The sequence below is a fragment of the Xyrauchen texanus genome, chromosome 3, assembly GCF_025860055.1.
Source record: "Xyrauchen texanus isolate HMW12.3.18 chromosome 3, RBS_HiC_50CHRs, whole genome shotgun sequence".
Lineage (NCBI taxonomy): Eukaryota > Metazoa > Chordata > Actinopteri > Cypriniformes > Catostomidae > Xyrauchen > Xyrauchen texanus.
In genome coordinates, this window is record NC_068278.1 from 39,052,546 (window position 1) to 39,124,634 (window position 72,089).

Consider the following 72,089-nt stretch of genomic DNA (forward strand, 5'->3'; position numbering starts at 1 on the left):
TTTTTGTTCTTAGGCTGAAATTCTGCACCACCAATGTGTAACTCCCAGAGGGTCATCCATTAGCACAGTGAGTTCAGTATGTAAAAGGGATTTATTTTCATAGTTGCATGTGTTGGTGGGTCTGAGCCAAGGTTACATATGTTCCACATAGGGGAATCAGTCTCCAGCCTCCAGTCCGTACCAGGACACAATGACACTTCTTGGGTTGAGATGGAGAGACCATTTCCTCGCAAAGATAAGAATGCGCCTGGTAACTTTATAAAAGATGTCGTGGGGTGACCGTAATTGATCAAGTAGTGGGGGGTAAAAAGTGGATGAAGCATGGATGTATGTATGTATTAACATGCAAGCTTTACTCTGGATAATATAAGTAGCTTATGACAAGAGATGAAATCATTATTATTCCACTCTAGAGCTCCTGGGGTTAGAATTACGAATTAACTGATCTTGTGTCTGCTTTCAGGAGAGTCAGCAACCGAATGGGGGAAATGGAGGGGTGATATGGAAATAGGCATGGGGTAAAAAATGAAGGGGCATTATGTAATTACTAAGAGGAGCCGAGGGATTTCTGAACGTGAAACAGGTGTGAGAGAGACATTTTGGAAAGAGAGACCAAAAAGTTCTCATACTACCTCATAGTTTGGCAAATCTCAAAAGTCTTTTATCTTCATAACTGGAGGAATTATATGCTGTCTGCACTTGCACTGAGATAGCTGGGTTTCTCAGTGAGACTGTAAGACTATAGTTTTGAATTATGATATAAATTTATTACCATACAGAAATGGAGCAAAAGGAAGAAAGAGCATGTCCATGTATGGTCAGATTTATGCTGGATGATATATCGAATTGGTTAACACTTTTCAGATTCTGCTGTGTTCACTGCACATTTCATAGAGCTATTCAAAAGGAAATTGAGGTTCAGCAAAGGACTTACCTTAAACCTTATGTAAGTATAAGGTTTCAGTGCACAGAGACAGTTCTTGTGTTTTGGTCATTGTTCTTTTAAGACAAACTGTTTGCAGGCGTGCTTAAGCTGTTGCTGGGATTACAGTGAGTTATGACATGCTGAATAATATGCTGCTCTGTTTAGGTTTTTGGTAAAGTATATTCATGACAAATTAATACCATTAATAAAGAAAATCACCAAGTTTTCATCATTTTTCCTAGCTCTATATGTGTTATGATTCAGACGAGGAGTGAGGATCTAATTGCAGTTTTTAATAAAGGAACAAGGGTAACTAAAAATAACTAAACAATACACGGAACAAACAAAACATCCACGAGGGGAAAACAAAGTATAAACATGAGAAACATCCACGGAGAACACGGGCAGGAGAAACATAGAGGACAACCATAACATTATTTGATGACCGACAATGAATGAACAAACAACAGGGTTTAAATACAGAAGGGTGATGATGAAATTACAAACAGGTGATAACAATGACACTGGCAGTGATGAGGGCAGGGAATTGTGGGAAGTGTAGTTCGGAATTGGTGACAGGGGAGAAACACAGAGCAGACAACAGGGGATCGTGACATAACCCCCCTCAAAGGAGCGGATTCCAGACGCTCCTAAAAAATTATAAAAAAAAACAACAAACAACAAAACAAAATCGTCCAAGGAGGGGAGGGGGGGCTCAGGGGAGCAGGCAGACCAAGGAGGGCACAAGGGGCAAACAGACAGTCCAAGGGGGCATAAAGGGCAAACAGGCAGTCCAAGGGGGGCACAAAGGGCAAACAGGCAGTCCACGGGGGGCACAAGGGGCAGACAGGCAGTCCAAGGGGGCACAAAGGGCAAACAGGCAGTCCAAGGGGGCCAGAAGACAGGGACTTGGCCAGGAGGCCTGGGAGGTGGCCACAGGACAGGGTCTGGATCAGGAGGCCTGGGAGGTGGCCACAGGACAGGGTCTGGGTCAGGAGGCCTGCGAGGTGGCCACAGGACAGGGACTGGGTCAGGAGGCCTGGGAGGTGGCCACAGGACAGGGACTGGATCAAGGCGGAGCCATGGGAGGCTCAGGAGGTGAAGGCGTGGAAGGCGGAGCCATGGAAGGTGCAGGAGGTGGAGCTGTAAAAGGCTCAGGAGGTGAAGGCGTGGAAGGCGGAGCCATGGAAGGCGCAGGAGGTGGAGCCATGGAAAGCTCAGGAGGCGGAGCCGTAGAAGGTTCCGGAGACATGGTCGTGGTAGGCGGAGCCATGGAGAACCCTGGGGGCAGAGTCGTGGAAGGCGGAGCCATGGAAGGCTCAGGAGGCGGAACCGTAGAAGGCTCTGGAGACGGAGCTGTGGAAGGCGGAGCCGTGGGAGGTTCTGAAGGCGGAGCCTTGGAAGGCTCAGGAGACGGAGCCGTGGAAGGTGGAACTGTGGAAGATTCAGGAGGCAGAGCCGTGAAAGATTCAGGTGGCAGAGCCATGGAAGGCTCAGGAGGCAGAACCGTGGGAGGTTCTGAAGGCGGAGCCTTGGAAGGCTCAGGAGACGGAGCCGTGGAAGGCGGAACCGTGGAAGATTCAGGAGGCGGAGCCGTGAAAGATTCAGGTGGCAGAGCCATGGAAGGCTCAGGAGGCAGGACCGTAGAAGGCTCTGGAGACGCAGCCGTGGAAGGCTCAGAAGGCGGAGGTGGATCCGTGGAATGCGGAGCCGTGGGAGGCGGAGCCAGGGAAAGCTCAGGAGGCGGAGCCGTGGAAGGCTCAGGAGGCGGAGCCGAGGGAGGCTCTGGAGGCGGAGCCGAAGTAGGCTCTGGAGGCGGAGCCGAAGTAGGCTCTGGAGGCAGAGCCGAGGGAGGCTCTGGAGGCAGAGCCGAGGGAGGCTCTGGAGGCAGAGCCCTGGAAGGCTCGAGGGGTGGAGCCCTGGGAGGCTCGAGAGGCAGAGCCCTGGGAGGCTCGAGAGGCGAAGCCCTGGGAGGCGGAGCCCTGGAAGGCTCGAGAGGTGCTGGCTCTGGGGCGGTCGAGGCTACAGGCGCTGGCTCTGGGACGGTCGAGGCTACAGGCAATGGCTCTGGGACGGTCGAGGCTACAGGCGCTGGCTCGCTGACCGTGGCAGGCGTGGGCTCTGGCTCGCTGACCGTGGCAGGCGTGGGCTCTGGCTCGCTGACCGTGGCAGGTGTGGGCTCTGGCTCGCTGACCGTGGCAGGCGGAGACTGGGGAGCAGAAGCCTTTCCTCTTCTCCTCCTCCTCCTCCGGGCGGACGAAGCTGGCAACGGTGGCTCTGGGACAGACGAGGCTTCCAGCACATCGGCCGTGGCAGGCGTGAGGGGACGAGCCATGGAAGGCTGGGGGGTGACCACCGTGGGAGGAGAGGTGAAGTCCTTTTAATCAACACCCACAGTGAACGGTGAGCTTCAGTTAATGTTCACATCAACCATCAGAAAAATTGTAAGTGTACTGATAGATACAATGTGCAAAAGGCAGTAACAGTTTTTTCCAGCCAATTTTCTGCATATTGTAGGTAAAATGTATGTAAAAATGAATGTGTTGGTGAAGCACTCTTATAAATAAAATTGATCACCAGAGCACAGCATGATTTCTTTAAGCTTTTAATAAAAGTTTTGGAACTAGTGATCATAAAAGTAACTGAATCTAGCTCCAAAAATATCCATATATATTTAAATCATATATTTGTCATGAACAGTCCCACCAGGAATTAGCGGCACTTTTTCCTGATCATTGCAGCCCAAATTTACTGTATTTGCTGCGGTTTTGCTAAAACATTGCGGTGCCATTTGTGGAGTTTTTTGTTGTTATTTTGCAGTGAAACTGACAAATAGTCATAGTATACTTGTGTAATTTGTGTCAGTTGGCAAGCAAAAAATTATAAAATCCCCCAATACATTCAAGAGGTGAAACATGTGTCTAACATGAGTTCACAAATTGCAGTTGCAAGATTCTTGAAGGGACTGATTAAATAATTACAATGTAACATACATAATTGATATTAGATTTACCATTAAATGAGATCTGCTTATTCTGATGAGTTTAACCATAGATGAGTAGGTAGTACCTTAAATAAATCATACCTGTCAGAAAATTCCTGTGACTTCTCTTATGAACAGTGATTTTTTTTCTTAAGCAAACTTCAAATAAAGTTCTCAACAGATGGATATATCGTGCGCAAATATGTTGAAGATTAGCACCCAGGCAGTCAATTTATAAGATGATGAACTATTTTCATAAAAAATACTGTTTATTCAGTTTTATATTTTAAAACATCTGAGCCACAGTCATGCAACTGAAAATTTTATATACGTTATGATAGCAACACTACTTTTAGTAATTTATTATGATGATGAAACCCACTTTCCACTAAAATACTCAACTGCAAAATAAAATTGCAAAACTGTAAATAACAACTGCTATTTCTACCAACATTCATCAAGTTAAAACCCCTACATGAATTTCAACTTGTGCTTGATAAATGAGGAAGACCATTTCAGAATCAGAATCAGAATCAGAATGAGCTATATTGCCAAGTATGCTTACACATACAAGGAATTTGTCTATGTGTTTAAGCTATGTATTGCACATAATTATTGCTCAATGGGGCAGTTTTTACGGTTCGTGAGATGTATAGCCTGAGGGAAAAACCTGTGCCTGATGGTTCTGGTTCTCAGTGCTCTGTAGCGCCGTCCAGAAGGCAACAGTTCAAAAAGTAGTGGGCTGGGTGAGTGGGGACCAGAGGGATATTTCCAGCCCTTTTCCTCACTCTGGAAGTGTAAAGTTCTTGAAGAGAGGGCAGGGGGCAACCAGTAGTCCTCTCAGCAGCTTCTGATATCCGATTTCATAGCTGCACCAAACCAGGCAGTTACTGAAGTGCAGAGGACAGACTCAGTGACTGCTGAGTAGAACTGTATCAGCTGGCAAAGGACGGACAACCTCTGATGGGACATTTTCACAATGGAGTCAGTGTGGGTCTCCCACTTCAGGTCCTGTTAGATGGTAGTGGCAGGAACCTGAATGACTCCAATGCTGCCACAGTGCTGTTTAGAATGGAGAGTCAATGTTGGGGTGTTCCTCCTAAAGTCCATAATCATCTTCACTGTTTTGAGCATGTTCAGCTCCAAGTTGTTTTGACTGCACCAGTGAGCCAGCCATTCAACCTCCCGTCTGTGTACAGACTCGTTGTCATCTAAAATGAGGCCGATGACAGTAGTGTCATCTGCAAACTTCAGGAGCTTGACAGAGGGTTCCTTGGTGGTGCAGACATTGGTATACAGGGAGAAGAATAGAGAGGAGAGCACACATCCCTGGGGAGCACCAGTGCTGATTGTACATGTGCTGGGAGTGAATTTACTCTGTCACAATAGCTGCAGCCTGTCCGTCAGAAAGCTGGTGATCCACTGACAGATAGACGTTGGAACAGAGAGTTGGTGTAATTTAGTTTGGAGAATAGCTGGGATGATGGTGTTGAAAGCCAAACTGAAGTCCACAAAAAGGATCCTTGCAAATGTCCCTGGTCTGTCCAGATGTTGCAGGATATGATGCAATCCCATGTTGACTGCATCTGTGACTGGCCCTGTGCTTTCCTTGTCTTTTATTTCCGGAAGACTCGGCATACCCCCTCTTCACAGATCTTAAGTGCAGGTTGAGTAGCAGGAGGGGGGAGGAGGAGAGGGGAGGGGAAGGTGGAGATGTTTGTGTGAAGTGAAAATCAGAGCGTGTGATGGGTGTGAGACTGGGCCTTTCAGATCTACAGTAAAATACATTCATGTCGGTTCACTAGTGTTGAGGGATGGCGTCTTGAAATTAGTAAATTATTTCAGGCCACTCCACACTGATGCAGGGTTGTTAGCTGCAAACTTGTTTTTCAGCTTATCTGAGTTTCTTTTAGGTACTCTGATTTCTTTATTCAGTGTGTTCCTGGCCTGATTGAACTAGATTTTATCCCCACTTCTGTAAGCATCCTCTTTTGCCTGACGAAGCTGCCTGAGTTTAGCTGTAAACCATGGTTTGTCATTGTTTTATGTTAAATAAGTCCTAGTAGGAATGCACATGTAATCACAGAAACTGATATATGATGTCACAGTATCTGAGAGCTCATCCTGATTGGTGTCTGCAGACTCAAATACACTCCAGTCAGTGCAGTCAAAGCAGGCTTGTAGTAGCCCTTATGTTGTCATTCAACAGAAAGCCATGCTTTTTCACAATGTTCACTGGAGCTAAAAAGTACCCTCAGCCCTTAGTCTTCTCACTATTAGATATCTGAATAATTCATCACTTGATACATACTTGAACATATTTGCACAAGCCCCAACACAACTCCCCCAAAGAGTGGATTTAACTTCATTCATTCAAGTATTTCAAATTGTGTTGTTTTTGTTCTTGGTTTGTTTATATTATACATGCATTTAAGCTGAATCTGTCCTGCCACGCATGGTTGCATATACCATAGCAACTGCTTTGGTAAACATCCTGTGATTCATCACAAGGACAACTAGCTGTCAAATGTCCTGTTGATTCTCTGTGGGAAGATGCTTTTAAAATATTTCTTAACACACACACACATACACACACACACACGCACGCAAATATTATCAATACAGATTTAGTTTACACTCTCTCACACACGCGCGCGCACACGCAGAGACATTTAGTCAATGCCAAAATCAGACACCTGCTCAGCATGAGACACATGAGGTCACACAAAAAACAAAGCTATGCTGTTTTCCACCATGGAAAAAACAACATCATTAATTATAATGTCTTCAACTGACAAAAGAACAATCCACATGCAACAGCAAGCTTTCGCAAGAGCCATTAGAGAAAAGAGACTGCACAACACTTAAAATAAAGCAAGACACTTGTGTCTTTGCAGTACAGTGATTTTACCATTGGTAAGTGCAAATCACGATGCAAAGGCAACAGCAATATGACTGAGATACTAATGAGTTACATTTATTATTAAAAACATCTGAATAAATAATTATTTCACCAGGTAATACAGTTCATTAGCTTAACTATAGGAGTAGTCCAGCAATGTAGCAACTTGGTATTGGATTTAATTGCGGATCATCCAATAAGAATTTAGAGTCAGAACTATCTGTTTGATAAAGTACCTTTTTTAAAAGACTCACTGGTGGATCCCTGCATGTTGTTGGTCTAGCTGGACTTCCAGCCTGATCAGCTAAAACGTTCCCAAAACTCTCTAAAACCAGCAAATTGACCAGCCTGGCCAGGCTGTGTGACCAGCTTATAGACTTAATGTGTATCATGCATGTAATGTAGTGAGAAATCCAATGATGTCATAGTGATGCCATATCATTCTAAAGCAACAGAGACCATAAATGCTTGTAGTTGACTTAATATGGACTAAGACATATGGTGTTTACCATTTTTTGGTGACATCCGAAGACCTTTGCAGTGTGTGTTTTCTTTTTTCTGGGACAAAATATTACATTCATTTTTAAAACAAGTTGTTCCTTGTTATGAGATCAACATCTAATTTTTTTTTAAATAATTTTCTCCTTGCTTTAAAGAGCTAGAAAACAGAGCTAGGGTCCAAGGGGATAATTCAGCATAGAGTCTCTGAGTTTAATGCTTCCCTTCCTATTAATCTGAACACACACACACATAGGAGAGAAAATCAGGCATTCATCATGGATTACATCGTCTGTTTTCATTCTGATCAAGCGTGTACTGGTGAATACCTAGAATGTTCTGCACGTCTGCCACATCTTCCTGTTAAGCATGTTGCTTGTTGGCAAGGTTTTTTTAAATTTAAAGGAAAATGTGTGCTGAAAGCTTGTATATTGACTTGATTAGCTGCCACGTAAAAAAAATATGGTTTGCTGCAGTTTCCACAGAAGCTTTAATGGCTTGATATCTATAGTATATTTATCACAATGTACATTTCACACATTAATGGGGAAGGAATTGGATTTCACATGTTTGTTACACCTCAAGAATAAATGTAAACATAACTTGTTTGTTTAAAAGTAAACCCCAGAGGTTAAGCAACCTTTACATTTGGAGTTCAAGGAGTATACTAAGTTTAGGATTTAATCATGCATAAGGTGTGTGACCTCTTTTCGATTAAATTCTGACAATTTCATTGTCTTAAGCAGAAGTTTGACTGCACTGAAAGACTTTCTTGTAACAGTCCAGCTCAGTAGGTAGCAGTAATGCAACATAAGCTGGATAGTCAACGGCCAATAAACATAAACAAAATTGAAGTGGAAAATGAAAAAACATTTAGCTAAATAGTACATAAATAAAAATCAATGGTGTTAATGTCAGAGTTGCTGTTGTGTTCAATTGATAGCTGTATTGCATTGTCAGTGTTGTCTTGTTTGTTACACTAAGTTGTCATATTAGCCAGATGGCTAGGTGCTAGTTACTGGCTACCTAGTCTCATTACTGATTTATATGACAGCAGAGCTATGTAGCTATCCTAGTTATCCTTCATAACCAGCTAATTTAATGACTGTGATTCAGTTTGTTAGTTGTGTGTATATCTTTGCAGAACTGCTTGTGTTTTAGTGACATGCACCTAATCCAATTGTCTATGTAGAACATAGGCTAAATATCAAAAATTACTCAAATGTTTATCATCGATATCAAGGAAATTTTGACTCGATAAATATTGCTTTATTGCCCAGCCCTAGTGTAAAATTAAAAAAGGGTTCTCTTGAAAGGGGTGCTCATCTCATTGTGCTATGATCATTTACTTTAGTTTTACAGTAAGAATAAAACTAAAGCTGTTGAAAAGATTCTCAGAAAAATGCCAACATGAGTGTATAAATCCCTTGGAAGATATTCACTGTACAAATCACTTCTGCTGATAATTATTTGTTTTTATTCTGTTCATATAAATAAATAAATAAACATTATTTTCAAACAGCTTACTCCAAAACTCTCTTGAAAAAATGTCTGTTTCAGGCGGTGGGGCCAATCAAATAAACAAAGATCAGCAAATTTTGATAGCACCACAGAGACAGTGTTTACATTATTCAAGGAAATCCACCACAAGAATGGCTAACTTACTTTAACTGTACGGCTCTAGTAAGTTATTAAAAATGCATTAAAACTGCAATTCACACAAAACAATAACTTCAATACACCTCTATTAAGATGTCTTCAATTTCTGAGTTCAAAGTAATTTTGAAATTAATTTGATATGTGTTTTAAACTAGATTTTTAAAAGATTTCTCTTTTACACATATTTTCCGCACCGGGTCAAAATCGCATTGTTGAGAGAAAAACCCCCACAGATAAGTCCCATCTCTATATAATGCCACCCACACACTATACGACTTTCAGTGTTGTCAGATTGCTGTACTTTTCACACTACACAACTGCCCGTCTATTGTGTGGTATCTTGAAGTTGCTGTGGTTTGCATATTACACAAGGGATCGGCGACAGAGTGTCACATGTTACAAAACATTTCACTAAGAAGAATCCCCAACATCTCTGTCTGCTCTCCAAACTACTTTTACAAAAAAACACATGCAAGAAGTGATGCAGGAAATGACATAAGATCAGACAGAGAATGGATGCGGAGATGAGAGTTGGAGGTAAATAAATAATTTTGCAATGAACGCAGGTAGCTGCCTGCTGGTGTTCTGGCTCAACAAGGACATGCTTGTGCTTATGTGTATGCAAATTTATTCTGATAGAAATCAATCAATTGTCACCGGAATGCAGAGCTAGAGTTCAGTAGGGTGACAGCTGCAGGAAAGAAGCTTCCTCTGAACCTGCTAGTACGTGTGCGGAGAGACCTGAAACGTATCCCGGAGGGGAGTGGGGTGAACAGTCTTTGGTTGGGCTGGGAACAGTCTTTGATGATGAGTTTGGAGGGGATGATGGTGTTGAATGCTGAACTAAAGTCAATGAAGAATGAATAATGTTATGATTAGATTAGATATGATTAGATGATGACAGAATATTTAAACTGGTTGCCTAAAGTACTTTGTAAAGGCTAAATCTTTTTAATTGGCAACTTCAAACTGCTTCATCCGTCTCTATGACTGATGTTTTCATCTGTTTTTGTGCATGTTTATTTCACCAGCCGACATAACTTACAGATAAATTATGTATATTAGCCAGATTAAAGATGAAGTTACTGTTTACAAACAAATGCTCCACCCCGCCCCTTCTGGGTTCTTTTGGTTGCCCAGAAAAGACTGCTGTCCATGGGTGCTTCGCTCAAATTGTGCTGAAACTGTCTAAAAAGTACTGTTTGTGGGGTTGAAACACCCCTTTTCCCACATGTTAGGGATGGGCATTTTGGTAATTTTGTTTACTGAAATACTTGGACTAATTACTCAAGTACTTGTCGAGTACTCGTGGGGCAATGACATGTACATAACAGTATATATAATAACATGTCTGACTAACGTCTTTGGCTACCACATTGCATCTTGTTGTTCCAGTGTATCGTCTATTCATAATTATAGGCGGTCAAAAATAATCTGTTACAAAATGTACAAAAGATTGCATAATCAAAATATAATGCATAATATTTTGTCATTACGTGAAGATTCGCTGCCCAACTCAATGAAAGAATATGTACAATGCGCGTCTGTCTGTTCTTCCTTCGGGTTACCGTAGTAATCTTAGTAAGCGCGCACCTGTTTTTATAGTGACTGTCTGAACAGTCTATTTACAAATTGCATTTGTCTTAAAAGGAGATGCCATAACCATCGCGTTTTTAATATACGTGTTAAGTTGAAGTTCAACAATACAGAGCATCGCGCCTGGTGTGTATGTCTCCCCAAATGTTCACTCCTGTGGGGAAAGCCATGATGCTCTGTATTGTTGTTGCTGTGATGAATTATGAAGTGTTCCATTCAACACGGAAAGTCGAAATTCCCACCAATCAACTGGGAAAGTGCAATGGAGTGACACTTTATATTTTGGGCTTGGAACTTGGAAACTCTTCAACTCCCATTACTTCATGCAAAAATGTTGGCACCCAGGGCAGGGAAGTTTGCAGTCAGTAACAAACATTCACTTTTATTAAATAACATCCACTAACGTGTCAAAATTCTTACATTAAATGATAAAATGTGTTTAGCAAAAATTTTGCAGTGACAGGTGTTCAAAATACGGTTAATTACACTCTCTTTTGATGATCGTAACGATAGCATTGCAATGTCGTACGGTATATCAGTTTTGTTGCTATGAGATGTCTCTTATAATCAATGTTCCCCTTCCAAATCACAACGTAATCGATCTCAAAATTAAAAATAAGCTCCCTCTTTCACACGTTTGTGTTTAGTTGTCAGGTAATTGTCACTGAATTTTGAATTAAGTGAAAAGTCACAACATACATGATCACTATCTATCATCGTTTTCATGATCGATCATTTGCTGCCACGTCCAAGTGCAAGAGTACTCGTGCCCATCCCTACCACAGATTATTGGAGATGAGAGCTTCTTTCAATTTCCACTAGATCGCTGCATCGGGGAAAACTCAGGATTTTACTTAAATTATGATATTTCACTGGTCACCGTCATTGTTGTCACGTCTGCTCTATTAGACACTGTTGACCCGCAGCAGCTGTAAGTGGATATTAACTTTGACTGCAAACGGCTGTTTTTAATTTCCAAACCGCTGTCGCTGTTACAGATACGAGGTTAAATATGATTTAACAATGATCAAGACCTCTATAGATGATATATAAAACTGGGAAGTACTGTGTGAGTCACAAGATGAGGACATTGACAGTCTAACTCACTGTATTACAGATTATATTAATTTCTGTGTTGAGAATACCGTACCAACCAAGAAGGTTAAATGTTTCTCTAATAACAAACCCTGGGTTACCCCTGAGATTTTAAATGAAAAAAGAGGGTTTTTATTATAGGGGACAAAGATGAGCAGAGGAGAGTACAGAAGATGCTAAAAAGGAAAATGAGAGAAGGAAATGATTGTAACAGAAGGAGGATTGAACAAAGACAGCAGCAAAATAAAGTGAAGGAGGTCTGGAGAGACCTGAATAAAATATCTGGACAGTCTTCAAAAGGTGGAGGGTATGCTGCCCTGGGTGACCAGAAGTGGGTAGGGATAATTTAATAAAAATTATGTCATTCTGCATTTATTTTGAATGGAGTAAATCATATAGTTCAATCGAAAATAGCTGTTATTAAGTTTTGATATGGAATATTATCATATGAAGTCAAATATTATTATTTGTTGTATGTTGCAGTTAGGACACATATTGTATGTCTGGTGGTAGATTTCATTTCTAAGACCCAAATTCTTAGGCTTTAGAAGTGTGTTAAATGTATGAGGATGTATATTCATCAACCTGTTACATGTCTGACATAATCACACAGGCTCATTGAACCAAGTTTAAACTTGTATTGCCGATATTTCAGAAAAGAACCTACATAATTTCCTCACTGTAAACCTTATAAATATTCCTTTATAAGAACTTTTATTAACATTAACAGACATTATTACACTCTATAAAGCTTAAAAGATGATTAAAACAGTAGAACTGCCTATTTCCACCATTGATATCTGCTGCTCCATAGAACCCGGAGTGTGGTGTCCTGCAGTCTGACATCAGAATAATTTAATCTATAAGGTTGCAGGACTTTCAGATGATGAAAAAAAAAAAAACATGACTTATATTCCAGAAAATATGGTATATCATCTTAGACAACCTTATTTGTCATTGACCCCTGTGCATATTCAACATTATCATTTGGGAAGTCGGCATGTTGTTTCTGAAACTTCCAGTACCCTAATATCGGCCACATCTTGCATCTCCTATCAGAGATATTTGCAGTATTGTGTGCAACACACACCCTTCTCCACTGAGAAGCTGTGGAGAGAGCATGCTGGGACAGTAAACATTGAGAGAACATACACAATTTATAGATGACACTTCTGAGCTGGAACTAGCAGACAGTCAACCTTAGCTAACAGAAGAATCTTCATAGGACCAACCCTGCAACCACAAAAAGTCTGGTTGAAAATGTATTTCCAAAAAACTTGAAGACAACAATAAAGAAGACCACAAAAACACCAGAGGCATACACAAAGCCAATATCCATCAAAAATTATGAAAGACTATTCCTGTACTGTTTGGACAAACAGGAATGTTGTCCCAGGCCTTTGAACAGTGAGGGGCCCTGCAGTGATGAGGGAGGGGAGTTGACACAAATCAAGATGAAGAACTGAAAGAACCTCTCTCTTTCTCTCACTAGTTTTATCGTTCCCCAACCTGGGGTTTGTTTTAGATGGCCACTTACGTTTATAGCACAGCCTGGTCTTTGTCCAGCTAAGCATGCCATAAATGGAGATGGGGAGTTAATGCAGGAGAAAGTGAGAAGGCTCAACTAACTGCCATGAACATCTTAAATTGTTTTTGAGTCATTCATGATTGTACAGTGTCTCAAAATGGAGCTTCAGTGTGCATCGAACACCCAGTTCTTCAAGGCTAATGCAAAGTAAATGCCTCAATGACATCATTTGGGGTGTGTTAATGAACTAACTTTGGCAGCCCTATAATTTAAGTTTTCATTAATTACAAACCCGTATGGAGGCCCAAACCTGCAAAAATAATAAATAAATAAATGTAATAATAAAAAAATAAATAAAGGAATAAATGTCTTGATAAAACAAATATAACTAGTTTTTAATTAAATTTATTCCTGAATTTATTATTGTATGAATTTATTATTTTATTATTTTCTATATTTATTTGTAATTTCTTATATTTATTCATTTATTTTGCATTGTTTTTTATTTTTTTTATTTATGTGTTCATTTATTTTTTATATTCATTTATTCCCACATATATTTATTTCCATATTTATGTATTCCCATGTATATTTATTTATTTATACATGTATTTCTTTTTACTTTTCTGTGTGCAACATGGAAATGAGGGAGGCGGTCCCTGCGTAGCTCCAGTGCATCATTGGTTGAGAACTCAATAGTACTTATCAAAAGCAAATAAGATGGACGTCCCACTTTAGCACACTCTGACTCGCATAGATATGCAGGGAAACGTTTTGCAGAGAGTCTAACAATCCTTCGACATTCATACTGGCCTACAGCTCTCCTAAACCATCAATAAGCACCTCTAACCTAAATGAAGCATAGTCATTTGATGTGTGGTTATCGACTTAATTCGCTAAGTTGCGCAACTCTCTAGATATATGTGAAGCGTCAGCTATAGATTTTTTTTAATTGCAGAACTTATATATACATACATACATAAACGATCAGGGAAATGAAGCATGGTTGAATCTTTTACAATGATCAATCATAACAACAGAAAACAATATTATGGATTTGCGGACATCAAAATATGAAGTTACAAACACAGAAAAAAAAGAAAAGCATAAGGTTAAATCATATCATTAATGAAACTCGCTCATTTTGTGGTTTTGTTGAAGAAACAGCTCCCCATTTATTTTGCGATTGTAGTATAACCAATAAATCTTGGATTGACTTACACTCTTATGTTTTTAGCCCCACAAACAGCTATAGTTTACACGATATGGCTATGACCTAACGTCACATCAAAACAAGTCAAGAGTGACGCTTCAATCTACAATAAACCAATGGTAAGCAGGACCAGCCCACATAATTATCATACAAGAGACAGAAATGTAAGAATAAATATAAAAATAAATACATGTGGGAATATTTAAAATGGAAATAAATACAGGTGGGAATAAATAAATATAAAAATAAATGAATGCATAAATAAATAATAATAAAAAAATGAAAGAATAAAAAAAGTTTTAAAGAATACAACTAAAAAGAGAAAATAATAAATAAAAGGTAAAAACAAAGTCTACAAAAATAAATTTAGGAATAACTTTCATTAAAAATGAATTATATTTGTTTTATCAAGACATTTATTCCTTTATTTTCTTATCATTACATTTATTTAATTATGTATTATTTATTATTTTTGCAGGTTTTGTCCTCCATAAACCCAAACCCAAACCCAAAGTCATAAATTAAAAACCGACGGGGGCAGAGCTCAATCTCGCATTATCAGGTTGACAAAATTATAAGAAATCAGTGTTTGTTCATAGAATAAGACACAACTGCCCCCTACTGATAATGTATTTCCTGCACCACTTGATGGCTTGTGATACATTTATCTTCTTCACATGTTTTTAATGGCCACTTCTGTATGTGGAGAAGTCCAAGAGCAAATCTGCTTGTTTGTAGAGAAAGAAACAGTCCATAAACTGTGACTGTAAAGTTACCAAAGCATGAGAGCATGCTTCCTTCATTACCACTGGCATCCACCTGTATGCTACCATGTTGTCAGCTTGTTTGAAAGATGTATCACTCAGCTTTTACTCCACCTCAGGGGTGTTGGTTAATTGTATGTGGCTTCCTGGCTCTCTGGCACATGTCTGGTAATGTGAGGCTCAAACGTTTACAGTTCCATGGTGAGGAATAAAAAGTTTGCATGGCAGTGAGCTCAGTATGTCTCACAATGTTCCACAGCATCTAAAAGAAAAGGTGAAATGGATTTTTTCATCCTGTGGAATGTTCCTTTAATGAGCCTTAAGTTTACTTTGTATCTCCTCTGTGGTGTTAAGATCACATTATCCATTAGCACTGTGACATTATGGGTTCCAGACTAAGGACGAGTACACAGAGTGGAAAACAGATGCACAATGTAGAGGGCTCTGATTATGTTATAGATAACAATTCAGAGCAGCTTTGTTTTTGGAACTCCCAACTCCACACCATTTTTGTGATTTAAACATGTTACAGAGGTATATCCAGCCATATTAAACGACGACTGGATTGGTGAGAAAGACAGTCAAGATGAAAACCGTTCCATAAAAATTGTACTTAAAAAAAAAAAATGTTTGTGGACATTTTCTAGTGATCATGGCAGCAGAAATTTTTAAAATAACTATCAAATGACGGAAAATAAATTTATAATCGCACAAATATCCAGACATACTGCAATCTTAGTTTTTGCATTTTAAAAAGCCGATTTAGGTACCTGGATCGCAGTGGTAGGACTGTGCTGTACATGTCCTATAAAGAATGCCAGGTTGCAGAGGTCTGCTACATTTTCCACAACCAAGCATTCAGAACCAATCTATGCATATTGCATTCAGCTGAGTGTTTTTTTAATTTACAGTGATATTAGTGGAGCCATTGGAGCAGGGCATGGTCCAAACAGACAGAGTGAGGACTGCCCACTTGATGGCCAAGCACTCTATAGTGCTGTACTTCGTCTCACTCATAAAGAGCTTCCGACTAATGTATAGCACCGGGCACTCCTCCCCCTCCACCACTTGGGACAGTACCACTCTTGGGACCAGCAGACTCCTTCACCAGGGACAAAGAGAGGGAAGAGATGGGGTTTGTGGAAGCAGAGAACCCCCATGACCAGGGAGCTGGTCTTGGAGGAATGTTCCCCAGTTTCCACGGAAACAGAACAGGATGGAAAGATGGAGGGGGGAGAGAGAACAGGGTAGGAGACATTAGAGGGGGGAAGTGCGTGGGGTGTTTTGGCCCCCGGATACGCAACCAGATGGTCTTCTGCCAGGAGACTAACTGCTTCAGCACCACCAGGTTAATGACATCCTCTGTATCGCTGTCCTCCATGGCCAGCGCCCACCGCCAGTGGATGGAGCTGCTGGGAATAGCAAATGGGCAGCCAACCTTGCTATGTGTTAAAGAGTTTAAATTCTGGTGGTGTTCTTCTGGGCTACGGCTGACCCGTTGTAAGATGGAATTCTTCAGCATAGAGTAGTCCAGGAGATTGGCGACCAGAAGATGTTGTGCCACGATGTGGCTTCACCGGTCAGCAGCGGTAGAAAATGGGCTTATTTTTCCGGTGGCCACTTCAGAACTTTGGCTATGTGCTCAAAGAGCTCAATGTAGTCCTCTAGATCATCTTGTGGCCACATCTTGGTGAGCAACACGTGGGGTTGCCCAGTACCAAGCTCCGCAACACCCGCCAGCCCTCCTCCTGGGCCCGAAGGAGCACCTAAAGCGCTGTTTCTGCTCTCTACAAAGCTCCATGAGGGCCTGGTGTTGGCCCTGGTGGATGCTGGCAAGGGACTGAAAGACTTCCTCCAGCAGCAACGACTCCATGACAGCGTATCTTTCTTCCTCTAATCACAGGTTTCGGCACCAGTATTACAGTTTCAAGGAATGAGGAAGTGGGACACAGCAAATCCAACACAAAGGTAAATATATTCTTCACACAAAAGCACTTTCACTTGACTGCATAACGGTAAATCTTCACACAAAAACACTCAAATGCTATATATACTGTATAGTGGCCAACACACTCAAAGCTTCAGATGGACTCTCTCCCTCACTCTGTGATCTGGCCCCTTTTATTTCCCACATATCTCACTAAGAACAAAGAAACAGCAATAACCAGCAATTAATCTTGGGTGAAAACACTTACCGCTTCCTCTCTATCCAGACGAACGCTTGACCACTCCCTTGCCTCCACAGTCATTAAGGGCGTTTTCACACCTGGCTCGTTTGGAGTATTTGTTTCTCCCTTAGTTTGGTTTGTTCGTTTATGCATAAATCAACACAACATTTGCATTCAGATCTTTGCGAAAACAATCCGACTGAGACCACCTCGACAAGGAAGTCTTGTTCTGATTTTTAAAACAATGGAGCAGTTCACTTGTGGTCTGAATGCAACCGACCAACAAACCATTATGATAAACATAAGCACAACTGATGAATCTTAGAATAAGAAATCTGTGAGACATCATGTCATTGTAATTCATAATCAAAACATGGATTAAACTTCCATTAAATACTGGAAACCATTTTTATTTCGGTATTAAATGTGCACGTTTTTACAAAGGTGTTATTTAATCATTCCTACGTTTATTTTAGAATGGCTTCTATATGTAGTATAGCAACTTTTTGAAGGATACAAAGGGGAGAAAAGATTTTAGGAGACAAAACTAGTGCATCAGTTTTTGTTTTAACCATCCTTACATAGCTTTTCTCTCTCTGCTGTTTGTATGTGTGTGTGTGTTTGTGAGTGCATGAGATATAGAGTAAGAGACCTCTGTGACCATGAAAACAAGAACTTTTCATTGCAGAAATAAAAAGCAACTATGCATAAAACAAAAGTAACTAATGATGGATAAAAAACCATGACTAAAAATTTAGAACTCATATCCATCTGATTGGATAACGGACAAAGTTTATTTGTAGCACAACCTCTGATTGGATTTTAATGCACATTCTGTACCATGCGGTGGCCATGGCACAAAGACTACACAAATTTCTACCAGTTGACACATTTTTACAGGTATAAGCTAAATCCCAGAACAGCGCGCAAACATCTGTGAGGGAACATTTGTCTCACGTCACCTTTATTAACAATTTTGGTCTGATTTAAAATGTTGCCTAGTGAAAGCGAAACCAAACCATGGAGAAAATGCAACATTGTAACCATTTTTGCCCCTGTTTTGGAACAGATCTAATGAGCTACATGTATGAAAAGCCATATGTGTCTTTGAAACTGACTACTATGAACCAGACAATCGTCAAATCAAATTCAGTCAAAATTCTGAGCACAAACTTTGCAGAACTAGACAGAATCTAATTTGAATCAGCACAATGAATAATCTTGTCCTCTAACCTAATTGGATTTACATTTGTCTTACGTCAATAACATGATAGAACAAAGGGTCAGGTGTATGGCATGTTTAAGTGGGATTTGTGGTAGGACACAACAGGTCCATCGAGACCTTGTTCTGGAATGAGATACTACACACCTAATCCAGGCTGTGCTATAAACTATTTGTACTGTATACTTGTGAGTCTCAGGGGGTAGATTTACTGCAGGTATGTCAGGGGATATTACACTCAAACTTGGCAGCAGGTAAAATACATTACAGTTGTGGGCTCTGATGACTTTATATGTGGTTCTCATTTAATTTGCCTTTACAGAAGTTACACTGTGCAGGTTGTGATACAAACATTATGTCAGAGCCTACCATTATAACTTACTTTAAATGGCTTTAAAATCTCGCTCTTTTTTTTTTTTTGCTCTGAATTTTCATATTACATTGAATTGAAAAAGTAATTGCTACTGACATGATAAATGTCCATTGAACATCATTGTTACATTTTAGTTTATTTTAACACACAATCTATGATAATACAGTAATTTGTGTTTCGACTCACATCAGCATTTGTATTATTAACCGATTTATTTATTATTATTTTTATAATCTGACCCATTTAAGTGTTTTGTGCCTGGGTAGGATCTCTGTCATCAGGGACAGGTTTTACAGCTTGTTTTACTTTAAAGCAGCATGAGAAAGTAGGCAAGAGCAAAGGTCAGCAAATGAGAACAAAGTGGAAAAAACGTTTGGATAACATTACCTTATTCAGTAAGGTCTGATTCAGCCTGGCCCCATAAGTACAGTTCCCTTCATTTACAAACATGAAAAGCCCAGTTAGATGATTAACCATATTTTTCAGTGACTATAAATCAAGGTTAATTTAATGCCTTGAGGTTTGGAAAACATCATTGTTCTGCAGTTTTTAAATCATATCACAAATCATACAATTTCCTTCGAGGTTTGCCAAACAAAACTGATAAACTGCAGTGTTTTAACACTGGACACATTGAACACTGTGTTTGTTATTTTTGGGTCTAAATTTATGTTTTTTCCTCTGGTAGAAAATCAAGCATCTTCTTCATGGGCGAAGGCTTCACAAAGTAAAGTCATGCTCAATGTATTGTGTTGAAAGGTAAGATACAGAAGATGACATCAAGGTTCTAATATAAAGGCATATCCTAATTAGGGATGTCCAAAACTACCAATTTTCATAATCGACTAGTCTGTCTGTTGTTTGAACGAGTAGTCGATTAGTCAGTGTTAAAGATAATAATGTAAAATTAAACTCTGTTATATTCATGTGACCCAATCAGACACATTTTAGAGGGATATAAGGATGCAAAATGAAGCACTTCAACATGTATGCTAACAGATATTCAACAATTAAACAGGGTTAATAACTATAACATCTTATTGCACAAAACTACCAAATTAAGAAATAAGAAAGGATTCTATACATAATGATACAAAACCTCTTATGTACATCCTGAACACAGAATGACGTGCTTCAATGTAACCGGAGGGCTTCGAAGTGATCTTCGCTGCACAGAAAAGCACAGAACTACAAGATCATGATGTGGGTATGAGATAACAGGCTCTGTGGTGACATAATCACAGCTGCACTACACAGAATGCACTGGCTATCTGGACTGCTTATATTGACTTATAAATCAAGTTTTCATTTACTGTTTATGCTCTGTTACACACTTTTCTTTTTGCTGTTCATTCATGTCAGTTTTGGTCCAAGTTCCCCTCAAAAAAAGAAAAGAAAACGCTGTTATGTTACGCTGGTGGCCAAAAGTTTGGAATAATGTACAGATTTTGCTTTTAGGGAAATAAATTGGTACATTTATTCATCAAAGTTGCATTCAATTGATCACAGTGTAGTCAGGACATTAATAAGATGGAAAAATTACTATTACAATTTGAAACAAATTTAGTTTTTTTTTTTCAGAACTTCTTAAACTACTTCAAAAAATCCTTCATGTGCAGCAATGAGAGCTTTGCAGATCCTTGGCAATCTAGCTGTCACTTGTTGGGCACTTCTCACACACCTTACAGTCTAGCTGAACCCACAAAAGCTCAAAAGGGTTAAGATCCATAACACTCCTTTCCAGTTATGTTGTCCAATGTCTGTTTCTTTGCCCACTCAAACCTTTTCTTTTTGTTTTTCTGTTTCAAAAGTTGCTTTTTCTTTTGCAATTCTTCCTGTAAGGCCTGCACCCCGGAGTCTTCTCTTTACTGTTGTACATGAAACTGGTGTTTCATGTTTCATGTATTTCAATGAAGCTGTCCGCTGAGGACATGTGAGGCATCTATTTCTCAAACTAGAGATTCTGATGTACTTATCCTCTTTGTTAAGTTGTACATCTGGCCTTCCAAATTTCTTTCTGTCCATGTTAGAGCCAGTTGTCCTTTGTCTTTGAAGATTTTAGTGCACACCTTTGTATGAAATCTTCAGTTTTTGGCAATTTCAAGCATTATATAGCTTTCATTCCTCAAAACAATGATTGACTGACAAGTTTCTAGAGAAAGCAGTTTCTTTTTTGCCATTTTTCACCCAATATTGACCTTAAGACATGCCAGTCTATTGCATACTGTGGCAAATCAAAAACAATCATAAAGACAATGTTAAGATTAATTTAACAAACCAAATAAGCAATTTAGCATGATTACTCAAGGATAGGGTGTTGGAGTGATGACTGCTGGAAATGTGGACTGTCTAGAGTTTATCAAAAATGACTTTTTTCAAATAGTGATGGTGTTGTTTTTTACATCAGTAATGAGTTGTATGCCACTTGGTGAATTAGCAAAACAGCAAAATCTGTGCATTATTCCAATCTTTTGGCCACCAATGTATATCAAGGTACCCTAATTTCTGGATTTAGTTTGCAGTAGGTTGTTTATGCTCATTGATAGGTGCACATATCTATGGGTATCTCAAGTCGCTACATCCCATTCATTCATGCAATAGTTCACAACTCCCCATTAATCACATGTTTGGTGTCATATACTTTAACATTTATTAATTTAACAACATTTAAACCACCATTTATTCAGTTGCAATGTGTGTTTCTCTCACCTCTTCCTGCTTCCAGTGACTCATCCTTGGAGGGGGCATGTCCTAGTGAAACCACATTTCTTGGCTAAGATGGAGTCCATTTTACCAGTAGGGGGGAAGCATTCCATTTTTTGATGCATTTGAGATGTAGTTCAAATGTATATATATATTTGTATGTATTGCTCTTGATTTCTTCTCACTTAGATTGTGTTTGATTATTGGTTAATTTGTCCCTGTTATGTATGTTTTACATATTTAAGCATTTAATTTACCTTCACTCCCCACTGAATTGTTTAGACCCTCAATTGAGATAGTAAAATTGTTCTATTTAAGTTAGTCTTTCTTTGACCATGGGAAGAGAGGTTTTATTGAGGTTTTGCTTGTCTAAGCATTTTTATTTGTTGTAGGGAGTCAACAAAGTTAACACTGAATCACTTAGTGTTTGTACATAGCATTTTTTTTTTGTATATATATTTTTTCCTAGTATTTTCTATTTTTTGCACCCTTCCCACTGATCACAATAAAAAACACCTTTTATGGATTATTCCTGTGAATCCAATGCCTTCCTATCACCTCCCCTTGACCCTTTCTGTGACACACTATGACAGGGTACATAGTTCATAACATCAAGCAGTTTAAACCTTTTTTTACTGCAACTATTTATTTAAGCAATGTCAGAAAGAATCAGCAAAATACTTTAATCTCTCCACAACACCTCACAAATACAAGAACATTATTCACAGCAGAGGATTTAACATCTGACAGTGATTTTCTTAAAATGTATTGTTGACTCAGTGCTTTGCCTTAATAACAGTGCACAAATCTAAAGCATTAAAATGATGAAATTTCTTGCAGAGGGTTTTACTCTGCTGACTGTCATTCACCGTTAAGCACAGCAAGCTATCATCATGCAAAAATACTCTCTCTTGTTCAAGTGCAAGTGGATTTAAATAAGCACAACATTGTTTGCCTTTTGGCTACCAAAACCTTTACACTGGACTGTGTACTGCATATTATGCTCTAGCTTTCATGGGTTTTTAGGATTTAAGTATGAATTACAGAAACAACTGTGGGCAGATTTCATATATTAATGTGATTTGGGGCTATGCAATTGTACACTGAAGATCTACAGGGGCTGTCTGTGAAGATTTTCAGTTTCAGGTATCACAGGAAGTTATTATTGATTATTCTAGTCAAATGAACTGTTTGTGTTTTTCAGTTGAGCAGCAGACATTTCAACAATTTCAACATTCGGGCACTGAGAAAGAATTTCTAATCCTAGATGTGGCAACAGTGCATCAGCTTTGATCAAAAGACATTGATTTAGGTTGTGTAATTGTGCAAAGAACATCTGCAAGGGCTGTCTGTGAATTAATATTGCAGTTCAATACAAGTTACACTAATTCGACAGCATTTGTGGGATAATATTGATAACCTCAAAAATGTATTTGGACTTGCCCCTCCTTTTCTTAAAAAAACTAAAAAAGGCAACAACAACAACAACAAAACAACAAAAAAGAAATGCGAGGTTACCCCCTTGAAGGTGTTGGCTGAAACATAATGCTATCCAAGCTCCAAGACACTATCAATAACACATTTCATCCACTCCACTGGACTGTTACAGCATGGCTGACAATATTTTGAAACTGAATGATTCCACCATGTTGTAGGAGAAAATGCTTTTGCAGGTTCCTTCCAGCTGTTTTCAGGGAATTTAACAAAATGCCTCATAAACTAACAATAACGCAATAAAAACAGGTAAACCTCTCATAAACTTAATAAATAAATAAACAGCACTAATTATTACCAGTACAACACAATGAAATGCTGTAAGAAAATTAATTTCACAAGAAGCCAGATCAGGATTAGTGCATTTCAAAACATATTGCATTGAATCAAGTATGTTATTGGTGCTTTGATGACCTATTTCCATTGAATATTCAAAGCATGCCTTTTTTGGTCTTGATTCTCTATGAAAATGGAATGGTTTGAGATAACAAAAAATTTCAAAATTAATGCATTGCCCACACTGCCTTCATAAGAACTTTAAATCTTAGTAAATATGCAGTAATCTGCTATTTGCTTATGAAAGGAAAATGAGTGCCAGTATAACATAGTGTAGCATATAGCCTGGGGTAACACTTAGAAGTCTACCATTGTATTGTTTTTGCCAATTAATTAATGCAGATAGTTTGCTTTTGGAACTATCGATTATCTGCAAAAATCAACGGCGGTAGTTTGGTGATAGTTTCGTTCTCTGTTGGCAGCATTGGAGGTTTTCTACCACAGCCTCTGGAGGTGAAATATAAATTATCACTGAGACCTTGTGATCTGTCATAATTGACAACATTAATCCATGTTTTAATCCTCACTTTAATGCATATTTTGTTTTCTTCATAATCAGATGTTTTAAATTGAAGCATGGTTATGCAGAGAAATGTGCCCCGTCTTCATATCTTGGTGAATAATAAAATAAAATGTCATCTAGTTAAATGCTGTATATAAAACCCTTGATCTGTTGAATATATAAAGGCTATTGTAACATAATAATATTGATAGGGCATTGTAACAGAGGTAAATCTCCATTATTGTTTATAGACCAATGGGCAATTATTAATACAGGGCATTACAAAAAAGACACATATGAAACAAAGTCATTATTAGAAGTTTTTTTATATAACCTTTATAGATTGCTGAATTATTGTTGTCATTGACTGACCGTTTTGCTAGAAAAATAAAAAAAAAGATTTTTTTTATTCTGGCTATTGGGATTTTATTTGAATATTAAACTGTATCTGGGATTTCAATTTGAACTCTTGTAGCTTCTATGTCTGGGCTGCTCAGTCACAGTAAGAATGTTTTATTTATTTTTTTAACACTACCCATATACACATTTAAATCAGTTTTTGGCTTTCTTCCAATACATTATCATATAGGCAAAATTCAGTATTGGTCAACAGCTAGCAGCATTAATAGCAGCATTGGTTGCTCCAGTCCGAAAAGTCCTCCAGTCCAGTCTCAGACAAGTTTCCATTCTGTCCTTCTTACTGAGGAATAGCACCATTAATGTGAAAACTACCAGGGCAACTTCACGGGTGGACTCATTTGACCATGAAACTGGAGGACTCATTTGATTATAATATGATATGTGGGTGAGAAACAGATCAATATTTAAATACATTTTTACCATAATTTATCCATCCTGCCCCGTAGGTGGCGATATGCACAAAGATTGCAAAAGAACAATGTGAAAGGGGAGATTTATAGTAAAAAAAAGACTTAAATATTGATCTGTTTCTAACCCACACATCTATCATATCGCTTCTGAAAAAATGGATTTGACCAATAGAGTCTTATGGATAACGTTTATGCTGCCTTTATGTCCTTTTGGAGCTTCAAAATGTAGGTAGCCATTCTTTTGCACTGAGAGCTGAATAATTCTTCTAAAAATATTTGTTTGTGTTAAGCAGAAGAGAGAAAGTTAGACACATATTTGGGATGGCTAGAGGGTGAGTAAATAGTGAGAGAATTTAAATTTTTTTGGTGAACTATCCCTTTCATGTGGTGGTTTTTGAAGCAATATGGACTCTTTAACCAACTAAGTGCTCATAGTCACAAAAATAAGTGAGGACTGTCAAGAACTAATAGAATTATCTAATAATTATGGCGTTGAATAACAATCATTAATTAAAACATTTGAAATACCAGTTGTTAAATCAGTATTCTGTCTTATTTTATTAATGAAGTCTTTGGCTTCAGCCTCTAACAGATGAAGAATCCCTTACACATGTGGTTTACAATCTATAAACGTTTCTGTCCAGGAATTGATGTGGTCAGGCACATAAGGCTATTTTACAGTTATTCCATAAGCCTTTTCTTCAGACTGTTTAAAACATTCATCAGCTCTTTTAATAGAAATACTGGGGCTTTAACTTAACTATTCCTTCAGGTGGGTAGAGGAGTCTTTTTTTATGCCATTCCCTCAGATTGAACTGTTGCAGTTAGCCAACATTGCCATGTAGAATTAAATTCAGCATGTGTTGGAGGCTGTAAACATAGAGCTTGTTTGTGATTATACCACCCATTGGAGACGACACAGCAGGCTATTGTAAACAAACATCCATCCTCCTCAGGGGACACAGACTAACAGCTATAGCATAGTAAATGTCATTGTAGACATAATTAACTGTAAAAGGAATTACATGGATCTGTTTAATTGCAATATAAGAAATACACTTTATCGTTTGAGTGTATCCCTACGCAAATCGAGAGTTCATGGCAGATGTGCCGCAAACTTGCAACAAATTCGCAACTGATAATTTTCACATGTAAATGAGCTTTGCGGCAATCTTGCTGCAAATTGTCCATTGTTGAAAAAGGTTTGCAGGTTCACCACTTCCGTTGAAGAGCTGCAAACTTCTGGCAAACATTTGCAGCGAATCAAAAGATTATTTTGTATGTGAAAATAACAAGCTGCAAATTTGCTGAAATTTTATAGCAAGTTTGAGTCTGGTTTAGATTTTTTTGTAAGGGATGTTAGAGGCAAAATAAACATCAGTTCCCCATCTGTCGCTCTCTCCACGTTGTGTCGGAGAAGCGACACTAGGGGTCTCTCTTGAGCACCGAATATACCTCTGATCCATTGAAAAAAGGCCAATGAGAAGTTGGCAGTCAGTATTTACATACCCCGCCCCCGGACGTTCGGGTATAAAGGCGAGGCAAATACTAGAGTTCATTCAGTAATTGTCTTCGGAGCCGATGGTTGTGCATGCTGTTCGCGTGAAAACACACCCGTTCCTGTATTCCTCTGACGAGTAAGTTTCGGCTGCCCCTCTGTTGCCGTGTGTAGCAACTCTACCCTCGCTGAGGCTGGATCTACCACCACGCAACTTCCACGTGTTGCCTAAAACCACATGTGATGTATTCACCACCGTACCTCCCCAGTTGGGCAGGGGTGGTCTCCGCAGGGTCTTTTCCCCCCTGAACAATGGGAAATTGGGTAAGACCCCCTTCCCTCAGTGCCTGTAAGGGCTCTGGCTGTCTATTGCTCTATGCGAGAAACATAGAGAGAAAAGAGGCCCAGCCAGGCTTGGCCCATTCCCAGGTTGGCAAGCGTCACCTTGTTCCCCTGCCTAGGGTAACCAGAAGGATTCCGACGACTTTTTTGGGGCATTGGGGAAGGGTACGTGCAGTCTGACACAGCCAGTCGTTTGGCACGTAACAAATACCTTCCCGCTCCTGTGTCAGCAGAACACGTACACGGCTCAGCGCATGGCGGATTTAAATTGGACCCCTAGTGTCGCTTCTCCGACACAACGTGGAGAGAGCGACAGACGGGGAACGTCTAGGTTACGGATGTAATCTCCGTTCCCTGATGGAGGGAACGAGACGTTGTGTCTTCCCGGCCACGTCGCTGAGCCGATCCGCTGTAGTGGTCAGAACCATTTCCGGCTCCTCAGAAAAATCCTGCATGAACTCTAGTATTTGCCTCGCCTTTATACCCGTATGTCCGGGGACGGGGTATGCAAATACTGACTGCCAACTTCTCATTGGCCTTTTTTCAATGGATCAGAGGTATATTCGGTGCTCAAGATAGACCCCTAGTGTCGCTTCTCCGACACAACGTCTCGTTCCCTCCATCAGGGAATGGAGGTTACATCCGTAACCTAGACGAATTGCACTGTTGAGTTTAATCGTAAATGGTCAGCAATGTTTCAAAATTTCAAGTGTATTGATTTTCTTTTTCCTTTCCTTTTTCTATTCTTTTTGTCTTAAAGCTTTTATTGGAAGACATTATGGCACAAAATGACGAGCTGGGTCTCAGTTTAAACAAGCTTGTGAGGAATTAGGGCAACAGCTGTGTTTTACTCTTGCTATATGTACAAAACAAAAAGATGACATAGAAAAGATCATAAATAATTGCCTTGACCCTTTCAGTCTGCACATATCCAGGGACATTACATGTTCAAATGAGGCACACAATTGTTTCCAGTGTATACTGTACTTCTGCATAAAATTCAACAGTTATGAACAAGCAAGAAAGATGACTGGCATACTGTCCATTCTTATTGCTGCCATACTGAATGTTGCATTTTCCATCTCGTACTCCTTATACTGACTCTGGCTAGTCTAAGTAGGTGAAGTCACAGTCATTGCCAATGGAATTGGAAAATAATAACCCCCTTCTTTTCTGAGTGCTTTATCCTTTAAAAGAGTCTCAATTTCTTGGATTTTAGTGATATGAGTGTCTCTTCGTGCACATTACTGTTTTGTCCATTGCCGTGCTGACTATTATTGTGATAGTCTTATTGTGATTCTGTCTCGCTATGCAGGAAGTCTGGAAACAATTGCGCCTTTACAGATATTTGTTTTGTTGTAGTTTTCTTTTCTCTCAATTTTTTGGGACATGACACTTAATCTCCTGTACCATGTTATTTATAAAGATGGTGGCCAATGAGGAAAAACATGGTATTTGCCAATTCATAAATTTTAGATTCCTAATTTGATTACACATATAATTAAATTATGTGTCCTTTTTATGGTGCTGGTTTTAGACCATGTGGGTATTTCTGCCCTATCAAATGACTGTCGAAATCATGCCTAAATCTTTGGTATCTGGGATGAATTTTAATGTCACTTCCTTAACTTTTGTGTGAGACTAAAATCAAGAGATTAGAACATCATGCATTCAATAGGAAAATGTGTCACTGTCTCCTTCCAGCTCTCTCTCGCTCACACACACACACACACACACACACACACACACACACACACACACACACACACACACACACACACACACACACACAGCACACACACACACACACACACACACACACACACACACACACACACACACACAAACCCAGATACTTGGTCTAGGTAAATATACATTGAACTACACACAATATTCATGTAATAGCATCATATAGCATAACTATGCACTTTGTTGTTGCAATTGATCTGTGCTAAATCGACTCAAATGTAGCTAATTTTCCCCAAAGTGATCATTCAGTGTGTTTAACATGGTCTCCATCAAATTCAAAACATGGTCATCTTATTATACCATATGCCTGTCCAAAGCCTAAGAGTAACAAGAAGCTTCTTCAGATCCACCATATTGTTTGTATTTATGTGTGTGTCTTAGTCTAGCTTTATGTTCTCTTTCACCACATCCAGTTTAGTTTGAGAGCAGCCATTCACTTACTCTCCATTCTTCCCTTCTAATGTCCATCTACCACATGCCAAAATACTGTAAAGCTGTGTGAGAGAGTCTTGGGAGGAAAAAGCATCTGGATTTTCTCAAGGACTCCTTCAGCATCCTCTCACTAATCAAAGCTATTAAAACAAAGACTCTGAGGCATAAGTGAAGCGGAGCATTTAGGGTTTGTTTGAATCAACAGTTTTATATGTGTACAGAACAGAGTAATACTCTGTGGCAATCTATTAGCCACATGTAACATGACCAGCGAGGGAATTGGAGCCATGTAAGTTGTATTTGATGAACGGAGTCAGTTTCTCACATATCTGAGGGCATTTTTATACTCAATTGTAACTTAAATCCTTTTGCATTTAGATTGTAGCGGTTCAAATGAAAAATAACTGTTTTCATGTCAAAATGGAATCAGAGACGGTCACAGCAGCTGTCAGAAGTCCCAGTTTATACTATGGTTAATTTGTGACTAACTTCAAATGGAAGATTCAGTATAGAAAAAAAAAAAACTGGCAGGTGAGCACTAGGAAGTGTAATCAAGCTTGAAAGCATGATTGTGCCTAGAAACTGCAATGGCAAGATATACAGTGAAAAAGGAGTTACATTTTGGTCTGTTCTCACCCAAAACTGAATGGATCTCTTCAGAAGACATGGATTAAACCACCTAATATGAATAATCTTTAGGCTGCCTTTATGTGCTTTTTGGACCTTCAAAGTTTATGGAAAGATTGATTTGATCTGACCAACTAAGATTTCAAAGTTATTTTTATGAATAGATTGCAATAAGTGGGCAATTTTAATTCCTAACTATCAGAAACCTGAGGGGAACCAGTTGCCCTTGTGTGATTTCTCTAGCTGAAGATTTAAGTGAGAAGCATTCATAAATTTTATAGCCTGGAAATGAACTGAAGTTATCCAATATGCCAATTATCTTGTTGATAGAACTTAAAGGATCAGTTATATAAAGTAGGTGATCATCCGTGTATAAAGAGACATGATTCTCTGTGCCTTCTCTGTGTTGAGTTTTAAAAGGGGAGAGAGTGGACAGCCTTGACGTGTTCCACTGCGAGTGTATGTTGAGTGTTGGATATTTGTGCAAATGCTGTTATTGGTTGATGTATAAAGAAGACAAATCCATGAGATTAAGTTTTTGCCAAATCCATATAGATGTTCCACTCAACCCTATCAAATACCTTTTAGTGTCTATGTAAAGCACAACTAGGATTTGTGGATTTCGATTTAGTGACTTAACGGCTTAAAAGAATAATTAGTTCAGTAGTAAGTTGTATGTTCTTCACTGTTTGCATTGCAGTTTCAAAAGAACAACCTCATAAGTGACGTTCGTTTGGGAATCGGATTACGCTGGTCACGCTTTATGTTTTTGCGGTGCACATTTAGAAGCAGTGTTGCAGTATAACTAAGTGGTAGCGCTGGAATCATTGTCATAGTATTTAGCATGGTGTTGCGTCTGCTTTGGTGGAAGAATGCATGTTTGTGAACCGCATATGAAACCCAAAGTTACGGAAATCGCACATTTTCTGTATTATTTCAAAAAGGGCCTCTCGAATCACAACCTTAGAGATTTAAAAAATGAAAATTCCATCATCATATACTCACTCTAATGTTGTTCCAAACATGTATGACTTACTTTCTTTCGAGGAAATCTAAATAATATGTTAAATAAGCCACAGTCACCATTCACTTCCAATGCTTCTTTTATCACATACAATAAAAGTCAATGGTGAATGAGGTTAGCATTACCTAGTGTAAAATCAAATTTTTTGTTCCAGAAAATAAGACATATAGGTTTGGAACAATTGAGTGTGTAATTGATGAAATTCAATTTTTAGGCAAACTATCCCTTTTAGGAAAACCCCATTTTTAATTGAAGTGCTGTTCATCTTAGAAATGAACAATGAATGGCACTGAACGTAAGTTCACAACATTCTTTGAAAAGCAGAACTTTAATCTTCGTGGTTCAAAGCTGTGTATGATCTCCAACATGCTGACATTTTCCTGACTTCAGTCTTTGGATCCCCTCAAAGCTAATCCTTGATAACAATGTTGGCAGAGCCTAGTTTCTTTGAGCTTCACTCACATCTCACTATAGTGTTGCCTGGGCCAAGAATGTATCTGACGTATTTTGTTACATACAGCACTCTATCCTGCCTGACATTTTAGTGCACTTTGTGGATTCTTTCCTTCTAAATTGTTACACTTTTGACATCTTTCATTTAAAGCTAAAACACAAGATTCTGGCATAATAACTAATAATCATGGAACCCAAAACAGGGATTTAGCTTAGTTGAAAGGTCAGCTAAGTCAGACTGTCTGATATTGTGTGTCACATGACAAAATCCAGAACTTTCTACATATATGCAGCTGCAGTAAACCTACATATAAGTGAAATGCTGGACTACTCATTTCAATCACTACTTACAAACAGCTCTAAATTAGCATGCATTCATGGAGAACTATTTTAACATGTCCAGTATCATTTAAACACTCTATCTGAGCAAAAATGCATGCACTGCTTTGACAGGGGAAATTAATAGTCATTCTGAATAATTTTATTTAAGGTATTTTTTTAAAAGAAAGAAATACACAGAACTTTAGAATATTTGAAAACTTGTTATAGTTTTACTGGCAAACCTCTGTACTAAACACTTCGCCAATCCGAATGGTAAACACAATTTCCCTGGAAATGAATTTAAACATGACAACAAATATAAGTATCCACAACATCCAGTACCGATGCTCCGTATATGCAGACTACACAGTCTGCGTTGGGCATCAACTCCCTAGGGGGGCACTCTGCATAGGGCATCAATTTGGCCAGTGGCAGCCCTGACAACATCAACAGAAAACATATCAAAGCAGGTAGCAGCAAGTAAACAACTTCACCAATCAAACAGATAACTTCTGTCATGTTAACATCCGTCCTTTTTTGGGGGGGATTTTCTCCCCTTTTTTCCCCCAATTTGGAATGCCCAATTCCCAATGCGCTCAAGTGCAAAACGAAGTGACTTGACTCAATCTGGGTGGTGGAGGACTAATCTCAGTTGCCTCAACGTCTGAGACGTCAATTCGCGCATTTTAACACGTGGCTTGTTAAGTGTATTACTGCCGAGACCTAGCACATGTGGAGGCTCACGTTATTCTCCGCGGCATCCATGCACAAATCACCACCCGCCCCACCGAGAGCGAGAACCACATTATACTAGCCATGAGGAGGTTAACCCAACGGGACTCTACCTACCCTAGCAACCGGGACAATTGGTTGCTTAGGAAGCCTGACTATCACTCAGCATGCCCTGGATTTGAACTTGTCACTCCAGGTGTGGTAGTCAGCATCTTTACTTGCTGAGCTACCCAGGCCCCCTAAACATCCATCCTTGAATGCTTCTGGCCAAACTTACATAGCCTAGAACTTCAGCTCTGCTCCATCTTCCGCTGCAGAGACTGTAAAGCTGCTTTGAAACGATATGTGTTGTGAAAGGCGCTATACAAATAAAATTGACTTGACTTGACTGCAGCCCTAGTATTTCTGTCCTGAAACTGCAGGAGCTGCAACTGGACACCATTGGAACTTGCCCAAAATTTACCCAGAATCAATGATAACACGTTTAATTGTTTTCAAATATTGCACACAATCTACAAGTCATTTCATACTTAGTAGGAACACATTCATCTGAGCTGATAACAATCAAATCCGATTAATAACTATTAACATCCCTCCTTGAGTCTCCAAGTAGTGAGATAATTGGTGTACAAAGTCTCACTGTATTCCTCATATTAAACAAAACAATTTTCACATCTTTTAGAGATCTCTAAAGAATAAAACTCCTCAGAATAACAAATCCTCAGGCTTAAGTGTGGATCATGGTTGATAAAACATGAATAAAAAAAAATAAAGAAAATTGTAAGAGGTATATTATTACATTTAAAAACAAATTACCTGTAAAGTTGTTAAAATCATAATTTTTACAGTCATTTTAGGGTTTTATGGTTTGTCGACATTACATTGTCATGGTAACGAAGTTGTAAAATTGGCTATAACTTTACACCGAAAAGGTCTTATCACACTAAAACCATGTTTACACACATATCCTTTATGTCTTGTGATTTATACTTTTGAAAAAGTGAGTATTTCAACGTAAAACATTTTACCCACATTCACTTACATAGTACTGGAAACTCAACTTTTTTATTTTAAAGAAAAGGAGGAACGAGTCAAGATACATTTTTGTGGTAATCAACATTATGCCATAAATGCTTTTGATTTAGCTTAACATGTATTATACCCGGAACATTAATTTAATACTGTGGATAAAAAGAGGAAGATAAACATCTCGGTTACTGTCGTAACCTCCGTTCCCTGATGGAGGGAATGAGATGTTGTGTCAATGTAGTGACACTAGGGGTCTCTCTTGAGAGCCTTGATTACCTCTTATCTTTGAGAAATGGCCAATGAGAATTGGCGAACAGAATCTGCATGCCCCTCCCCCGGACATAGGGGTAGGGAAGCGTGCGTCTCTTCAGCCAGGTTTTGAGCTGAGGAGCCGAGAATAAGGTCCCGGCCCTTTCAGTGGCTTAGGACAGTGTTGTGGCAAGAGGGACACAACGTCTCGTTCCCTCCATCAGGGAATGGAGGTTACGACAGTAACTGAGATGTTCCCCTTCTGTCACTCACTCGACATTGTGTCGATGTAGTGACACTAGAGGTCCCTATCTAAAAACGCCACACCACTGAACGTGTTACGTGGACTGATGATGCAGGTGCAACAAGCTGCTGCATGCAAAAATAGCAGGTGCATCAGACTGCATGTAAAATTCCCCAATGCCCCAAGAGACGTCATATAGTTCCCCACATTCCTGAGGGAGGAAAGTACCGTAACTAGCCTGGGAGCAGACTGTGCCAGCCGCTGTCTTTTCTCTCTCTATATTTTCTCTCCATAAAGTGTTAGAATCAGCTGGGTTCATCTAACACTATAACACGCATCAGGGAAGGTGTTCTTTTCCAGTCCTATTCTTTCAGGGGGACAAGACCCCGCGGAGACCACATCCTCCCCAACAGGGGAGGTTAACATGTGGCAAATATGTCACATGGGCTTAACAGCCACACATGGAAGATGGTAGGTCCTGCCTCGATGGGGAGGAGCTCTACAAACACAGTGACCGGGGGGCAGAGGGAGCTCTACCCAAGGCGGATGCGGGCGGATCCGCCGACAGGGGGACCGTACCACGTAAAATATATCACAGGAGCTAAAATTCCCAAAATCGGCCCCAGAGCCAGCCGTGCCAGCCTTATACCCGTGGGTAGAAGGCACGACGTGGGGGGTGGATAGAGTGGCTTTGCCTTGGATGAAGGAGAGCAATGACCACAACGTTGCCATGGTCATGTTCTCGCAGTGAGAACATGAGCCATCCACAAACGCTGCCTCTGTGTGATCTCTGCCCAGACCCGAGAGGCAGCGACTGTGGCCGTCAGAAGTGGAGAGGTAACAACCGCATCCAGGAATGACACAAAGACGGAAGGATATTTTGAAAAAGACGCGTCTTTAAAGAGACGTTCAACGTCAATGTGTTTACTCTTTTAGAGAAATATTTACTCTTTTAGAGGGCTGTCGAAGCACTCAGGGGCGTAGTCTGCACTGGCATGCAGATGAAGTAAAAAGCTGCTAAAATGCGCCATATTTCCAACAGCATATGCTCTTTAGAGGTAAGTGGAACAGCAGTGGGTTTTACTCAGCTCACTGAAACACAACCATTCGGCTCCGAAGAAAAAATCTGTCTGAACAGACACACGCTTCCCTCCTTTTATATCTGTATGTCCGGGGGAGTGGCATGCAAATTCTGTTCACCAATTCTCATTGGCCTTTTCTCAAAGATAAGAGGTAACCGAGGCTCTCAAGAGAGACCCCTAGTGTCACTACATCGACACAACGTTGATTGAGTGACAGAAGGGGAACATACAGTACTACATTTATCTACAGTTCACTGCTTCCAATGAGAAGTTGCTTGTTTAGATCCTTTAAACTCTCCTTATGAAATCCACAAAGAGAGAGAGTTCTTATACCTCTACAAATGCTCTAGTGTAGACAGAGAAAAAGAGTCTTCAATTCCTTTTTTTGAATGTAATACTTAAAATACTTTTCTAAGCAGAATTATTGGCCATTTACTAAAGGCTCTATGTGTCAGTTCTTCCACTGTTATCACTGCCTACAGTACAAGCGTTCATCACAGAAACAGACCCATTCCATAGCTTGACATTTTGGGAAAGACACCCCAGAGTGAGGACATTTGGGAAAGCCTCCAATGTCAGTGGTGGATAAGCTTGGCAGATAGGCCTGAGACAGTCATGTTTTAGAGAGCAGCCCCACTCCTCCACCACTGCCCTTGGTTCTGAATAAAATCAGCCTCGATCAGGGTTTGCTGATGAATCTACAATGTGGTCTTGTTTTCATTCAGAGTCAGTTGCCAAGAATATACATACACTTTCCAGATTACAGTATAGTAGCCTCAGAGATACTGCAGTAACATATGCTATTTGTCAAAAGGCAGGGAACAGTTCTGTTGTAACAAACAGAATAGCTATATAAAAAAATACACAAGGATGGAAGAGAAGAGAGAAAGATGGACATTTTTTGCACTCTATCAGTAAAAGTTTTCGTACAGTAGCAATGCAAGTGCTTCTAGCAGAAATGTGAATACATGGGTATAATGTGCAGTAGAACCATACTGTAGGTAGTTATTATCTCTTTTTTTCTGTAGTTCCTGAGCTTGTTCCCCACAATTGGCTTCATGTGCTGATGACAAACAAATCTAGCTTGAAGTCTAAATAAAATAAAATAAGAGGCTGCAGACCTGCAGTTCTTCCTTAGAGGTGTCAATAATTATGTGGATTTAAGCAGTGGGGATTAGGCTAAGCATCTATGTTTATATAGAGAGTGAATAAATACCATAAGGTGGCTGTGGAAGTATTTTGAATTTTAAAATGTTAGTTACAGTATTCGTGTTGTCCATGCCAGCAGATCCATCCCACCCAGATGCCTACATCTTTTTCAAAGATATTGCTGTTGCTAAGCATTCTCCACAGAGGCTATTTTTCTTAACAATGCTGTTGACCTAAATGTGGAGAGAGAAATTTATCTGGAAGAATATGACAGTTGAATCTTAAAGTTGCACCATCTAAGACAAAGGAGTGTTAATCGTGTCATGCACTTCTTTTAGTAGTTAATTACAATGTAGACATACTATTGTGACTTATTAAAGGATAGTTCACCCAAAAAGGTAAATTCTGTCATTATATACTTGTGTTATTACAGAACCGAATGACTTACATTCTTCTGCACAACGCTAAAGGATACATTAGACTGAGCATGTCTTAGTCACCATTCTCTTTCTTTTAATCTTTCTCCTTACAATAAAATTGAATGGTGAATGAGGCTGTCGTACTGCTCTTTTCTTCTTTTGTTTCGCAGAACAGAAGTCATATGTGTTTGGAATAATGACCCTGTTTTCACCTGGTATTAAGATTTCGGGTGATCCGATCACATGTGGTCAGCGCCAAATACCGGTCTAAACGGGGTCTAAAACTTTTTGTGATCGGATTACAAAAAATTTGGTCAAAATTGCATGTGATGAATGCATCCCGTCAGCAGCAAAGTGCCATCCCTTACCTGTCAATCAACCGCTACGCTAAAACAAGAGTTTGAACTTTGCCAGTTACAAGCGGCTTTAAAAGGAAATAACCGTCAGATCGGAAAATCTTTAAAACTGGTTAAATACACAACTAAGAGAGTTTCATGGATCTTCTTTAGTGTATCTGATATCAACATAGATGAGAAACATGAACACCTGAAGCTCCTTCAATACAGGTAATCCATTAAAAAAACAAATAACTATGCTTGACATGTTGCGTTTGTGCTTAGATTCAATTTCAACAGCAATTTATTTTTGTGCTTTCTTTGCCTTTTCAGATTTTGTTGTGCTTTAATATCATGCCGTAACATACAAGCAAAGTGATTGACGTATGTTGTCATGAAACAAAGACCCTCCCCTCCAAATCCACAGGAGATGCATTTAAGTGACCAGGTGTAAACAGCTTTGTGTCTCACCTGACCACATGTGATCGGATCAACCAAGATGCATTGTAATACCATGTGGAAACCAGGTAAGCATGTGGATCAAAATATCAGAATCAGAATTAGCTTTATTGCCAAGTGTTCACACGTACACAAGGAATTTTCTTTGTTGTTATAGGCACAGAACATTACAGTGAGACACAGAAAATAAAACAAGGTAAGAGTATAAATAGACATACAAATAATAGGACATACAGGTGAAACTCGAAAAATTAGAATATCGTGCAAAAGTTCATTAATTTCAGTAATTCAACTTAAAAGGTGAAACTAATATATTATATAGACTCATTACAAGCAAAGTAAGATATTTCAAGCCTTTATTTGATATAATTTTTATGATTATGGCTTACAGCTTATGAAAACCCCAAATTCAGAATCTCAGAAAATTAGAATATTACATGAAATCAATAAAAATACAGAAATGTCGGCCCTCTGAAAATTATAATCATGCATATGTACTCAGTACTTGGTTTGGGCCCCTTTTGCATTAATTACTGCCTCAATGCGGCGTGGCATGGATGCTATCAGCCTGTGGCACTGCTGAGGTGTTATGGAAGACCAAGATGCTTCAATAGCGGCCTTCAGCTCTTCTGCATTGTTTGGTCTCATGTCTCTCATCTTTCTCTTGGCAATGCCCCACAGATTCTCTATGGGGTTCAGGTCAGGCGAGTTTGCTGGCCAATCAAGCACAGTAATACCATGGTCATTGAACCAGGTTTTGGTACTTTTGGCAGTGTGGCAAGGTGCCAAGTCCTGCTGGAAAATGAAGTCAGCATCTCCATAAAGCTTGTCTGCTGAAGGAAGCATGAAGTGCTCTAAAATGTCCCGGTAGATGGCTGCGTTGACTCTGGACTTAATAAAGCACAGTGGACCAACACCAGCCAATGACATGGCTCCCCAAACCAACACAGACTGTGGAAACTTCACACTGGACTTCAAGCATCTTGGATTGTGTGCCTCTCCATTCTTCCTCCAAACTCTGGGACCTTGGTTTCCAAATGAGATGCAAAATTTGCTCTCATCAGAAAAGAGGACTTTGGACCACTGAGCAACAGACCAGTTCTTTTTTCTTTAGCCCAGGTAAGACGCTTCTGACGTTGTTTGTTGTTCAGGAGCGGCTTGACAAGAGGAATACGACATTTGAAGCCTCAGTCCACTCCTTGTGAAGCTCCCCACACATTTGAATGGCCTTTTCCTGACAATCCTCTCCAGGCTACGGTCATCCCTGCTGCTTGTGCACCTTTTTCTTCCACACTTTTCCCTTCCACTTAACTTTCTATTAATGTGCTTTTATACAGCACTTTGAGAACATCCAACTTCTTTTGCAATTACCTTTTGAGGCTTTCCCTCCTTGTGGAGGGTGTCAATGATGGTTTTCTGCACAACTGTCAGGTCAGCAGTCTTCCCCATGATTGTGAATTCAACTGAACCAGACTGAGAGACCATTTAAAGGCTCAGGAACCCTTTGCAGGTGTTTTGGATTAATTAGCTGATTAGAGTGTGACACTTTGAGCCTACAATACTGAACCTTTTCACAATATTCTAATTTTCTGAGATTCTGAATTTGGGGTTTTCATAAGCTGTAAGCCATAATCATAAAAATTATATCAAATAAAGGCTTGAAATATCTTACTTTGCTTGTAATGAGTCTATATAATATATTAGTTTCACCTTTTAAGTTGAATTACTGAAATTAATGAACTTTTGCACGATATTCACATTTTTCGAGTTTCACCTGTATAACAGAATGGTGTATGTACATGTGCAAGTGGTAATGTATGTACAGTTATTGAATTAAATATGTGATTTTACATATGTGCATGAGATATGTATTTACATTATTGCACTATTGGGGAGTCCTGAGGCAGTTTAATTGTTCATGTGGAAAATGGCCTGAGGGTAAAAACTGTTCTTGAGCCTGGGTGTCCTTGCAATCAGTGCTTTGTAGTGCCAGCCAGAGGGCAACAGGAAGTGGGCATGGTATGTGGGGTACAGAGTGATTCTACCTGCATATTTCCTCGCTCAGGAGATGTACTGGTCTTGGAGGGTGGACGGGGGGGCACCAATAATGCTCTCAGCAGTCCTGAAGGTCCGTTTTAGTTTCCTTCTGTCTGATTTGGTGGTTGAACAAAACAAGACAGTTATAGATGTACACAGGACAGACTCAATGATGGCCAAGTAGAACTGTGTCAGCAGCTCCTGTGGCAGGTTGAACTTCCTCAGCTGTCGAAGGAAGTACAACCTCTGCTGAGCCTTCTTAAAAATTGAGTCTATGTGGGTGTCAAACTTCAGGTCCTGAGAGATGGTAGAGCCCAGAAACCTGAATGACTCCACTGCTGCCGCAGTGCTGCTCAGAATGGTGGTGATGGGTGGGGTGCCTCCTGAAGTCCACTATCATCTCCACTGTTTTGAGCTTGTTCATCTAAAGGATGTTGTGACCACACCAGATAGCCAGCTGTTCAACCTCCCATCTGTATGCAGACTTGTTACCATAATGAATGAGGCAGATGACCGTGGTATCATCTGCAAACTTCAGGAGCTTTACAGTAGGGTCCTTTGCAGTGCTGTCATTCATGTACAGGGAGAAGAGCAGTGGAGAGAGAATGCATCCCTGAGGATCACCAGTGCTAACAGTGAGGGTCCCTGATGTGAGTTTACCCAGTCTCACTAGCTGCTGCCTATCTGTCATAAACTGGTGTTCTGTCGACATATTGGTGTGGGCACGGAGAGCTGGGTCAGTTTGGTTGAGAGAAGATCAGGCATGATGGTATTGATGGCTGAACTGAAGTCCACAAATACGATCTTTGCATAAGTACCAGGTCTGTCGAGGTGTTGCAGGATATAATGCAGTCACCTATAGACAGCATCATCCACAGACCTGTTTGCTCAGTAAGGAAACGGAAGGGGGTCCATTGATGTCTTTCAGGTAGGCCAAAACCAGTCTCTCAAACAACTTCATGACCACAGATGTGAGAGCAACATGTCTGTAGTCATTAACTCATGTGATTTTTGTTATTTTTGAGGGACCAGAATGATGGTGGAGCATTTGAAGCAGCAGGAAACTTCACACTACTCCAGTGATCTACTGAAGATCTGTGTGAAGATGGGGGCCAGTTGGTCAGTGCAGACTTTTAGACTGGCAGGTGAAACACCATCTGGGCCTGAAGCTTTCCTAGACTTTTGTTTACAAAAAACCTGGCACACATCCTCCTCACAGATCATAAGTGCAGATGGAGTAGCAGGAGTGGAGAGGAGGGGGTTCCAGTAAGTGTTCAGTGAGATCAGAGCGGGGGATGGGTGTGAGAATAGGCATTTCAAACCTGAAGTAAAGCACATTCAGTTCATTCAATCTGATTTCCTTAGTCAGTGTGTTTCTGGCCTGGTTGTACAATATTTTATCTCCACTTTTGTAAGTATCCTATTTGGCATGACAAAGCTGTCTGAGCTTTCCTATAAACCATAGTTTAGCATTATTGAATGATAAAAAATATCCTCGTAGGAATTCACATATGCTCACAGAAACTGATATGTGATGTCACAGTATCTGTGAGCTCGTCTAGATCTGTGGCTGCAGTTTCAAAAGCACTCTAATCAGTGCAGTTAAAGCAGGCTTGTAGTTGCATCTCTGCTTTATTAGTCAATTTCTGTACAGTCCTTACTACATGCTTAGCTTATTTTAGTTTCTGCTTGTAGGTGAAGAGAAGATGCACCAGACAGTGATCAGAGAGTCCAAAACGTCATGTGGGACAGAGCGATTACAGTGATGTAGCAGTGGTCCAGTATATTTCTGTCTCTGGTGGGGTATGTTATGTGTTGTTTGTATTTTGGCAGTTCACGGGTGAGGTTAGCTTTATTAAAATCTCCCAGAATAATAATACAAGTCCACGAGTCCGGGAGTTGTTGCTCAATGTCTGTGATGTGATCAGCCAGCTGTTGCAATGCTGCATTCACACATGCTTGTAGCAGGATATAAAAACTCACCAGAATGAACTGGAGGAAAACTCCCACGACGAGGCTTACAGTTGATGAAGAGCACTTCTAAATTAGGACAGCACAACTTCTTCAATGCTGTTACATCTGTACACCAACTTTCGTTGATGTAAAAACATGTTCCACCACCTCTCGTTTTCCCTGATGATTTCGCAACACAATCCGCACTGAACAGCTGGAAGAATGGTAGATGAAATGTGTGGTCAGGGATGGCTTCATTCAGCTAGGTTTCCATGAAACACAGAACAGCAGAGTTAGAAAAGTCCTTATGTTTTTTGAGTGAGCAGAAGCAGTTTGTCCATTTTGTTGTGTCTGATTTCAGGTAAATGGAGACGTTTTCAAACACTTTGCCAGGCTTGACTGCAGTAAAGTGTAAAAAGCATGGTTTTGGCCTGAATAGTTATAATTGGAGCATGATGCCAAAATATCATAAATTAGCTTTTTCTTATAGGCTCATGGAATCTGAACATGCTTTATACACATACACACCTGTAGCAATTGATGAAAGTTAGAAAGGTTATCTGCACCAAAATATGTTCAGTTTGTATCCATGAAATGTTATTAATCTGCTCAACAAGCCAAAAAAATCTAGCAGTACAATCTGTTCTCATTTGTTTTCTTTCTATTACTCCCTCTTCCTCAATATGAGGACAGTAGAGTTCACGGAGATCATAAATCCTAAGCTGAGCATTCAAAATCTTGTACCCAAATATATTTAACACACTTGCAACATCACAAATCATATCCGATATTTATGATATTTCAGGAAACTGAGAATAAGAAACATTCCTTCAATTTGCAAATGTGAAACTCCCTTGTTGGCCAAGACGCCTGCTCTGAATTACCTCCCACTTGTTGACTCTGCACAGACATACTGTGATGAGTCAGGCAATGTGTTAAATGGGATCCCCATAATACTGATTTATTTTATTTTATGATTCTCATTAATTGCATAGCTACTATTATGGATATTTCCAAAATATTTAGGCAGGGCCACCAGTCCCAGAAAGTGTAATGCCAAACCCACTTTTACACACTTGCCTGTAATTTACAAGTAATCCTGAAGATCTTGATTAGCTCTTTTAGGTGGGTTTGTTTAAAGCCTGGGCTAAACTCTTCAGGATAGTGCCCTCCAAAAATAGATTTGAAAAGCTCTGATTTAAGTCATGCAAAGAATTGATATATGAATGGAGGCATGCAATGAATGTCATACACATTTAAAGAATGTCACACAATATATAGTACAGACAGCTATACATGTACAGAGCTACTCTTTATCATTATCAAATTCACAGACAACTCTTTATTTTACTATACTGGCAATATTTATGTAAATGTTTTTCTACTGTGAAATATAAATTTTTTTTGTACTTGTTCCAAATAATTTGATAGAATTTCAATTCAAAGATCTTAAGCAAATATTTGTGTGACTTGTGTTTAAACTCTATAACTGAATAATGAATTCCTCGCTAAATTGAATTAGTAGCAGAAAATGCACAGACCACTAAGCATACAAGTTATTACAAGCTGTTCCTGGTAAAAATTGCATGTTTACAAAGATCTGGGGCAGTTTCACTTATGCAGATAAAATTCTAACCATACAACAAGTCCAGGATAAAAAAGTCCAGCAGAAGAGGCCAATGTGAGCTTACAATACAGTACAATACAATATATTACCCAAAAGAGAGAGAAAATGTGATTGAATTTGACATTTCTTTTTCAGGTTTTTCATGGTCAGTTACGAACCCTTCCAAAGTACATACTGTGCTTACAGATGATAAACCTAATTTTTTATGAACATTTTTGTATATAAATTATATTATTAGTTTTTGCCAATATTATCTGGAATTTCCCCCCAAGGCTCAGTTCTAAAGTTCTCTGAAGCTGTGATAAGTCTGCTTCTAACCACAGATTTAATAGACAGAACTGAGACCTAATTAATGCATTTTTTTTAAATTTGAGGGTGATAATTATTGAGAGAATTATGTACGAAAGCTGGAAAATGCTGCCTTTGTAGGCTGTACATGGAGGTTGGATGAAAATAAGATGCCTTTCAAACTCATCTTAGACCAGTTTCCTTACAAAATGCTGGTGGTTAAAGGAATAGTTCACCCAAAATTGAAAATTCTCTCATTATTCACTTACCATGCCTGTATCAAGTCAAGTCAAGTGGTTTTTATTGTCGTTTCAACCATATACAGTTAGTACAGTACACAGAGAAACGAGACAACGTTCCTCCAGGACCATGGTGCTACATAAAAACAACATAGGACAAACACAGGACCACATGAGACTACACAACTAAATAAAATACCTAAATAAAAAACCTATATATATATACCTATATAAAGTGCACGTGCAAACATGTGCAAAAAGTACGGGACAGTACAAGAAATTTCTGACAATGAACAGGACAATAGGCACAGTGAGAGACAGTGCAGCGCCGACCAGTACACAGTAGTTTCTAAAAACGTAAACATAACATACTATGAGATAGTGTTCTATTTATTGAGTTATTGAGGTAGCAGACAGTTATAAAGTGACAGTAATTAAAGTGCAACTCAGGACAAGTGTGTGTGTGTGTGTGTGTGTGTATGTGTGAGCGTGTATTTATCACTTTGTGGGGACCAAATGTCCCCATAAGGATAGTAAAACCCGAAATTTTTGACCTTGTGGGGACATTTTGTCGGTCCCCATGAGGAAAACAGCTTATAAATCATACTAAATTATGTTTTTTGAAAATGTAAAAATGCAGAAAGTTTTCTGTGAGGGTTAGGGTTAGGTTTAGGGGATAGAATATAAAGTTTGTACAGTATAAAAACCATTATGTCTATGGATTGTCCCCATAAAACATGGAAACACAACATGTGTGTGTGTGTGTGTGTGTGTGTGTGTGTGTGTGTGTGTGTGTGTGTGTGTGTGTGTGTGTGTGTGTGTGTGTCAAACCAGTCTCTGAGTATTGAGGAGTCTGATGGCTTGGGGGAAGAAGCTGTTACACAGTCTGGCCTTGAGGGCCCAAATGCTTCGGTACCTCTTGCCAGATGGCAGGAGGGTAAAGTGTTTGTGTGAGGGGTGTGTGGGGTCGTCCACAATGCTGGTTGCTTTGCGGATACAGTGTTTTTTTTTTTTTGTGATCAACTCTTTATTGTCTTTAGAAATAAAATAACATCCACTCAAACATACAGACAGGGAAGGGGGAGCAACAGACATATTATCGATAATTTAACAGTATGAAAGGAGGAGAAGAAAAAAAAAAAAGAAGAGAAAAAAAAAATCTTTATATAGTCATTCCTTTATATAGTCCAATATGTTGGAAGAAAAAAGTTGCCATGCATCAATGGTACTAGGTTTAGCCTTGTTAATTTGTGCTGTTGTACATTCACAAGTCACTATTTTGTGGAGGCTATGAATCCAATATGTTTCTGCACACATGTGCGGAGTAAACCAGTTCTGTATTATTGTCTTCTTTGCCGCTGTAAACCCAGCAAACAACATTCTTTTTTGCAATGAACTTATACAAGAGTCAGAATCATCATTGAGAAGACATAAACCTGGATCAGACATGTAGTCAGTTTGTAGTAAACAGGACAAGACCAAGTTTACATTAGCCCATAGACTGACAACAATTGGACACTTCCAAAACAAATGAAGAAAAGTACCTGACGATACAGTGTTACAGGTATGACAGTTATAAGTTGATTGCAGTTTCATTTTGAACCTCTTGTAAGGGGTTATGTATGCTCTATGGATGACTTTGAAATGGATAAGAAGATGGGCCAAGTTTTTAGAAGTTAAGATTAGATTAGACCACACCCTCTCCCAGTCGACAGTTAAATTAAAATCAGATAATTCATGAATCCAGATAGATTTAATAGAAAGAGGCTTTGCAATATGATCATTAAGTTTACTATATATCAAAGAAATGGAAGGCCAACCAGAGGATGGTGCGATCCAATCCCACATAGGATGGGAGGAAATGGGGGATGCCCAGGGAACTCCATATGCCTTGAGAGCTGAGCGTAGCTGAAAAAAGACAAAATATGAGGATGCTGGTAAACAAAACTTAGTTCTTAGTTCTTGAAGTGCGCAGAGTCCCTGGTTATCAAATAAGTCGCCACATGTGTTTATGCCAAATGAAGACCAAGATGGCTGAACAAATTGCTGATTTCCACATAAAAAATTACAATTGTGCCATAAGGGTGTGTTGCTACAAAATTTGAAAGGTCCTCCCATCAAACGTTCAACCCTTTTCCAGAACCTAAAAGAATTGGCCACAACCGGGCCGAATTTGTACTTATTTTTATTTCCTGTACCAGCAAATAGAATATCTTGGAGCCTATGTGGTTTGACCTTGTCAGCTTCAATTTCTCTCCATGGAACTTTGGATTGAGAATATGAAGAGCCTTAAGTTGGAATGACCATTAATATAATCCAAAATTTGGCACAGCCTATCCTCCTGAAAGTATAGGATGCTGCAATGTGGCTAGCTTTATTCTGGGTCGTTTACCATTCCAGATAAACTGGGAAAGTATGGAATTGATCTCCTTAAAGTAACCTGAAGGGGGGGGGGCAGCATAGAAAAAAGAAAATTAAGCCGAGGTAATAAATTCATTTTGACTGCGGAGATTCGGCCTTGAAGAGAGACTTTAAGATTATTTCATCTTTGAGTATCACCCTTGATCTTGCCTAAAGTGTTATTAAAGTTGTCCCTGGCAATCTTATGGATGTTTTTATATATGGTAATACCCAGATAGATGAAAGAGTCTTTAATAGGAATGAATGAGGGGATAGGATAATTAACCTTAACATTGTTAATTGGCATTAAATGGTCAGTGGTTAATTGGTCCAGTTTATCTTGTATCCTGATAAACCACTAAAGCGGTCGAATTCCTTTATTATACCAGTTATTGACATATCAAAATGATCTAAATATAAAATAATGTCATCCGCATATAACGAAATAATATGATTATGGTCGTGAATCTTAATCGGTGTTACTTCAGATTTCCTAATGGCTTGCGCTAGTGGTTCAAGGGATAAACAAAACAATAAGGGGGAAAGTGGGCATCCACATATAGTCCCACTCTAGCCTGTCAAAGGCTTTTTCTGCGTCGAGTGAAAAAAACCGCACAAGGGCTTGGATGGGCGTCTGCAAAATCCAGAACATGAAAAAGTCGACGAATATTATCGGATGCGTGACGCCCCTTAATAAAACCGGTTTGGTCCTCCTTAATTATGCTATGGATTACTTTCTCCATGCGAGAGGCAAGAACTTTAGCATAAACTTTTAAATCGCATGAGATGAGTGATATTGGTCTATAGTTGGAGCAATCTAGCGGATCTTTCCCCTTTTTAAGAAGCAATGATATCAAGCAAACGATGTTTTTTGATCCCTATGAAATGCCCCGTGCTCAATTGCAAAATTAAATGAATCAAGCATGTGAGTCCCTACCAAATCCCATATTTCTAAATACAATTCAGCAGGGATGCCATCTAGGCCTGGTGACTTGCCCTTTTGAAGACTTTTTAGTGATTCGTGGAGCTTCTCCAAATTTAACGGGGCCTTCAAAGAGTCTTTATCCATCTGTGAGATCCGAGGCAGTTCTAATTTACCTAGATACTCTTTGCAGATTGACTCATCCAAATTGGTTTCGGCTTTGTACAAATTTGTGTAAAAATCTTGAAATATGTCATTAATTATCACAGGATTCGTGGTGACCTGATCATCCGAAGATTTTATTGCACTGATAAATGCCTTAGACTCGCATTCCCTCAACCTGAGGGCCAATAAGTGGCTAGGTCTCTCCGATTCGAAATAATGTTTTTGTCTAGTTCTATGTAAAATAAACTCTGCCCTTGATTGTGAAAGTAAATCATATTCTTCTTTTAAGGAGGACAATCGTGTAGCTTTGTTTTTGTAAGTTTTGTAATAATTGGATCTTACTTTCTAATTGTGTAAACTGGCAGGTTTTCGCTATGGCAAGAGTAGAAGAAAAGATATACAGAATCCTCGTATAGCACATTTAGTTGTTTCCCACAATATTTGAGGGTCTTCATAGCGAGAATTATTAATTTCAAGAAATTCCTTTATATGATCTTTTAGCGAATTAATGAACATCTGATTACTTAGTATTGATGTTTTAAAACGCCATCTAGGGGCCTTGGTCTTAATGTTGGAAAGGTGAACATTACACAAAACTGCTGAGTGATCAGACAATAAAATTGGTAATATAGAGATAGAGGAGTTAGATAAAATTAGAGATGGGCTGAGAAATATGTAATCTATCCAAGAGAAAGTCTTATGTCTGTTAGAAAAAAAAGTAAAGTCCTTAGATGTAGTGTTTTGAATTCTCCAAAGATCGATTATATTAAGTTCAATGATACATTTATTCAATAACTTAGAAGATGGGTTAGCTATTGTATCCGGGTGAGATTTATCCAATGCAGGGTTTAAGACGGCATTAAAATCACCACCCACCACTAAATGACAATCAGTCTGCTCAAGCAATGTATAGGAAATATTCACGAAAAATGCACTGTCTGCCTCATTCGGGCAGTAAATGGAGGCCATTGTTAACCTGTCATTATGTATTTTGCAACGTATAAAAACAAATCTACCTTCATCATCATTCCCGGTAAGCTCAATAGTTATATGTAACTTCCTTTCGACTGAGATAAGCACCCCCTTAGTTTTATTAAGAGCACAGGAGAAGGCTGCCAATTTATAATACTTGTTTTGAAACCGTGCCACATCGCATTGTTTTAAATGGGTCTCCTGTATCAGGGCACAGGAAATCGATTTACGGTGCAAATATTCTAATATACGGGTACGTTTAATAGGAGAATTTAGACCATTCACATTCAGTGCTAAAATATTCAGAACCTGCATTGTATATTTGCAATGCTAAGCAGATTATGTCTAAGTGAAGAGAAATGAAAACAACGCCATACAGTAAGTGACATGTAAACCATCTAGATGCATAATTATTTGAAAAGTAAAGCAAAATAAATAAAAGTAAAAGTATTTATGTCTGTTGGAGGGAATGGAAAACAATAAGAGAAAGGAACGACAAACAACTATGTACAAAAACCAAAACAGGCCGCACATTACGGAGAATGTAGGCCTGCATGAACAACAAAAACAAATTTTGATACGTGACCAACCCACTTCAATGCAAGACATGTCCCCAAAAGGCCCACAGAGCCAAGACCGTAATGATCGAACCTACTCTCCATTATCCCGAAGGAGAGAGAGAAGAGAAAAAGAGGAAAAGAAAATAATAATCATAATAAATAAAATTGTTGCATTGTTGTTTACCAGCCAACGGACAAGCGTACAAGACAAGGAGGACAAGACTTCAAAATAAAATAAAATCAACAAGTGTCCATGACCAGCCTGCTGTTGTCCTCTTCAGGGCATTTAAGATCACCACAAACCTCGTCGTTAGGTTCTCCTAGTTGAGCTGAAGGAATGGAGACGATAGCCATTGTATTCCCGTTGCTTTTTAGAGCTGCAGTATACGTCTTTTTCTGTGACAATGAGCTGACAAAATCCTCCGCTTTTTGAGGAGAGTCGAACATCATCTGCTCACCCTTGTGCCGTAGTTTAATTGCCACCGGGTAGGTGAGGAAGGGCTGGAGACCGAGTGCAGTCATCTTCTTCAAGACTGGATTAAAGCTCTTTCTCTTGGTAGTTGTGGCAGGGCTGAAGTCGGGAAAAAATAATAGCGTGACATTGTCCTGCTTATATTTCACCGGATATGCCTGCCGAGCACCCTTCAGGATCGCCGATCTGTCATGCTATCTTAGTACACGGAATATGAGAGTACGTGGCCGATCTGAGTTTTTTCTTCCATAATACACGCAATGGGCATGGTCAATCTCGATGTCGCGGCCCTTCAGTGAAGGGATCCACTTGGAAAGACTAGCTCTAAGGAAGCCGGCTGCATCTGGGCCCTCCACCCCCTCCGGCAACCCCACCAGTCGTACGTTATTTCTCCTGCTCCTGTCTTCAATGTCTGTCATTTTTTTGGTAAGTTGTTCCAGCTGATTTCTTACGTTTGTGACTGTCCTCCTATCCTCACGTGCAGCTACCTGAACGGAATCGACCCGGTCACGTATCTGTTTTGCCATGCTGGCTAACTTTCCAACTTCTGCTTTTAGCTCTTTAACAGAATCATTGGTCGTTTGCATATCTAAATGTAGGTCACGCAGTGCTGGGGTCAATACCGAGTCAATCGCGTCTCTTACTGCCAAAGCCAAAACCGAATCCAGAGTGCTTTGTTGCTCTTTGAGCGCTAGCTTGATACCGTTAGCTATTGCAGCGTTGAGATCCTCTCTGGAGATGGCGGAATCTTAAAATTTTTTCTTTATTGGCGATTGCTCAACCTCTCTTTTACGACTGTCTTTGACTGCTGTAGTACTCATAATGGACTAGATAAAGAGTGATTCAAAATGTATTGACAGGATTATACAATATTTGACAAAGTGAGCAGAGCGAAGGACTATGCGTGCATTGCTGCCGAAGGGTCACGTGATCCCGGATACAGTGTTTTTTGTAAATGTCTTTGATGGAGGGAAGAGAGACCATGATGATCTTCTGCAGGGCTTTGCGATCCAAAACGGTGCAAGTCCCAAACCAGGCAGTGATGCAGCTGCTCAGGATGCTCTCAATAGTCCCTCTATAGAATGTAGTGAGGATGGGGGTGGGAGATGTGCTTTCCTCAGCCTTCGAAGAAAGTAGAGACGCTGCTGAGCTTTCTTGGTGATAGAGCTGGTGTTGAGGGACCAGATGAGGTTCTCCACCAGGTGAACACCAAGGAATTTGGTGCTCTTGATGTTCTCCACAGAGGAGCCATCGATGTTCAGCGGAGATTGTTCACCTTGTGCTCTTCTAAAGTCAACAACCATCTCTTTTGTTTTGTCGACATTCAGGGACAGGTTGTTGGCTCTACACCAGTCTGTTAGCCGCTGCACCTCCTCTCTGTATGCTGACTCGTTGTTCTTGATGATGAGACCCACCACGGTCGTATCATCTGCGAACTTGACGATGTGGTTCGAGCTGTGCATTGCTGCACAGTCGTGAGTCAGCAGAGTGAACAGCAGTGGACTGAGCCCACAGACCTGGGGGGCCCCAGTGCTCAGTATGGTGCTGGTGGAGATGCTGTTCCCGATCCGGATTGATTGAGGTCTCCCAGTCAGGAAGTCCAGGATCCAGATGCAGAGGGAGGTGTCCAGGCCCAGCAGGTTCAGCTTTCCAATCAGGTGCTGGGGAATGATTGTGTTGAATGCTGAGCTGAAGTCTATGAACAGCATTCGAACGTATGATTCCTTATTGTCTAGGTGGGTGAGGGCCAGATGGAGGGTTGTGGTGATGGCGTTGTCCATTGAACAGTTTGGACAATACGCAAACTGCAGTGGGTCTAGTGAGGGGGGCAGCTGGGTCTTAATGTACCTCATGACGAGCCTCTCGAAGCACTTCATGATGATGGGTGTAAGTGCGACTGGACGGTAGTCGTTGAGGCATGACACTGAAGACTTCTTTGGCATGGGGATGATGGTGGTGGCCTTGAAGCATGTTGGAACGACGGCGCTGCTCAGAGAGATGTTGAAGATGTCGGTAAGAACATCTGCTAGCTGGTCTGTACATCCTCTTAGCACTCTGCCAGGAATGTTGTTTGGTCCAGCAGCCTTCCATGGGTTGACTCGCCACCACATCGTTCTGCACTTCAAACCGAGCGTAGAAGTCGTTCAGCGCATCTGGAAGGGAGGCATCTTTGTCACAGGCAACTGATGTTGTCCTGTAGTTGGTGATGGCCTGAATGCCCTGCCACATGCGCCGCGTGTCACCGCTGTCCTGGAAGTGACTGTGGATTCTCTGGGCATGTGCGTGCTTTGCCTTTCTGATTGTCCGGGACAGTTTGGCCCTAGCTGTTCTTAGGGCTGCCTTATCGCCTGCTCTGAAGGCAGAGTCTCGGGTCCTCAGCAGCGTGCGCACCTCCGCAGTCATCCACGGCTTCTGGTTGGAGCGTGTGGTGATGGAACATCACGTGATGTTCGTTCTTCTGTTGTAAATAAGTGCAGCATCCGAATTCTCACATGAACTCGCCACGCCACTTTACGTCAAGCTACAGCTATGTAACACGTCAGCTGCTGACAGAAAGCTCTTTTTAAAAGTTAATGTTTTAATGATCAATAAATTTTTTACACAAATGTACAGATTTGGTTCAAAAGTTATTCATTGATCGACTGGAGTTGGGTAGATTACTTAATTCCTGCCTAAATATGACTTTTGGACTGTCAAAGTGCTGGCACCTGTGTACTTCCATTATAAGGACCTAACAGAGCTCTATCTTTCTGCTGAATAAAAACAGTCATACACCTCTGGGATGGCATCAGTGTAAGTGAATAATGAGAGAATTTTAATTCTTGGGTGAACTATTCTTTTAAGCCATTAACTAATTTGGCAGCAAGGCAGCTGCCTTAGCTTTCAGATGCAGCCACTAATATTCTGAACTGTCATGGAAGATCAGGAGGGGAGTGCCAATTGAAAATAAAATCAAGGAATCAAGAAAATGTATGAGAACTCATGGCTAGGGCTGAAAGGCATTATGGATTTTCAGATGTAATTTAGGGTGTATTATGCAGATAAAGAAGGAATAAAGAGTACAAAACACATGTATTCATCAGCACAGCCTTTGATAGAGATCAGTACTATGGACGACTAACAAAACATGACAGATAAGCTCAGAAAGCTCCATATCTCTGATGCTGTGCAGGGAACAAGAGCTTCAAGGCCTTGCTCGAACTGTGTTTTCCATCAGTGTGAAAGACAATCTATGATGGGCCTTGCCTAAAATTGCATTGCCATTTAATTTAATTTAGCTTGTGTGGATACTGTTAAATAACAAAAAAATAAAGTCTCCTTGTGTGGTAAAGTAGTATTCTTTGAAATATACAATCAACTGTTTGAGAGGTTGCCAAAAAACTATGAGGACACAGGTACAAATCCATCTACATGAAATCTGTCGTGTTGAGGGAATGAAGATGTACTAAATGTTCCTCTGGCTGCTTTTGCTAAATAGATTTGGAAGAGAGATATGCTGTTATGCTTGAGTGTCTCCATGGCCTTTAAGGCCTTTATGACTGTAATTTTTCCTTGGCAAACTGATTGTAGAACACTGTTTGGGTGCTAGGATCTATTTCCAGCCCACCAAAATGTATCTGGACTAGAGGATATTCAGTGTGTTACGTGTGTGTTACAGTTTCATACATACAAATGATTGGTCATAACACACCATGGTAAAAGTACAGAGAACTCTTTTATTGTGTTGATATCATTGCAGGTTCAATCACAAGTCTAGGTGACATGCTGCTTCACGAGTTAGCTAATTGTGTTAACTTGTGGGTATGGTTAAGATTTGTTGACAAATGTTAATAAAAGTATCTGGAATGCAACACAAAGTTTTCAGAATTGCAGTGCAGTTTGGGCATGACCACTTGTGATCAGTGCTGAGTAGATACTTCTAAAATGTAATCCGGTACTGCTAACAAATTAAATGAATCAATTACTGTACATAATAATACAAATTTTATGTAATGTACTCTGATTTCTTTTGGATCACTCATTGCCTATTTTTATTCTAAATGTATTAAGACTCATTTTTAATTAACGCTCATTTTTTTAAAGGTAAAATCAAACAAAAACTTGCTATTTGTCAGTTGCTGAGTAAAACGTCTCGGTTACCTACGTAACCTCGGTTCTCTCTAGATGAGGGAACGAGTATTGCGTAAGCTAGCTTACGCTACGGGAAAGATTCATCTTTTCTGAGATATTGAAGCCAAAAAATTATCCTTAATTTTGTATCATTTGTCAACGCAGTGCAGCAACTGCAGACCTTGAGCGGGCTAGCTAGTGAGCTCGTTGGTTGCTCTGCGGCAACTGCTGCAGCCTATAGACAAACTTGCGTGAACTCGCGCCCAATGAGAGGCGCCCGCGCGCTCACTGTCCCAAATCCCGCCAGAATGGGCGTGGCTAGGGTGCATATAAGCACAGTTCGTAGGCTGGAACCTGGTTTTCATTGAATGAAGCGTAAAATCGCCGTGGCGCTGAAGCACGGCCAGCTACGCAATACTCGTTCCCTCATCTAGAGAGAACCGAGGTTACGTGAGGTAACCGAGATGGTCTCTTACGAGAGGTTCTCTCAGTATATGCGTAAGCTAGCTTACGCTACGGGAACCCATTGTCAACGCCGTGCGCGCCAAGCATCCACTGCATGAGCCCCAGGGGGATGGGGGGACCCGGGGGAGCCCTTGTGAGTGGGGAAATAATATTTGGCCGGCAAGAGTGCGGGTCAGTGTGTGTGTGATACATAAGCACATAGTGGGAAGGGAAAAACAAAGCGGAGGTGCCGATTGTAAAATCTGACAAAGGTGGAGGGGGAAGCCCAGCCCGCTGCCACACATATGTCCTGAATGGAAATCCCGCTGGACCATGCCCACGAGGAGGCCATGCCTCTGGTGGAGTGAGCCCTAATGCCTAACGGGCATGGCAGGTCTTTCGACGCATACGCGGCAGCAATAGCGTCCACTATCCATCTAGACAGTGTCTGTTTCGAGGTGGCGAGACCCTTGGTGCGCCCTCCGAACGAAACGAAAAGCTGCTCAGCGCGTCTGAAAGAGGCGGAGCGCGCAGTATACAATCTCAGTGCTCTGACTGGGCAAAGGAGATTTGTGTCGCGTTCAGCTATCGGATGCTGGCAGAGCCGATAGGGAAATAATCTGTGCTCTGAAAGGAGTACCGATCACCTTGGGGACATAGCCGTGTCTAGGATTTAAAATGACCTTGGAGTCACTTGGTCCAAACTCCATACACGCAGCGCTGAGAGACAGCGCGTGAAGGTCTCCCACACGTTTAACTGATGACAGGGCAGTCAGAAAAACGGTTTTGAGTGAAAGGTATTTCAAATCCACGGATTCCAGCGGTTTGAAAGGGGGGGCTTTCATAGCTTCGAGAACTACAGAAAGATCCCAGATAGGAACCGATGGGGGGGCGCGGGGGGTTCATCCTTCTAGCTCCCCTGAGGAAGCGGATGACCAGCTCGTTTTTGCCCCGTGACTGGCCGTGCAGGGGTTCGGCGAACGCCGCGACGGCCGCCACGTACACTTTGAGCGTGGATGGGGATCTGCCCTTCTCCAACAGCTCTTGTAAAAACACGAGCAGTGACGACACCCCACATGTCCGTGGGTCCAGGTCTCTGTCGGTGCACCATTTTGAAAACACCGACCATTTGGACGCATAGAGTCTTCTCGTGGAAGGGGCTCTAGCATGTATGATAGTGTTCATTACTCCTTCTGGCAAAGCGACGGGTAGTCGCTGATCACCCACTGCGCAGCCCAGCTCTGGGTGGGGATGCCAGATTGTGCCGCGAGCTTGAGAGAGGAGATCTGCTCTCACTGGGATGGGCCACGGGCTGTCAGTGACAGCTGCGTAAGCTCCGGGAACCATGTCTGATTCTCCCAGCCGGGGCTATGAGGAGCACCGAGTGACGCGTTTCCTGATCCTCTGCATTACCTGTGGCAATAGCGAGACTGGAGGGAAGGCGTAAGCGGGCGGTTGGGCCAGTCCTGGGCCAGCTGGCCCTCGCTGAGAAAAATACTGGGCAGTGAGAGTTCTCTTCTGACACGAAGAGGTCTATCTCTGCTCTGCCGAATATTTGCATTAATTTCTGGACTGTTTGAGCGTGCAGGGACCATTCCCCTGGGGGAACATTGTCTCTGGACAGTCTGTCTGGGCCGTCGTTCAGGTGGCCTGGCACGTGCGTCACCCTCAGCGAGCGCAGGTGGCCCTGGGACCAACTTAGTATGCGTTTTGTCAGATGGAAGAGGTTCCTGGATCTGACACCGCCCTGACGGTTTAGATAGGATACCACAGATCTGTTGTCCGAACGGACCAGGACGTGGTGACCCTGAATGACCGGGAGGAAGCGCATGAGCGCGTACTCGACCGCTATCATTTCCAGACAATTTATGTGAAGGAGCTTTTCCTGAACTGACCATAGGCCGAAAACCGGCAAGCCCTCGCAGACCGCGCCCCAACCCGTGTTGGACGTGTCTGTCGAGATGACTTTTCGGCGAGATACAGCTCCCATCGTCACTACCCGCTGATACCATTCGGCCACCGTCCAAGGCTGCAGAGCTGATATACAGGTCTGAGTCACTCTGATCGGCTGCTCGAGGGAGAGGCTCCGGCGAGACAGTCGCTTCTAAACCCGGTTCCGGCAGGCTTTGTGAGCGGCGCTTCTTCTGGCGCGGCGAAACAGAAGGCGGCGCGGCGGCTTCGGTCCTGAGCGCTTCGAGTCGAGCCCGCAGGGTCGACATCGGAAGCTCCTCGCAGAGGTCGCATCCGCCGTCAGCGAAGGCGAGCTCTGCATGCCCCAGTCCCAGGCAGAGAGCGCAGATGATGTGGCGGTCTCCGGCGCTGAGAGGGGTGCGGCATGAACCGCAGGTGCGAGGCATCTTTAAAAAGACGCTTGTGCTCTTTTGTGAAGTTCACTGAGGAACTAGTTTGCTTTAAAAAGGATACGTTGCCGGATGGCGTAGCTCGCAGGATGGCTGAAGGTGGCGGCGGCCGGCTTCTTCGAGCGCTGTCCAAGCTTGCTTGATGCCCCTCGAACGGCGACGCGGCTTCTTGCAGTTTCAGAGATGCGAAGAGCTTCGCTGAAGAGATGAAAATCAAGGTTCCAGCCTACGAACTGTGCTTATATGCACCCTAGCCACGCCCATTCTGGCAGGCTTTGGGACAGTGAACGCGCGGGCGCCTCTCATTGGGCGCGAGTTCACGCAAGTTCGTCTATAGGCTGCAGCAGTTGCCGCAGAGCAACCAATGAGCTCTCTAGCTAGCCCGCTCATGGTCTGCAGTTGCTGCACTGCGTTGACAAATTATACAAAATTAAGGATAATTTTTTGGCTTCAATATCTCAGAAAAGATGAATCTTTCCCGTATGAGAATATGTCTCTGGATATGTGTGGAACAGAGGGGGGCAGGGCCGGTCTAGAATGTCGCATGCCCGGTCCCCAATCGGCCTGATGGGGTGCGCGAGGGATAAAGGCGGCCGGTGATGACTGTTCGAGAGAGAGAGAATTACGGGCATGTCCGTCATGTGTGTATGTTTGTGTGATTTGGTTTAAGTTTTCATTAAATTATTATTTATATTGACAAGCCGGTTCTCGCCTCCTCCTTGCCCATCTTAACCCCCTTACAATATGATGTAGAGATGTAAGATTTGTACCTCCTCATAATTATTCCTGTTAAGGTGTGGCCTTAACCTATGAGGTGCTTTTTACTGAAGCATGGGCCGAAGTGCATTTGCATGGAACAAAAGCACTCAGTTGTATGTGACAGGCACCTCTCAAATTAGTTTTTTAGAGAAGAGTGTCTAGAATTATCAGCAGGTGTACGAGGGCTTGCTTGAAACCATTAAAAAAAATTTCTATGTAGGGAGACAATACAAAAGCAGCATTTATTTGCCTAATAATTAAAAAGTACATTTATAGCAGAAACCAAATGTCCTGTGCATTTTGTGGATAGTACAGTATTAAGTGCATACAGTGCAGTGTATCAATAGTGTTGTGCACATATAGCTAAATGATGCATAAAATAAATGTAAATCCTACAAACATAAATCCGACACTATGTGAGCTCTATGAACTATTGGGTCTTCAATTGATTCGCACCAGCGTTTACCATCCACTGACAGATGGCCTGGTGGAGCGATTTAATAAAACTCTCAAAAATATGATTCGTAAGTTTGTGAACGAGGATGCTAGAAATTGGGATAAATCGCTCGACCCCCTGTTATTTGCAGTACGATAGGTCCCGCAAGCCTCCACTGGGTTTTTTCCGTTCGAGCTGCTGTATGTGCAGTGCCCGCGCAGGGTGCTTGACGTCATCCACAAAGTTTGGGAGGAGGGACCTTCAGATAGCAATGAAATTCAGTAAATTCTTGATCTTAGAGCAAAACTCCAAACCTTGGGGCAACTAACACAGGAGAATTTGCTCAGAGCTCAAGAACAACAGAGCTGACTGTATAACAGGGGAACTCAACTATGGGAATTTGCACCGGGAGATAATTTACTTGTATTACTCCCCACATCAAGCTCTAAATTACTCACGATTATGAGGTGAATCAAACCGATAGAGGGGCCGCGCGTCAAATATATCACCTCAACTTCCTTAAATTATGGAGGGAGTCGGTCCCTGTGGCATTGGGTATGGTAGTTCCAGAGAGGGCGGAGCTCAGCCCAGAAGTACAAAATCACAAAATCTAATCACATCACTCCGGTCACTTGTGGAGACCACCTCTCACCATGCCAGCTAGCAGGAGTTGCAAGTAGCAACAAGAATTTGCAGATGTTTTCCTCTCTACCGGGTCGAACGAATATCATCCAGCACCACATCGAGACCGAACTTGGAGTGGTGGTACGCAGCCGCCATACGTATAATTCAGCGTCTCATGGACTGAATCCTCAGATATCATAATTTATAACAATGATTGGCAGCGGCACATGCAGCATCTGAGGGCGGTCCTGAGATTGTTGTGGCGGGCGGGGCTCACAGCAAACCCCAAGAAGTGCGCGATTGGGCAGGTGGTGGTACGGTTTCTGGGGTTCCACTTGTGTCACGGGCAGATGAATCCCCAAATTGACAAGACTGCGGCGATTGCAACCTGCCCGAGACCCAAGACCAAAAAGGGGGTGAGATAGTTCCTGGGGCTGGCTGGCTGGCTATTACAGGAGGTTTGTACATAATTATTCGGACATCACCAGCCCTGATCTCACTAAAAAGGGGGCTCCAGACCCGGTCCAGTGGACAGAGCAGTGCAAAGAGGCATTCACGCAGGTTAAAGCCGCACTTTGTGGGGGGCCACATTTACATGCACCTAATTTCTCTCTCCCTTTTCTATTACAGACGGACACTTCAGAGAGAGGGCCGTACTCTCACAGGTGGTGGAGGGGGAGGAGTGCCCAGTGCTGTACATCAGCCGTAAGCTCTCCCTAAGGTAAACTAAGTACAGCACCGTGGAAAAGGAGTGTTGTGAATTCTTTGTCTTATTGTCCGTAACTTCTCTTGTTAAGGTCTTGGGTTACGGAAAACACGGATTATACAGTTTGATGCAGATATGATTCCAACGTAAGTGACGGATTCTTTATTATGCAAGTGGCGCAGCCAGAGTTTGTAATGTTTCCATTCACGTGCAGTATCTTTAAGTGCAAGTTAAAGTTATTGACGACGTAAGTTCATATCATGATTCTATGTTTGATGCGGAATGTTTCTGTACGTGTTGCAAATAGTTCTGCCGTTAAGCCAGTATTGCCGCTGTTTGCGATCTATATAATTATTAGTTTGTCACATATAAACACTCGTGCTAGCGCGGCTAGCACGGCTGCTTATATTGCTAATATCTGCAATATGATTCTATATGTTCATTTATCTCCATATGTGCATAAAACGTATCGGTTACCTAACGTAACCTCGGTTCTCTCTAGATGAGGGAACGAGTATTGCGTAAGCTAGCTTACGCTATGGGAAAGATTCATCTTTTCTGAGATATTGAAGCCAAAAAATTATCCTTAATTTTTGTATCCATTGTCAACGCAGTGCGGCAGCTGCAGACCTTGAGCGGGCTAGCTAGCGAGCTCATAGGTTGCTCTGCGGCAACTGCTGCAGCCTATAGACGAGCTTGGGCTGAACTCGCATCCAATGAGAGAGCGTCCCAGCTCACTGCAACAAAGCCCGCCAAAATGGGCGTGACTAGAGTGCATATAAGCGTAGTTCGTAGGCTGGAACCCTGGTTTTCATTGACTGAAGCGTAAAAGTCGCCGTGGCGCTGAAAGCACGGCCGGCTACGCAATACTGCTCCTCATCTAGAGAGAACCGAGGTTACGTTAGGTAACCGATACGTTCTCTTCACGAGGTTCTCTCAGATTATGTAAGCTAGCTTACGCTACGGAACCCATTGTCAACGCCGTCGCGCCAAGCATCCACTGTATGAGCCCCAGGGAATTAAGGGGGACCCGGGGAGCCCTTATGAGTGGGGAAATAATATTTGGCCGGCAAGAATGCGGGTCATTGATTGTGTAATACATAAGCACATAGTGGGAAGGGAACGACAGAGGGCGGTGCCGGTCTGTGTGGAATGTGTCCCATCAGTGCAGCTCACCAGGGGAGCTGTAGCGTATTAAACCGCTAGTAGTTTTGCCTGCAGAGCGGGCACTTCCATATTTTAAAATCTGACAAAGGTGGAGGGGAAGTCCATCCCGCTGCCACACATATGTCGTGAATGGAAATCCCGCTGGACCATTCCCACGAGGATGCCATGCCTCTAGTGGAGTGAGCCCTAATGCCCAACGGGCATGGCAGGTCTTTTGACGCCGTATGCAGCAGCAATAGCGCCCACTATCCATCTAGATAGTGTCTGTTTCGAGGCGGCAGACCTTTGGTGCGCCCGAACTGAAACGAAAAGCTGCTCAGAGCGCCTGAAAGCGGCGGAGCGCGCAGTATACAATCTCAGTGCTCTGACCGGGCAAAGGAGATTGGCGTCGCGTCGCTATCGGATGCTGGCAGCGCCGATAGGGAAATGACCTGTGCTCTGAAAGGAGTACCGATCACCTTGGGAACATAGCCGTGTCTAGGCTTTAAAATGACCTTGGAGTCACTTGGTCCAAACTCAAGACACGCCGGCTGACAGACAGCGTGAAGGTCTCCCACACATTTGACTGATGACAGGGCAGTCAGAAAAACGGTTTTGAGTGAAAGGTATTTCAAATCCACGGATTGAAGTGGTTCGAAAGGGGGCTTTCATAGTTTCGAGAACTATAGAAAGATCCCAGATAGGAACCGATGGGGGCGCGGGGGTTCATCCTTCTAGCTCCCCTGAGGAAGCGGATGACCAGCTCGCTTTTACCCCATGACTGGCCGTGCAGGGGTTCAGCGAACGCCGCAACGGCCGCCACATACACTTTGAGCGTGGATGGGGATCTGCCCTTATCCAGCAGCTCTTGTAGAAATACGAGCAGCTGACTGACACCCCACATGTCCACGGGTCCAGGTCTCGGTCGGTGCACCATTTTGAGAACACAGACCATTTTGACGCATAGAGTCTTCTCGTGGAAGGGGCTCTAGCGTGTATGATGGTGTTTATTACTCCTTCTGGCAGAGCGACGGGTAGTCGCTGATCACCCACGCATGCAGCCCAGCTCTGGGTGGGGATGCCAGATTGTGCCGCGAGCTTGAGAGAGGAAATCTGCTCTCACTGGGATGGGTCACGGCGCTGTCAGTGACAGCTGCGTAAGCTCCGGGAACCATGTCTGATTCTCCCAACGCGGGCTATGAGGAGCACCGAGTGACGCTGCTTCCTGATCCTCTGCATTACCTGTGGCAATAGCGAGACGGGAGGGAAGGCGTAAGCGGGCGCCTGGGCCAGTCCTGGGCCAGCTGCCCTCGCTCGAGAAAAATATTGGGCAGTGAGAGTTCTCTTTGGACGCAAAGAGGTCTATCTCCGCTCTGCCGAATAGGTGCCATAACGCCTGGACTGTTTGAGCGTGCAGGGACCATTCCCTGGGGAATATTGTCTCTGGACAGTCTGTCCGGGCCGCCGCTCAGGTGGCCTGGCACGCGCGTCGCCCTCAGCGAGCGCAGGTGGCACTGGGACCAACTCAGTATGCGTTTCGTCAGATGGAAGAGGTTCCTGGATCTGACACCGCCCTGACGGTTTAGGTAGGATACCACAGATCTGTTGTCCGAACGGACCAGGACGTGGTGACCCTGAATGACCGGGAGAAAGCGACGCAGCCGCATCGACCGCTATCATTTCCAGACAATTTATTTGAAGGAGCTTTTCCTGAACTGACCATAGGCCGAAAACCGGAGAGCCCTCGCGAGACCGCGCTCCAACCCGTGTTGGACGCCGCCTGTCGAGATGACTTTTCGGCGAGATACAGCTCCCATTGTCACTCCCGCTGATACCATTCGGCCACTGTCCAGGGCTGCAGAGCTGAAATACAGGTCTGAGTCACCTTGATGGGCTGGCGGCCTGTGGCCCAAGCCCGGCGAGACGCTGGTGTTTAGCCAATGCTGAAGCGGGCGATGTGCAGTAAACCCAGCTGAAGTACTGCTGCGGCTGAGGCCATGTAGCCTAGCACTCTCTGAAATTTCTTCAGAGGTGTGAGGCTGTTCATCTGAAATGACGCTGCTAGTCGCTGCACACGGCGCGCTGTGTAGATAAGCGAGCCGTCATTGCCACTGAGTCTAGTTCTATTCCAAGGAAGGAAATTGCCTGACTGGGCTGTAGTGAGCTCTTGGTCCAATTGACTGCAAGGCCCAAACTGTTCAGATGACTGAGGAGAACTGTCCTGTGAGACAGAAGCTCCGTATGTGATTGTGCCAAAATCAGCCAATCGTCCAAATAGTTCAGAATTCGCAAACCCTGACTCCGCAGGGGTGCGAGCGCCAGGCCCATGCACTTCGTGAAAGTACGGGTGCTAAGGACAGGCCGAACGGAAGGACGGTGTATTGATAAACCTGGCCGTCAAAGGCTGAATCTCAAGAATGGCCTGTGACGGGTTTATCTGAATCTGAAAGTATGCATTTTTCAGATCGAGAGAAATAAACCAGTCCCCTGGCGCACATGCGCGAGGAGTTTGCTGGTTGTAAGCATTTTGAACGGTCTTTTGCAAGCGCTTTGTTCAAAACCCTGAGATCTAATATTGGTCTGAGGCCGCCGTCTTTCTTGGGGACAAGAAAATAACGGCTGTAAAACCCCGACTCAGCTCAGGGAGGCGGCACTCTCTATGGCCCTTTTGCACAGAAGGTTTGCTATTTCTGAACGAAGCATGCACGCTGCTTCCGTGTTCAAAGTAGTTTCGAGCCAGCTCTGAAGCAAGGAGGATGGCGATCGAACTGTAGCAAATAGCCCTGTTTTATTGTGCTTAACACCCATTCGGATATCCCTGGAATATCTTCCCACGCTTTGAAGCGTAATGTTAGAGGGTGAATGGCCAAATCGCTCTGATTGCCGCACACAGCAGCTGAACAGAATGTGTGAGCGCGCTTACTGTGCTTATGCTGGACTGCTCGCAGACAGCATGGACAGGCTGTTCTGTGAGTGACTTCCGATTGAGGTGAATGGGGAAAGAGTCACGTCTGTTAAGTGATGCGCAAGCATAGCCACGAGCACGGGACTTACATACAGAGAAGTGTTTGCTGGCCGTGTGACAGAGCGGGCAGAGAATGGGCGCGCGACGTATTCGTGAGCGCATTTATTGACTCTAACACTCGAGTGGTTCAGTAACCGCTTTTGAGTGTGCTCTGATGGGGACACGGAACGTGTAATGCTTGTGTGTAGAGGTGAACACTAGATTGTGGGCACATTTTCTACACATAAGGCTGGTCGTGTGACAGAGCGGCCAGAGAATGGGCGCACGACGGATTCGTGGGTGCGTTTATTAACCCTAACACTCGAGCGGTCGTAACCGCTTTATGTGAGTGTGCTCTGATAGGGACACGGACGTGTAATGCTTGTGTGTAGGGGTGAACACTGAATTGTGGGCACATTTTCTACACATAAGGCTTTATTTTGGTCGCCGTGGAAACCGCGTTTGAGTGCAGGCAAGCGGGTAATATCACCGGCTTGTTGGCTGCTGAATCCACCACTGCAGTAGCCTGAGAGAAGGGGACTGACAGGGGGCGTACGGGACTTACATACAGCTGGCCGTGTGACAGAGCGGGCAGAGGAGGGGCGCGCGCACGGGCTCGTGGGCACGGGCTCGTGGGCGCGTTTATTAACTCTAACACTCGAGCGGGTCGTAACCGCTTATGAGTGTGCTCTGATAGGGACACGGGATGTGTAATGCTTGTGTGTAGGGGTGAGCACTGGATTGTGGGCACATTTTCTACACATAAGGCATGTTTACTCTTTACAAGATTTCTTTGGGTCGCCTTGAAAACGGCGTTTGAGTGCAGGCAAACGGGTAGTATCACCGGCTTGTTGGCTGCTGAATCCACCACTGCAGTAGCCTGAGAGAAGGGGACTGACAGGGGCTGAAGCTTTGACGGTGGTCCGGCCGTGGCGGGACTGAGCCGTCGCTTTCTCAACAACGCTAGGAGGACTTCGGTTGCTCAGGTTTCAGTACAATCTTAGGCCGAGGCCCGCAGGGGGGCGGCGGTCTGAGCGCGATCGAGGGCGGCCGCCCTGTCGACGCTGAGAAGTCTGGCTTGTTGAACTGGGCGCTGTGAAGAGGCTCGTGCAGGAGGCTGGTCACGTGGGCGGCCTGCAGAGGAGCTAGCGCGATGAGGCAGAAAGAGATTCATGGCGTGGGCTTCGAGAAACGGTCAACAATGCTACTCACCGCGGAACCGAAGAGACCGGAGAGAGAGAGCGGCGCGTAGTGCGTTCAGCTTCTCCCAAGTCGGCTAGTCAGATCTGAAACAGCCTCTGTCTGTAAGACGGCCATGGAATGCAGAGCAGATGCGGCTTGGCCGGCGGCGGTATAGGCGCGGTATAGGGAGCACCAGCTTAGACCGCCATCTCGCGGAGGGCGTGCAAAGGTGCGGCGTGGAGTCTGTTGGGAGCCTGCTCAGGGGGCGGTGACCACTCGAGCCCGAGGCGGTCGACGGCCTGTGTGAGGAGGCGCGTTAGTTCCCCTTCGACTCCGGCGTGGGTCCTGCTGGATTCCTGGGCCGAGGAGGAGGCGTGTGAGCCTGACCACTCCTCGCTGTCCGAAGCCATGATGGAACAGCCCTTATCCTCCGCTTCTTCGTCCGAGATGGCAGCAGAGCAGCCGCTCGGCGGCAACTGCGCGTCCCGGGTGGGCGGGGAGGGTGAAGGCGATGCTCAAGGGAGGGGCTCCGGCGAGGCAATCGCTTCTACCACTGGTTCCGGCAGCCTTTGAGAGCGGTGCTTTTTACTGCGCGGCTGAATGGAAGGCGGCGCGGCGGCTTCGGTCCTGAGCGCTTCGAGTCGAGCCCGCAGGGTCGACAGCGGAAGCTCCTCGCAGAGATCGCATCCGCCTTCAGCAAGGGCGAGCTCTGCATGCCCCAGTCCCAGGCAAAGAGCGCAGATGACGTGGCAGTCTCCGGTGCTGAGAGGGGCGCGGCATGAGGCGCAAGTGGAGCGAGGCATCTTTAAAAAGACGCTCGTACTCTTTTGTGAAGTTCATAAGAACTAGCTTGCTTTAAAAAAGGATACGTCTCCGGATGGCGTAGCTCGCAGGACGGCTGAAGGTGGCGAAGACGGCCGGCTTCTTCGAGCGCTGTCCACGCTTGCTTGATGCCCCTCGAACGGCGACACGGCTTCCAGTTCAGAGATGCGAAGAGCTTCGCTGAAGAGATGAAAATCAGGGTTCCAGCCTACGAACTACGCTTATATGCACTCTAGTCACGCCCATTTTGGCGGGCTTTGTTGCAGTGAGCGCGCGGACGCCTCTCATTGGATGCGAGTTCGCCCAAGCTCGTCTATAGGCTGCAGCAGTTGCCGCAGAGCAACCTATGAGCTCGCTAGCTAGCCCGCTCAAGGTCTGCAGCTGCCGCACTGCGTTGACAATGGATACAAAAATTAAGGATAATTTTTTGGCTTCAATATCTCAGAAAAGATTAATCTTTCCCGTAGCGTAAGCTAGCTTACGCAATACGAGAGAACCTCTCGTAAGAGAACTATATTCTGCAGTTTGTTATCTGTTAAAATGATAATGCTGCATAATGTGATCCATGTTACTATGTCCTTTCCATAGTTTATATCCCTTGATTTCTTTATCTAAGCATATATATGAGAGACATATATATTGATATTGTTTATTGGTAATTTACTGTTGAATCATAGCAGTATGTATGTAGCCAAATTATTCATTTCTGTTTGATTGTTTATTACAGAAACTACCTCAGTTGTAAAAGGTTGAAAAAGGTGGGAAAAATATCTGTTGACTCCTACTCCCTGATCAGAGTTCTGTAGTGGTTAACAGCTTAAAAAACCAGCATTCAGTGGGGCAATCCCCAACAAGGAGTGTCTGACCATCAAGTGGGTGGTCCTCACTCTCCGGTACTACCTGCTGGTGCGGGACTTCTCCCTCTGCTCGGATCACACCCCGCTCCAAATGCTTAACTGCATGAAGGAAACCAACGCGTGAATCACCCGGTGGTATCTAGCTCTCCAGCCCTTTAAATTCAAGGTGGTCCACAGACCAGGGGGTGCAAATGGCTGCTGCCGACTTCCTCTCCAGAAATGGGGGTATGCAGGCCGGATGGCGCCCCAGCCTGAGTCGGGCGGTGGGGGTATGTGGCAGCGGGGACGTGGTCATGTGCCCATCCGGAGAGAGAAAGCGGTAAGTGTACTTGCACCTGAGCTTATTTATGACTATCAACTGTCTCTAATTCCAGTGAGCATGGGGAGAGTGGATAAAACCACCCACACCACGAGCAGAAGACAGAGAGAGAGAGTGATGTTAGTGTGTAGAGTTGGCCTGGTTACCTATTGAGTGTTTTGAAATATTAAGTGTTATTGAGAAATTGGTTTATTTTGGAAGCGACTATATGCGAACTGAAAAAATTAAAAGCACCGAGATGAGTGCAACAACTGTATTGAAGGAAGAAAATAAAGAGCCTTACCTGTGAGTGGAGCAACTCGCCCTCTGTGTCCTCCTTATCATCCCTTTATCTCCACAATATATACAGTGCATCTGGAAAGTATTCACAGCGCTTCACTTTTTCCACATTTTGTTATGTTACAGCCTTATTCGAATATTGATTAAATTCATTATTTTCCTAAAAATTCTACCAACAATACCACATAATGACAAGGTGAAAGAAGTTTGTTTGAAATTGACATGTACGTAAGTATTCACAGCCTTTGCTCAATACTTTGTTGAAGCACCTTTGGCACAAATTACAGCCTCAAGTCTTTTTGAGTATGATGCTTGGCACACCAATTTTTGGGCAGTTTCTCCCATTCTTCTTTGCAGGACCTCTCAAGCTCCATCAGGTTGGATGGGGAGCGTTGGTGCACAGCCATTTTCAGATCTCTCCAGAGATGTTCAATCGGGTTCAAGTCTGGGCTCTGGCTGGGCCACTCAAGGCTGGGCCACTCAAGGACATTCACAGAGTTGTCCTGTAGCCACTCCTATGTTATCTTGGCTGTGTGCTTAGGGTCCTTGTCCTGTTGGAAGATGATCCTTCACCCCAGTCAGAGGTCCAGAGTGCTCTGGAACATGTTTTCATCAAGGATGTTTCTGTACATTGCTGTATTCATCTTTCCCTCGATCCGGACTTGTCTCCCAGTTCCTGCCACTGAAAAACATCCCCACAGCATGATGGGGAAAAACATCCTTCACCATGCTTCAATGTAGGGATGGTATTGGCCAGGTGATAAGCGGTGCCTGGTTTCCTCCAGACATGAAGCTTGCCATTCAGGTCAAAGAGTTCAATCTTTGTTTCATCAGACCAGAGATTTTTGTTTTTCATGGTCTGAGAGACCTTCAGGTGCCTTTTGCCTTTGGCAAACTCCAGGCGTACTGTCATTTGCCTTTTACTGAGGAGTGGCTTCCGTCTGGCCACTCTACCATACATGCCTGATTGGTGGAGTGCTGCAGAGATGGTTGTTCTTCTGGAAGGTTCTCCTCTCTCCACAGAGAAACGCTGGAGCTCTGTCAGAGTTACCATCGGGTTCTTGGTCACCTCCTTGTCTAAGGCCCTTCTCCCACGATCCCTCAGTTTGGCTGGGTGGCCAGCTCTAGGAAGAGTCCTGGTGGTTCCAAACTTCTTCATTACGGATAATGGAGGCCACTGTGCTCATTGGGACCTTCAATGCTGCAGAAATGTTTCTGTGCCTCGATACAATACTGTCTCGAAGGTCTACAGACAATTCCTTGGACTTCATGGCTTGGTTTGTGCTCTGAAATGCACTGTTAACTGTGGGACCTTATATTGACAGGTGTGTGTCTTTCCAAATAGAACATTTAACATTTATGCATTTATGCATTTGGCAGACGCTTTTATCCAAAGCGACTTACAGTGCACTTATTACAGGGACAGTCCCCCCAGAGCAACCTGGAGTTAAGTGCCTTGCTCAAGGGCCCAACAGTGGCATCTTGGTGGTGCTGGGGCTTGAACCCCCGACCTTCTGGTCAGTAACCCTGAGCCTCAACCACTGAGCCACCACATGTCCAATCAAATGAATTTACCACAGGTGGACTCCAATTAAGTTGTAGAAACATCTCAAGTATGATCAGTGGAAACAGGATGCACCTAAGCTCAATTTTGAGTGTCATGGCAAAGGCTGTAAATACTGTGATTATTTTTTATTTATATTATTTTTTATATATTTGCAAAGATTTCAAATAAATTCCTTTCATGTTGTCATTATGGGGTATTGTTTGTAGAATTTTGAGGAAAATAATTAATTTAATCAATTTTGGAATAAAGCTTTAACATAACAAAATGTGGAAAAAGTGAAGCGCTGTGAATACTTTCTGGATGCACTGTATATACATATATATACATCTCCTCCTTAGATCCCCGTGTGAATTCTGTGTGCATTTTCCATAAATATTTTTTATTTGTAACTAGTAGAACCAAATAAACAAGCAAAGTTTTTTTTATTGTTTTCTTTTTTTATTGTAGAGCAAATAATTTTCCTAACGATGTATGTCCTCATAAGTGGACAGCTGGACTAATTTGTGAAATTGTAAGAAATACCAAGCTACAGAACATATTGTTTTCATCAAATAGTTTATTATGTGAACAGGAGTGTTGATTATTCATGTTTTTGAGACGTTATAGACATTACAGCTTATTTTCTTGGAAGACGAATGCATAATTCTGATTAAAAATAATGGCCAGCACCATCAAATCACTGGTAATCATGTCAAAATTAAATATTGAATTATAAAATTCCAAATCTGTGTACTGATTATCATTGTCCCGTGTCTATCAAAAAATGTTGATTGGTCCAGTCATCATCTGCAGCCTGCCTTTTGGTCAGATTTTAGGAGTGGATGCACTTATAGCTGCATATAATAGCTATAGAATGCACACTTACTCTCTTACTCACTATTTACTGACTACATTTCTCCCAAATTATAAATACAAATATTGTCATTTAGAGCATTTATTTGCAGAAAAATGTCAACTGGTCAAAATGACAAAAATATGCATTTTTTTCAGACCTCGAATAATGCAAAGAAAACAAGTTCATATTAATTTTTAAACAACTCAATATTAATGTTTTAACTTAGGAAGAAATCAATATTTGGAGGAATGACCCTGATTTTCAATCACAGCTTTCATGCATCTTGGAATGCTCTTTACCTGACTTTCACATTGCTGTTGGATGACTTTAAGTATTACTCTAAATGGCATGTTTAATTCAGGACACCAGACAATAAACACGAAAATTAGGGGCCTTTGACAATCTATCAGAACTAACAAATCTCTCGGAAAACATGTTTTTGCCCTATTAAAAGATCAGAATAAATTGTTAAACTCTCACAGCAAGGTCTCCTTTAACATTAACTCAGGGATGAACATGATGAGCAGCACCACATCATCCTATTTGTGCAAATGAGAATAATGTGCTATTAAAACTGTGATCACATTGGCTTGATCTTGGGAGAGCAACTCTCACACTAACCCAACCAAAGTCATTTATGGAAAAAAAGGAGCAAGCAGAAGACAGCACCTCATACCATATAATTTACCCCTCAATCATTAAAGAAGAAAGTCTTATTATGCATACCGGTAATCAGCAGTCTACTTTCCATCTGTTTGTGTAAGTTTGCATAAAGTCCTCACTGTATTCCATAAATTCGGATAAGGTTTAGAATCTTCTTATAGTTGTGCATTCTTCTGTTCAACACAATGATTACTAATTTATTCTTATCCATAATTAAGTTTTTGAGCCAGTGAATATAAACTAAACCCAGGTCTTTTTTTTTTTTTTCTGTATAGTTTGTTTTATTCCACCATTTATATTTTGATCTTTAGCTTGCATGTACAGTACACTTGCAGACAACTTTGTGTCTAACAAGAGTCATCATGACCCAGATAAATGTTTTGAGTGGTTCTTTGAGTGTCATAAATGTAGTCCATGAGAATTGTACATCATATTCATAGTCTTCTGAAGACAAATTATCACTTTGTATGATGAACAGACAGAAATGTAATTAATTGTTCACTCATTATGTTACAATAATTGAAAAGCTCATGTATACAGAACCCAAATCATACACAGCAACACGTCAAAAACATCAAACCTTGTTGGTTCTTGTGTGTCACATGACCAAATGTCATGACATCATGACACAAGAACCAATGAGGTTTGATGTTATTGGATTTGGGCTCTGTACACATGAGTTTTGATTTTGTGATTTGAGACAATGATTTGAGACTTTCTTAAATATTTTTTTATTTCTGCAGGAGAAATAAAATGGCTTTTAAATAACACGAGTGTAAGTAAATAACAGAATGTTCATTCTTGGGTGAACAGCTCCTTTATATAAACTTCTCTCCTTGTTCTTCCTGAAATGTGCCGATCTGTGTGTGTGGGGGTGGGTTTTGGGTGGTTTACCAGGACATTTTTTTTAAGTTACAAACTGGTAATTACAAGGGTATTACGCTATAATTGTGGTTTATGATGACATTTCTAGTGTCCACATAATACAAATCGCGTAAAAACCATACTAAAGCATGTTTTTTGTAAAATTAAAAAAATGTAAAAAGGCAAAAAGTTTTTTGTGAGGGTTAGGTTTTGGGTAGGGTTAGGGGATAGAATCTATAGATCACATAGTTCATATAGTTCGTATAAAAATCATTATGTTTATGAAGAGTCCTCATAAGTATAGCTACACCAATATGTGTGTGTGTGTGTGTGTGTGTGTGTGTGTGTGTGTGTGTGTGTGTGTGTGTGTGTGTGTGTGTGTGTGTGTGTGTGTGTCAACATGTGGTTCAACGCGCACCAGTCGGGGACATACGCACGTATATGTTGAATGCTTACTTTTTCCCAAATCTGTTTGCGTATCATGACTGCTAAGGATCTGTATTTGCAAATACCCTCAGAATACCCAGTATGCTTCTTCTGAAGTACATAATCTACTGTCGTGTTTATTTCCCTTTAAATGTATTGGGTGATGTTTTGTGAAACTGGAGATTCTTTGACTGAGGGAATTTATGACAGTGAGTGGAGAGAGAGTCACCCTCATGCCGTCCACCCTCAAGCAGTATCAGATCAAATGAATTAACAAAATATGACAAATGTCCTGTAAAATATGGAATTGTCCCCTAATTAAGGGAAAATATTGTGTTACGTATGAAATCCATGCGTGATGCCGTTTGTCCCGTATTTTAGCATCACACACCCAAACTGCTGAGAATGTTTCACAAATCAAGAGAAATTGACCTGAAACACACACATCTTTCGCAATGTGTGAGATATCGGCTGTTCCTTTACACGGTCACTACACTTGACAGAAATGGCTGGGGTCTTCTTTCGTGTTTTCTGCAGAAGCAAGATAATTTTGTCAAAATCATATAGCATTCGAGTGCATGTTAATTGTTTCCCACCTTTGGGATTTTAAAACCCCAGTAAATACACCTAGTCGTGACATGCAATTACATTTTATCACATATGTCAGAGCTTGTTCTGGAAGAGAGAGAGAGAGAGATGTAAGAAAAACTGCATTACTTCATTAATTCAAAATAAAAGTACAGTAGTACTGTCACGATTCCCTTGTTGTCTGCCCTGTGTTTCACTAGTCTTTGTCAAAAACTCCACTTCCCACAATTCCCGGCCCTCATCACTGCCAGCACTCTGTCATTTTTCGCACCTGATTGTCGTTTGTTTTCATTATGTCTTTGTGTATGTAATCCCCGCTGTTCCTCCATTCCCTTGTCGGTCGTTGTTTCACTGTTTTGAATGTGAATGATATGTATGTTTCAGATGTTTTTATGTTCGTGTTTTGGTTTTGTTTTCCCACCGTGGATGTTTCATTTGTTCCTGTTTGTTTGGTGTTCACCCTATTCATTAAAGAACCGCATTTAGATCTCCACTCCTCGTCTGCCTTCGTCTGCATTCTTAACAAGTACAGGTGTTGTTGAAACACTTAACATGATTTTCTTACGTTTCCCTTATTATAAACACTATTTAATGACAAAACAATGACACTAATCCAAGGAGAAATACACTATTTTCATGTTAAGCCTTTCTCTCCCTTTCTCTCTTCTTCCTGGTCATTGTATTAAAGCATTTTTCATTTTAAGTTTGCATCTCTCCGTGCTGTTTTTCAATGGAAAGCAGCGTCTCGTGCAGGAATGCCTGTAAATATGTCATTCCTACAATTCTTTGACACATAAGTCACCATTACAAGTGTGTGTGGTATTTATATTGTTTAATTTCACCTGATTACAATTCTGAAAGGCTTGTTAAAAAGAATAAAGACTTTTCGTAATGTTACACACTTCTGTGGGCTTAAAAGTAAAAGTTAAAATAACTGAAATTCTTTTTTATTGCACTGTGTCACTTCCCCATGTCCCAAAACTGCACGTCAAACATCTTTGACAAAAATAAATTCTAAATCACTGGAATTAAAAAAATTTGATTCCACCCCTTAATTCTGAACACTTTATCCAAGACATGACTAACATTAACTGGGATAGATTTCAGTTAATCCCATTTGTTGAAGATGCATGGAACTATTTTTATTCAGAAGTTACCAAAATTATTGATAAACATGCACCTTGGAAAATAATTAAAGTTAAGGGAAGACATCTACCTTGGATAAATGGTGATTTAATAAATCATTTCAAAGATAGAGATAGAGCTTGGAGAAAATACCGCTCAACAAGGGATTCTACAGAATGGGATACTTATAAGCAGTTGAGGAATATATGTACAACAAAAACGCGAAATGCAAAAGCAAATTATTTTAAGGACTGCCTAGCATCAGGTTATAACAATCCTAAAGTATTCTGGGAAAGAATTAATAATTTAACCAATTTTTCATCTAAAAAACAATCTAATTTCATACGAATAAATAATGAAATTATTAAAGATTCTTTTGAAATTGCTGACGCATTTAATCAAT